The sequence below is a fragment of the Chinchilla lanigera genome, unplaced genomic scaffold (assembly GCF_000276665.1).
Source record: "Chinchilla lanigera isolate Chin_1 unplaced genomic scaffold, ChiLan1.0 scaffold00001, whole genome shotgun sequence".
NCBI lineage: Eukaryota > Metazoa > Chordata > Mammalia > Rodentia > Chinchillidae > Chinchilla > Chinchilla lanigera.
Window position 1 is genome coordinate 38,904,674 of NW_004955402.1, and position 60,919 is coordinate 38,965,592.

The 60,919-nt window shown below is 35.6% G+C and overlaps 2 protein-coding genes across 10 annotated transcripts; one reads left to right on the forward strand and one right to left on the reverse strand.

The window, feature by feature from the left end:
- Positions 1 to 4,450: 4,450 nt before the first annotated feature.
- Stard6 (StAR-related lipid transfer (START) domain containing 6) lies at positions 4,451 to 25,259 on the reverse strand. 7 transcript variants are annotated; one of them, XM_005372949.2, is made up of 10 exons: positions 25,119 to 25,212; positions 24,485 to 24,544; positions 23,803 to 23,887; positions 21,777 to 21,870; positions 21,556 to 21,605; positions 18,792 to 18,918; positions 15,182 to 15,299; positions 12,676 to 12,769; positions 8,552 to 8,792; positions 4,451 to 4,591 (listed from the first exon to the last, which is right to left on the reverse strand). In XM_005372949.2, exons 4-9 carry the CDS (start codon positions 21,864 to 21,866, stop codon positions 8,594 to 8,596), a joined length of 678 nt encoding a protein of 225 aa, XP_005373006.1. In that variant the 5' UTR covers positions 21,867 to 21,870; positions 23,803 to 23,887; positions 24,485 to 24,544; positions 25,119 to 25,212; the 3' UTR covers positions 4,451 to 4,591; positions 8,552 to 8,593. The 7 variants fall into 7 exon arrangements, with proteins under 7 accessions (XP_005373006.1, XP_005373005.1, XP_013366309.1 ...); XM_005372948.2 differs by having other exon boundaries at positions 4,451 to 4,612; XM_013510855.1 differs by lacking the exons at positions 4,451 to 4,591; positions 25,119 to 25,212 and adding exons at positions 23,984 to 24,015; positions 25,232 to 25,249 and having other exon boundaries at positions 8,550 to 8,792.
- LOC102025067 (chromosome unknown open reading frame, human C18orf54) lies at positions 25,248 to 45,764 on the forward strand. 3 transcript variants are annotated; one of them, XM_013510830.1, is made up of 9 exons: positions 25,248 to 25,334; positions 25,828 to 25,920; positions 27,520 to 27,841; positions 28,733 to 29,479; positions 29,760 to 29,910; positions 33,069 to 33,171; positions 38,648 to 38,779; positions 40,429 to 40,499; positions 45,597 to 45,764. In XM_013510830.1, exons 3-9 carry the CDS (start codon positions 27,559 to 27,561, stop codon positions 45,655 to 45,657), a joined length of 1,548 nt encoding a protein of 515 aa, XP_013366284.1. In that variant the 5' UTR covers positions 25,248 to 25,334; positions 25,828 to 25,920; positions 27,520 to 27,558; the 3' UTR covers positions 45,658 to 45,764. The 3 variants fall into 3 exon arrangements, with proteins under 3 accessions (XP_013366284.1, XP_013366278.1, XP_013366286.1); XM_013510824.1 differs by having other exon boundaries at positions 25,322 to 25,410; XM_013510832.1 differs by lacking the exon at positions 25,248 to 25,334 and adding an exon at positions 25,586 to 25,608.
- Positions 45,765 to 60,919: the final 15,155 nt, after the last annotated feature.

Here is a 60,919-nt window from a genome sequence, read left to right on the forward strand (position 1 = left end):
ATTTCCTGCCTTCTTTGGGCTTTGGGCTTGACTTGCTCTTCTTTTTCTAGAAGCTTGAGGTGCAGCATAAGATTGTTTATTTGTGCTCATTCAGTTTTCCAGATGTCAGAATTCACTGCTATAAATCTCTCTCTTAGGTCTTCTTTCATTACACCCCACAGATTCCAGTAAGTTGTATCTGCATTTTCATTTGATTGTAAATATTGTTTAGTTTCTTCTTTAATTTCATCTGTGACCCACCGGTTCTTCAGAAGAATGTTACTTAATTTCCTTGTGTTTATAGAGTTTTTGTGATTTCTTTTTGCAATAATTTCTAATTTCATTGCACTATGGTGAGATAATATGCATGGGATGATTTCAATTCCTTTGCATTTACCTAAGCATATTTAATGTTCTATATATGGTCTATTTTAGAGAATGTCCCATGTGCAGCTGAGAAGAATGTATGTTCTGATGTTGTTGGGTGGAACACTCTGTAAAGGTCTACTAAGTCAATTTGTTCACAAGTTTGGTTTAGTTGTGATTTCTTGTTGATTTTTTGTTTAGTTGATTGATCTCTTTGTTACAATTGGGTGTCAGTGTCCCCCAGTAGAGTTTTGTTACTGCTTATTCCATTTTTCACATCTGTTCAAATTTGTCTTATATAGTTGGGTGCTCCTGTATTTGGTGCATAGATATTTATGACTGCTATCTCTTCCTCTTGCTGTCTTCCCCTAATAAGTATGCAGTGATCTTCATCTCTTTGATTATTCTTGAAGTTCACATTATCTGCAAACAGAAGAGCTACCCCCACTTTTTTCTGGGTTCCTGTCATAGAGAGTATTGTTTGACTTTGAGTTTGTGAATTTCCTTTTGAGTGAAATGTGTTTCTTGTATACAGCATTTTGTTGGATTTTGTTTCTTGATCCACTCTGCCAATCTGCTTCTTTTGTTTGGTGACTTGAGACTGTTTAGATTGATGGTTATAGCTGATATGTATTGGCTTATCTTTGTCATGTTATTTTCCTGCTGTTGGTTCTTCCTTTTTCCCTCCATTTAACTGCTTGCTCTGCTTGGTGATTCCTTTCTGTTGTTGTTCTTGAAATTATGGTCATTTTTATCTCTTTTTATCTTTTAGTATTCTTTGTAGGGTTGGTTTGATGCTCATGAATTTCTTCAGTTTTTCCTTATCATGGAAATATTTTATTCCTGCATTAATTTTAAAGAATAGTTTTTCAGGGTATATCAATCTGGGTTGGAAGTTGTTTTCCTTCAGGACCTGAAATACTTCACTCCAAGCTCTTCTTGAATTGATGGTTTGTATTGAAGGATCTGCTGTGATTCTCATGGGCTTTCCTTTATAGGTGATCTGTTTCTTTCCTCTAACAGCTTTTAATATTCTGTTCTTTCCTGAATTTCTAAAATCTTGATTACATATATATGTAGATTTATTTTGGTTATGACTAGCTGGAGTTCTATATGCCTCTTTTATTTATATGTCCGATTCTTTTTCCATGCTTGGGAATTTGTGTGCTATTATTTCTGCAGATAGTCTTTTTATATCATTTGTGTTGACTCCTGCTATTATTGACACCTATTAATCTTACATTGTTTTAGTTTGCATCATCTTGTAGCTGTTGAATTGTTATTTCCTGGTTCCTTCTTATTTATGAGAGAGCTTTCCTTTCATGATCATTAGTGCAACACTGTCTTCAAGGTCTGAAAGTCTATCTCCCGCTTCATTCAAGCAGTTTTGCCAGCTTTTGATGGAATTTTAATTTTGTGGATACCTCTTTGAATCTGCTTAATGCATTCTAATTCTTTCCTGTACTGTTCATTCAAAGTTTCCAACATTTTTCTGTGCTCTTTTTTAATCTACGTAGTCTTTAGATGTGCTGAGCAATTCTTTATTGCTGTGATTTCTTTTTTTACCTGAAAGATTATTTCTGATCTGATGTCTTCTATCCCTTGATGGAGTTGTTTCTTTACTTCAGTTGCTATTATTTCAGAAATTTCAGGTATATGACTTCCAAGCTCTTTTCTGTCGATATCTCCTGGATTTGTTCTGGGTTGGGTGGAGGTTTGAGATTGCATTGTGCTCTTTTGTTTCATTTTTGAAGATCTGGATGTTCCCTGGAGCTCAGTCTCAGTCCCAGGATGGTGTGCGAGTGGCTGGGCAAGAGTCCTTATTAGCATGTGTGTGTTGGGGGCAAGGTGCAATTGCCAATGCTTCCGAAGCTTTCCAGGGCTCAGTTGGCTCCGCCAGTGGGAGAGTGGTGGGAGTGGCTCACGGAGGTTCTAGTAGTTGTCTGGGGATCAGCTTGGCTCCCACTCAAGGTTCACTAAGCTGTTCAGGACTCAGCCTGTCTCTCATGAGCTGTAGTGGGGTGGTGGTGGTGCATGATCAGTGAGGCATCCAAAGCTATCTGGGGCCCCCCAGCTCCTACGCTGGTGGTGGCAGGTGATAAGAGGCCCCAGAAGCTGTGGCTCAGCCTCATTTCCACACTGGTCGGGGAGGGGCAAGGATGGCTCACCGAGGTTCCTGAAGCTGTCTAGGGTTTAGCCAGGTTCTAGTGAGGGAGTGTGGGAGGGTGGTCACCAAGGCCCCCAAAGCTGTCCAGGGCTCAGCCTGGCTCCGACATGGTGAAGCAAGGGTGGGAGTGGCTCACAGAGCTTCCCAAAGCTGCTAGGTGCAGCCGGGATCCCACACCATGGGGGGAGGGGCAGGGATGCCTCAGGGAGGTTCCGGAAGCTATTCAGGGTTCAGCCGGGCTCCTGCAGGGGTATGGGGAGGGGCCTGTTTTATTTTGTTCTCATTATGTAGTTTAGGCTGGCTTTGAACTTACTGTGTAGTCCAGGCTGGCCTCAAACTTGCAATAATGCTTGTGCCTCAACTCCACAGAACTGGGATTACAGGCAAGCACCACCATCCCCAGCTGTCCCAGGAACTTTTTATTTTATTTTATTTTATTTTGGTACTGGGAATTGAACTCAGGAACTGATGCTTGTCAGTCAGGCCCTGTGCTGCTGAGCTATATCCCTGGCCCTGCCCCGGTAACTGAAATGATTCCAGGCAGATGGACTACCTGCTGAAGAAAACTGCAGGCAGTGGGTGGAGCCAGCCTAAAAGAGAGGCCAGGTGGGCTTCAACTGGCAATGCCACAGTGATAAGAGTTATGGTGGGGTCAGGCAGTTAGACTCTGACTCAGGGAATGAATTCCTTAAAGGGAATGGAATGTACCAAGTAAACAAATCCCTTCACATCTGAGTTGGTTTTGAGAAATTTAGGAAACCCAAGTACTAATTGGGTATTTTAAGATTATGAGGCCACTTGGGATAAGTGCCTACCAGACACTGAGCAAAGTCCTGGTCTGCAGAATAGAAAGAAACCTCTAGAGCCGTGGTGGTGAAACTTTTAAGAGCTTTCAGTGATACAAACAGCCTGCTGCAGCATGGGTGCCACCATTTCTCTAGACATCTTCTTCCAGACTGTCCAGGGCCATACTTGGTCAGCAGGGGCTTTTTCTTCGTCCTTTCTTTCTCAATAAACTTCCTCAGTTGTAACTTACCTTGCCCACTTCCAATGCTTGTTTTTTTCCGGTACCGGGAATTGAACTCATGACCTTGCACTTGCCAGGCAGGCACTGTGCCGCTGATCTAAATCCCCAGCCCCTCCAATGCTATTTCATTCTTTGACTTTCTGTGACCCAGCCTTTTGATATCACATGTCACCTCAGCCTGCCCTGTATGTTGCATATGGAGCTACAAGATTTAAGGTTTGCCCTACTGATCTTTGGTCGTGTTTTGGTCTGATTCCTTTTTATTTTGCCATTCCTCCTTTTTGAAATGGGAATGCTTACCATGAGTCTTTGTATGTTGGAAGTATTTTAACTTTCTTTTTGAAATTTACAGGGGCTTATAGCTCAAGCTGCCTTGAGTCTCAGAGACTTCGTTATTGGACTTTTCCGCGGTGCTGGAACTATATAAACATTTTGTCATCTCTTAAGAGATGGACTAAATACATTTTGCATAATGAGAGACATGAGCCTTTTGGAGATCAGGGGCAGAATGTTATGTTTAGGTCTAAAATGTCCCCCAAAGTCTATTTAGAGCTGGGTCTGGTGGGAGGGGTGGGTCACTTGGGACGTGCTTTCTTGTCCCTTCCTCCTCCCTTCTTGCTCCCTGCTGCCTGACTGCCAATGGGGTAAGCAGTTGTCCTCTGCCATGCCCTTCTGTCATCCCATGTTTGCCTTGGAGACAGCCTACCATAGACGGGATCCTTTGAAAACTGTGAGCCAAAACAAACCTCTTTAAATGGTGGGTGTCTGCCCCAGTGGCATATTCAATAAAATAAATCATACCTAAATCATAATATAAATGCATCTATAATTGTGTCTCCTAAAAATGTATTAGAAACAGAAAAATAATACCCAGTATCTACAGTTTTAGTAAGATAAAAGACATTCAAAGATTGGGGAACACAAAGCAGTGATTATCTTTATTTCTCAACTTCAGTGTTCACACACATTTTCCAGCTCCCAACACTGTGTTCTTCTTACTAATTTTAACCCGCTTACTAATTTTCATTACATTCTCTGTCTCCTGAAGGTGGCTAGAAAACAAACATTTTAACCTAGAAGGTGATTATTACAGGTATCAGAAGTGACTTTACATTGGAAATATCTAGTTATTTTTCATTAGAATGAACTTATCTTCTTACACTTTAATTTTGAACTTTATTTTTTATAAAACAGATCTCTTCAAAGCACAATTTCTTTTTAAATTTTATTTGAAAGAAAAATAAATATTTCAAAACAAGATGATAGAGTAACAATAATTAATACATTGCATATTGTTATCTTTAAATTAGTAACTCAGAGTACAAGATATAGGCATCTAATTGTCTAAACAATATTAGCACAAATTTTTTCAATGAACTAAGAGAAATTAGTATGTTGTGTGTATATATATTTTTTTCTTTTTTTGTTTTTCCCTTACTTCTTTTCTTCTTTCCCCATCCTAGTTTCTTTTTCCTTTTGAACAGTTTCTTCCCATTTCACAATATGTATTGTACATTTTGGATTTTATTACACTTTCAACTTCTCACACTAGGTAGACAATATGACATTTACACATATGCATCTTATTTATCTGGTTTATTTCACTTATGTTTACACATAAGTCTGATTTATCTCACTTGTATGAGATAAATGTGTGGTCTCGAGTTGCATCAATTTAGGGTGCACATATATTGCTGTGGCATGATATTTTAATTCTTCTGGGAATATACCCAGAAGGGGAATAACTGGGTCAAATGGGTCCTCTAATCCTAGTTTTTGAGGAATCTTTACACTGATTTCCACAGTAGCTTCACCAGTCTATACTCCCACCAACAGTGGAGAAGGGTTCCTTTTTCCCCACAGCCCCTCCAGCATTTGTTATTGATTGATTTCTTGGTAATAACCATTCTTTCTGGAGTGAGATGGAATCTCAGTGTTTTAATTTGCATCTCTTGAAGGACCAATGATATTGAACATTTTTTAATATATTTATTTGCTGTTTGTACTTCTTCATCTGAGTAGTGTGTATTCATCTCAGATGCCCATTTTTGAACTGGGTCTTTAAATTTGGTAAGTCTGATCTTTTTTTTTTGAGTTCTCACAAACCACATGTATTTACTAAGCATGTATTTACTGTTCCTTAGCAGATGCATTCTCTATCCTAGGAAAATAAAAATGTTCACACAAAAACCTGTACAAAAGTGTTCATTGGAGCTGTATTCTAACTAACCGGGATCTGAGAACAACCTGCAAATCCTGTAATGGGCAAATATTGTGGTAATCCCTGCATGAAATACTACTGAGCAAAAGAACAAACTTTTTTTTTTTAAACAGGGTTTCACTATGTAGTTCAAGCTGGTCTTGAATTCACTATGTAGCCCAGCTGGCCTCAAACTTGTAGCAGTCCTCCTGCCTCAACCTCTCGAGTGCTAGGATTAGAGGCATGCACCACCACACTTGGCAGGAACAAACTGTTGATGCACAATAACTTGCAAGGTCTCCAGGAATGATACTGAATTTTAAAAGCCAATGTCAGAAGACTGACTAGTGTATGCTGCCATTTATACAATTTTATTTTTTAAGACAAGGTCCTGTTATTCTAGGCCTTGCTATAAAACCCAGGCTGGCCTTGAACTTGAAATGCTCCTGCCTCAACCTCCCAGGTGCTGGAATTTCAGGCATGTTCCACCAGTTATATAACACCCTTAAAATGACAAAATGATAGAGATGAAGAACTCAATTATAGTCACAGAGGTTGGCAGGAGACAAGAAGGAAAGTGGTTGTGGCTTTGAAAGAGCAGCAGGAGGGGTCCTCAGGACAAACTTGTTCGGTGTCTTGACTGTAGTGGTCATAGGAAGATACACACGTGATAAATTACATAGAATTACACATGCAGAGAGATAAGTATAAAATGGTGATATCTGAATAAATGTGAATAAATGATGTCACTGTCAGTTTCCTAATTGTGCTATTGCACTATAGTTACCCAAAATGTTACCATTGGGGAAAAGGATAGAGAACGCATTTGCTGGGGAACAGTAAGTACATGCTTACTTATGTAAGACACTTAAACTTTTTCAGATTGGCAATACTGTTTCACTTCTGTCTGCCATATATGAATGATCTAGTTTCTCTATCCTTTCTAATAACTTTACATTATCATTATATATTTTAAAAAATTTAGCCATTCTGAACAATGTACTGACATGTCATTTTTATTTTTACTTTCATTTACTTAAAGGCCAATGATGTTGAATATTTTTTCATAAGTTTATTTACTATCTCTATTTCCTGTTCAGTGAAATGTCCATGTCTTTGGGCCATTTTCTAATTGGATTGTTCTTTATACTGTTGAGATTTAAAAGCTCTAAATATAGATACAAACTCGTTGTCAGGATGTCTTGCAAATATTTTCTCCCAGTCCATTGCTTGTCTTTTCATCATCTTCACGGGGTCTTTCACATAGCATACATTTTAAATTTTGATGATTACCTTAAGAATCTTGCTTTTTTTTTTTTTTTTTTTTTGTCTTTTCTTCCAGTACCAGGAATTGAACTCACGATCTTATGCTTGCCAGGCAGGTGCTTTGCCACTGAGCTAAATCCCCAGCCCCAAGAATCTTGCTTTTGATGTCACGTTTAAGAATTCTGCCTAGCTATAGGTTATGAAGATTTTCTACTAAAAGTTTTGTGGTGGTATATTTTGCATTTAAGTCCATGTTCCATTTTGAATTAATTATTATTATGGTATAAGGTTAGATACCCAAGTGTTCCAACACCACTTGCTGGTACATTCTATCCTCCATTGAATTGTCAACATCACATATGTTCAGTATACTTATGAGGGTAGTATATTTTTACCCATCCCATTCTTCTCTCCTTTATGAAGGACTGTGGATACCTTTTTAGCAGGCAATACATGATTCAGTCATAGTGTAAGGGCCATGTAGTATTTATCACCACTCTCGCAAAAGTAGAGCATTGACTGAAACTCATTGTAGAGGAATGAGATTGCTGTTCATGTTCTTTTCTGGCCCCGTTAATAGCTTCATGACAAAAGTAAACATTCATTTGTATATCCATGCTGCCTCCCAGTGGGTAGAAAAGACCACTGACACCAGGGTAAGGGACAGCGAAGTGGACTGCTGGCTAGTTCATTGTCCCACCACCTGGTTGTATCTTACTGATGCAAGTGGGAATGAATGCGAAATGTCACTGGTTAGATAGTCTAGTGGGATTTTTTTTTTTTTTCAGTGTTGGGGATGGAACCTAGGGCAAGTACTACACCACTGAGCTATACCTTCAACCTGCTACGTGACTTTTTAAAATTTTTGAGTTTCCTCCAATCCTCCATTTAAGCAATGAGTAAAGGAAAAATGATTTAAAATGTATTTTAATCTTTAATTAATGCTGACCTCTGAACATATTTGCTTTTGTATGAAATGATTGGCATACACAGCATTTTCCAGGGACAAAAGGAAAAACTAAAAGTGTATTAATAACAGTTATTTAGGAAACAAAGCTTTGTAAATAAGGAGAAAGGGGGTTGAAGGGAGGGAGGGAATTGGGGGAAAAAAGTGGAATCAAGATATAGCATATACAGGTACAAATTCCCTATGTTGCATATAATCATTATATATATTTAAAGTGCACCAATAAAGTTAATAAAAAAAATCGCCATGCAAAGATAAGTAAATAAATTTGTAAAAGAAAATAAAAAAAACAGGGGCCAGGGATTTAGCTCAGTAGTGCAGCGCCTGCGGGGCAAGCATGAGATCCTGAGTTTGATTCCCAGTGCCCCCTCAATAAAAAAAAGAAAAAAAACTAGTTATTTAACATCAGCATGTGGGATTAAAAGTTATACTTGGTGTTATCTTCTTGTGTAACTCTGAGTTCTTATTATCATAAAGTATCTTTACTAATTTATAGAAGACTATTGTGTACAATAATTTAACAGTACTTATGCATGCTGACTTAGAAGTAAACCACAGTAACTATAACACTATACTTACTAGCAGTTTATATGGTCTTTATGATTTAACAGCAGAATGACCTTATTTCTTTTTGGGGGATGATGAATGGCCGTTATGATTTCCACTTTCTGCTGGAGCTTTACGTGTCCTTAGTCCATCTTTTGCATTGAGGACAAAGTTTATTAAGTTGGAAGGCATGGTTTTTTCAATTACTGATGGAGGCAGTTTTCCTTTCATTTCTGTCTGAACAAACATCACTAACTTGGAACATGCTGGGTTTCTGTAAGCAAAGGAAAAGTTTAAAAAAGACAAAGAATTTTTAGATTAGTCTACTGAATTTATCATTTTATGAACAGCAGGCTTTTGGTCTTATTCACCATTGATTCTTTCCATAGTGCTTGTAGTAAGATAGTTACTCAAGGAGAGGAAGCAAAAAGAGAATGTGACTTGCAGTCACATCTTTATAAATAAAAATTTTACATAAAATAGTAATATGTTCTAAAATCTTCAGTTTTAGGCATTTTTTCTTTTTTGTAATTTTATTGATTTTTGAAAGTATATGGTTATAAACCCCACATGTAACTATACATTATACATACACATATAAATACACCTAGACGTACATGCTTAAAAAAAGGATGTATTTTCTACAGCTAGCTTTATTTTCCTCTTCACAGGATATCTTATCCTTCCTTCTGTGTCTGTACTTACAGCTTGCTTAATTGTTTTTCATAGTCATCTATAGTACGTCATACTGTGTTTAGTAGCCCTTTAATTGACTGTCAGGTTCTGCTCATTTTTGAGTAGTATAAGTTGAAATAAAACATCTTTGTAACGTATCTATTTATGCTTTTTAAGTACTTAGAATATTTAAGTCAAAGCTTTCTACATTTAACATTTTGAAGTGTTATTTCCAAGTTGCTCTCTAAGAAGACTAATAGTTTTTATTCTAACACAGTGATCTCCAAACTGAGGTATGAGAGGTTGAATACTTTTAAGGAAAAAAATTTAAATTCATACCTTCTATATGCATTTTTCCTTAACTTGATCTATTTTTCTGATGGATATGTAGGGTTTTCTTTCTGATCAGCCTGTTCAAAATAACTTATTTGCTTTACAAAATGAAGACATACCACTCACACTAAAAAGTAAATGACTAGAACTATGGTGCTTTTCCATGGCAAATGGTATTAAAATCTGAAATGCTCAAGGAAAAATTCAATCTATTAGAAATGAGTTGTGAAAGCAAATGATGAATGATTGGGTGATAAATATTATTACAAATTGTGCAATTCTTTCAATAAAGTTACAAATTTAATTGAGTTGTCAGTTGATAGATCATTAAACTATTTTTGCTGATAGGAATGCAATTCATTTTATATAATTTAGAAGGATTTTAAGGCATAAATGTAAGTTATATTCTTTCCATTTTAATTATTTTTGTGAATAAAGTTTCTCAGTTCTCCTACTTATAAAATGAAAAGTAGCAATAGACTTGGTATTGAAAGTCATCTTATTTTATTAGTAATATTCATCCACACTTCAAGGAAATGAGGGCAAAAGTTGGAAACATGGATGCAGGAACCAGTTTGGCTTGGCTTGAAACTGAGCTTTGCTATTACCTATGCATAAGCTTGAAAAAGTGATATAACCTTGGGCTTTTACTTTGTCTTTTAAAAGTTGGGGTTACCTAGTCTGGGGTTACTTTGAGGAATAAATGAATCAATATGTGCCAACTGTTTCGAAAAGGCCCGGCATACACAAAATGCAAAGTTTTGCTAATGATAAAAAAAATGTATTTTCAGTAACACTTTATTCTATGTTTAATAATTATGTGATAAAATTTGTAATATTTTTTATTTTGATCAATATGTAATAATTTGTTCTAAAAGGCACATATATTTTAAAAGTGGCCACAATTTAATTCCTTAAATTTAAAAACTTAAATTCATATTGTTTTTGCAGAAAATTATGATGAGGTGATTAAAAATTAATTCAAAGTCTGAAGTCTATTCCATTAGCAAACAATTGTGTGTGTGTGGAAATTAAAATGTGAATTCAAAAAAGAACGTTGGGAAATTGCTGACTGCTAAAAGCTTTGTGTACTTTCTAATGGATAATATAATGGTAGATTTCAAATTACAGTACTTAGATTTTACTGATACATTTATAAGGGTGATACAGTCATTTTAAAAATTGCTAACATTTACAGTATAGTATAAATTATACTCCTTTCCTCAATTTAATCCTATGGAAGATTTTAAGGTCGATAAAAACATGCAAGGGAGAATACAGTTTTAAAAATTCTCTTGGGGGTACGAAGATGCTGCACTAATCAACAATGTTAGTCTCCATTTTCTCATACCCTTCTCCATGCAAAGTGTAGACTATTTTTACAGTGCTTCAAAGGGCTGGACTGAAAATACTTATCAGCATTTTATGTGGTCCTAACTCTCTATTTGCACTTACTGTGGGTTTACAACTTGTAGAATAGCTTCCCCAGTATTTACCAGAGAGTAATTTGCTACTGATATAAGTGTCTTGCATGCCTTGTTCATAAATTTTGGCTGTCCAAAATGTTGGACTGCATGGAAAGAGAAGGTAAAAAAGAATGATTTTTTATTAATATCTTTATCCATAACTGAATGAAACTATATCTTTATTATAGCAGAACATGCCATTTTTTGATGGGATATCAAGATCAGGGATTGTCTCATGTGTTTTCTAGTGGAAAGGAGAGGTTGATAAAAAAGTTCAAGAAGGACACTTGACCAGTGAAGCATGCTTAGAGTGTGTAATTTTCCAAATCGGGTCCCTGTGAACAACTGCTTTACTTTGCTGATTTGGAGCAATAATCCTTCATTTGTTTTGTTCTTGTCTGCTATGGATAATAAAATCTTGGCCAGGTAATCAAAACTGATAAATGAAAGGAAAGGCCACATGTTGTGACTGTTATCATCATCTATACAGGTGATTCTGTTCATTAATGCAACATTTTAGTTCTCTAGTTCAGTAGAGAAAATACTAAGGAATACAGATCTATAATTTCCTTTGGCTTCATTCAAGTACATTTTTCTGTATTGAGAGTTTATATTTTACCAAATAGAGAATTTTACACTTACTTTTTTTGTTGTTGTTTTTTTTTTTTTTCTGATACCGGGAATCGAACTCACAACCTTGTGCTTGCCAGGCAGGCGCTGTGCGACTGAGCTAAATCCTCTGGCCCTACACTTACTTTCTTTTTTTGTTTTGTTTTTGTTTTTTCTTCTGGTACGGGGAATCGAACTCACGACCTTGCGCTTGCGAGGCAGGCGCTGTGCCTCCGAGCTAAATCCCCAGCCCACCTACACTTACTTTCTTAATACAATATCATTAGCATAAGTTAATGCTTAAGGAATGTGTGAAATGATGTACACTGAATTAGAGCACGTGATTTTACAGAACCTGTGTATTTCATATCTCTGTGTCATCCTGAGGCTGGCCACCTGTAGGCACTAACTCATTTCTGATTTCTTCAGCTTTTCTCTAATCTGAATGTATGTCTTAGATATGTTATTCTGTAGGTCTCTATCTCAGCGTTAGTCTCTTGGAAATAGTTCATTCAAGGTAAAGGATGCACTGCTGATAAATATGAGTTGTTCTAGGGAAATTAATTATTTTGGTACTGGGAATTGAACTCAGGACCTTGTACTTGCCAGGCGGGCGATTGTGCCATTGAACTATATCCCCAACCCTGGAAAATTTATTTTTATTTTTATTTTTTTGGTTTTTTTTGGGGGAGGGGTACCGGGAACCGAACTCATGACCTTGCATTTGCCAGGCAGACGCTGTGCTGCTGAGCTAAATCCCCAGCCCCAAAATTTATTTTTAATTTGCAAAAATTCCTTAATTTATAAAAGTGACTAACGGTGAAATATAAAATATCAGGAAAAGGTGAACTGTAGGGATATGTTGGTGTGTTCTTGACTATTACCAGAAACCTCAAGTAGTATTTTATAGAAAATTACATATTCTGATTATACTTAAGATGAAAACAAACAGAAAAAGTTATTTTTAAATTGCATTTAGGGACAGTTTTTTTCCCAGCCATATATGCTGGCACATTTCTACTGAGGAGCAAGTCTGTCTTAAAAAATTGTAAAATAAATGCAAATAACACTTACTCTTTCAGAGGTGAACATACATAGCCACAAGGATGGTTATAACCACGAATATATTCAGAAGATGGAGGATATCCTGGGAAATCCACACTTTTAGCTAAATGATTTTAAAAAATTAAAATGAAGATGAAAAACTACTACTGGCAACGTATTTTTGAAAATGTGTAACATTTAACTTAGTTATCAGCATTAACATTACTTTATGCATTTCTGTATATATTTACACTAATATTTCTAAAGATGCTGTTATTCTTTTATATAGGATAAACTATTGAAAGTATCATTTTCTGAAATTTGAAGCAAAAGAAATCACAAAGGAAAGACTTGGTAGTGCTGTTGTGGTTCATGGATTTTGTCATTGCTTTGGTTTTAGTTTTGTTTTTTTGTCTTTTTGAGAAAGGGTCTCACTATGCAGTTCAGGCCGGCCTTGAGCTCACTTTGTAACCCAGGCTGGTGTTGAACTCACAGCCATCCTTGTTCCTTAGCCTCCTGAATGCTGGGATTATAGGCGTGTGCCAACATGCCCAGCTTACTGTCATTGCTTTGTTATTAATCTTTTTCTTTAAATATTTAAAGTGGTTGAATGATTTAAAAGTTCCTTTTCTGCTAATTTCTTGTAACTTCAACATATAATTAAAAATCCACAGAATTTGTTTTAATAACTGTGGTATAGTATTTATATTGTATGTGAATGGAGAGGTGATTTGATTATGGTTTCATAACTGTTATTTCCATACATGTTTTGAATAATATATTTGCTTATTTTGTGCAACTAAATCTTGCTTTTGTTGGAAAAGATGCATTTTTTTTTCTATGGTTTTAATGTTAGCTATCAGATCAGAGGGCAATACAATACAAAACACTAGCTTAGGAATGAGTGAATTTTCCACGTTGTATCATAGTATTAACAGAGCCTATTACGTTGGCTTAATAGTACTGCCAGAAGTAATACTAAATATTTTTCTCTGTTTAAAATATGGATGCCAGGTGTGGAGGTGCATGCCTGCAATCCCAGCACTCAGGGGGTAGAGGCAGGGGCACTGCCGATAGTTCAAGGCCAGCCTGAGCTACACAGTGAGACCCTGCCTCAAAACAAGATAACAAAATACAGAGATTATGCTTTATTCTTTAAAATGACTGTTACAGTTTACATACAGGTGTAGGTCTTTTGTGAGGCATATAGTGTGGTAGTTTACAATTATTTTGGAAAATTTAAAGAAGAGTTTTAAATTGTGTCAGTTGTTTTATAGCTATTCAGTTTCGTTTCTTAACTGCTTCATTTATGTGAACTTCAGTTTCCTCATTAGTGAGAAAATTCATGCAAAATATTTAGCTCAAAGCAAAGTGCAGAGTAAGGTTTAAAAAACCCCACTAAAAAAGAAACTAATGGTATTCATAAAAAATTTGTTCAATGGAAATTTCTTGTAGCAAATTCAATAGTGATTAGCATACTGAACCACTGATTATACTTGTTGGGTTTAACCTCTGTGCTTCCTTTTAAGCTTCCTTCTGACCAGGGAAGCTGGTTACTGTCCATATTTTGCAATGAACTTCAATTTTGAAAGATGGACAATAACAGATTTATGATTCAGACAAGACAGTATTTTGTACTAGGCAGTGAGTATGTTTTGTGTGCTCTGATTTCAAAAATGAGACAGAACACAAATAGGAATGTTATGAGTATCAGCCCTTGCTGGTCTGTTGTAAGACACAGTGAACTGGGTTTGGGTGAATGTGATGACTCAGTCTGGGTTGTGAAATTTAGCAGTCATCTCAGAGTAACTGAAACTTTGTTGGGAAGTACTAACAAAACATAATTGTATACTTAAGTAGTTTACAGTAGAGGAAACCAGATAGAACAGTAAGATTAAATCAAATTATACAGAAAAACAGGGATCTTTGTCACTCTACCAAAGTCTCTTTACCATTAGTTATTTAAGCTGTCATAGTCCAAAGATGTCTATGGTATGAAATGTTTGCTTTTAGTGAATAATGCAAATAAGGAAATGGTTTCACGTTTGCATTTTACAGAGTGACACATTTGTAGAGGAAATGCTAGGCATATATCAAAACCTGTAGTTCCTAAATGAAATATAAGCATGTTTATGTAAAGACCCATCTAGCAGACATTTTTCAACATTTTATCAGTTACTGTATATGCCCATTCTGAGTAATTCAAGTATAAAATTATATGTCCCAAATTAATTTCATTTTTTAGGATTTGTTTCTTTAGGATTCTTATATGCCTTGAAGTTTTAGCAAACAATCATCTATGTATATTGAGTCCTACAGTGTTTATGCCATAAAAATCTAGGAGATGCCATAATTATTGACTCCTATATATTGGGTAGAATATCCGGCATCACAACATGATAAGTGTACTTGTGGGTCCTGCTGAGTAAATTAAGAAAAAAAAAATTGAAAACAGTTTTTTCCAAACTATGAATTAAAGGGAAAAATTATTAATGACTCAGTGATTCCAAAATGTGGGCAAAATGTTTCAACTTACAACTGATAATGGCCACATTCCCTTCATAGTACTTGATGTATACTACGTCGACAAAGTCTCGGGGGGAAATTGAGCCCATGGCAAAGCTTTGTGTAATGGTATGGCATATAAATGTGCCCTGTAATAAATCAAACCATAAGGATTACAAAAATTATTTAATATTTGTCATCTGTATTCCCCAAAGAATTTCATAAGATCAGCCTCTATTTCGAAAAAGCAAGGCTTTGAAATTTTAAGACTGTATCTCTAAATAAACTTGCGTTTTTAATGTTAAAGGAGCATTAAAGCTACAATTATGAGTGTATAAATGAAGGGAATAATCTTAGGATCATCTAGGCTTCCAGTTTTTAGATAGAAGTCCAGCAATTAAATAATACATATAACTAGAGATGGGTGCAGAATTAGAACCCAAGTCTTCTGGTTTTCCCAGTATAGTACTATTCCTACTACTCCACATTGGCTAGGAATTATAGTATTTAGCACCTTGTGATGTAAGGCCTAAAATAAAGGCCACTGTTATGAACTACCTAGGATGTCTGGCAAAACTTGGTAGGTCTTGATTGTCATAACACCAAGTTTCTTTCTTTACTTTTTTGCAAGTAAGACCCACTGGCCAAACAACTCTTATTATTAAAAGGACCAGCACAGTTACTATTTATTCCTCTTCAGTGGACTTCTGTGATGGCCTGGGGAGTTATTCAAACAATAATTCCATCACATTTTCCTGCAAGAATTTGCGGTCACACTTCACCCTCTTGATACTACACAGCCCACCTCCCACAACCTTTGGTTATTTAATATATTCTTATATTGTCCTGTATGACATTGCGTGTCCTTTTTGGATCTGTGCCTAATGATTAATAAATTGCTGTCTATCTTAAACCTAGAGCAGAAATTCTGTTTTCACTCATGGGATAAATAGGCAAAACACTCTCACGGAGATGAATACTATAAATATTAATAGGAAAGTAAAATAATTTTCCTTATGGTATGATGCTATTTAGAGATACTATGGAATACTGACCTGAAAGGGCATGGACTTTGGAATCAGGAAGCCAGGTACAAATCCTGATTCTATCATACATTAGCGCCAGTAACCATGGGCAAATTATATAAGTTTTCTGATGCCAAGTCTAGTATTTTTTCCAGTAATAGTTGACTCACCACCAGCAGAAGTATCTTTGTGATGTGATTCATACAAAGATGAATGAAATAGTCCAATGTTTGGATTTTTATTTGTGATGGACAATGTTTCTCAGACTGAATATTCAAATCTTAGAAAGGTCATGGGCATGTATTATTTATTGATAGGGCGCTCAGGGGCTTTACAAGATGAAGCTGATTCACCTTTAGCCTTCCTATAATTTCTCTCCCCTTCTAGACGTTAAGATCAATTTAATAAATCTAGACAAAATTACAGAGTTCTAAATAAATGTTAAAGTGATGTGCAGATATACACGGAGCCTAAGTTTTATGTGTTTTGATGGGTGGAAGATTCAAAGAACCAAAGATTTGCAATTTTACAAATGCAATCATTGATAAAAATCAGAAAAAAGTTTGTTGTATTCCCTCAGTCTCATTTACTTCCTTTTCCTAATAAAGTCATCATTAGCTAAAATCGTGGCACTACTTTTTGTGCCAGGGATGGAAGGCAGCCATGCGTATGCTAAACAAACATTCTACCACTAAGCTATACTCCCAATCCTGTTTGAAAAGTACTTTACTAAGGTATAATTTACATATAAACTCACTCATTTTAAATATACAGTTTGAGTTTTTCTAAAGTTTATTTAATTGTGCGTTCTTTAGCACAATTCAGTTTGTTTGTCTTCTTGACAAAGACAGAGTTACGCTATACAGTTCATGCACACTGTAGCCCAGGCTGGCCTTGAACTCGCAGCAATCCTCCTGCTTCAGCCTCCTGAGTGCTGGGATTACAATTCAGTTTAGAATTCATCTTTGATTCCATTCTCCTTGCATTAGTAAATCCAGCTGACTTTCTCTACAGTGCATCTTGGACCCTCTGATTTATCTCCTCCTCCTCTGCTGTCCTAGCATAAGCCACTATGTGTCTCTTTTGGATCACTTTGAGAATCTCCTAACTGTTCTTGCCAATTTCATTCTTGCCCTCTTACAATCTGTTCTTCTTTTAGCAGTTGGCTCTTAAAACCAAATCAGTCCCAAATCAGGGTTTAAAACACTAATGGCTTCTGACTGAACTTAGAATAAAATTTCTCCCCATGACCTATCAGACGTTTACAGAATCAGGTCCTTGCCTAACCTCTCCAACTTCACTTCTTACCACACTGCTTCTTGTTATGTTCAAACTTCACAGACTTTTTTCTTCATTAAACACTGCCAAACTCCAAAATTCAAATTCTTTGCATTTGTTTTTCCTCTGCTGTTTCTCCCACATCGCTGCTTGCCTATCCTCCTCACCTGCATATTCCATTATTCAGATTTCTATTCAAATATCTCTCAAAGACCTTTTCTGATTAACTAGGTATCAGCTTCTTCTGGTCATTGCCTGAATCCTTCATAGTATTTATTCTTATCATTCCAATCATTCATAATACTTTTTTTTATCTGATACTTTTTATTGTTTACTTATGAAGTCTGACTAAAAAATATATTCTTTCTGAAGGCAGGGACTTTTCTATCTTGTATTCCAGTACCGGAACAACAGTATACATCTCATGCCTGGTGCTCAAAATGTATTTGCAGAATGAACTAGTCAGAAAATAAACATCTTTCCAGGAGGAATTGCAATGAAGTCAGGATTCCTTCACAAAACTGACTCATAGGAGAGAAAAAACACAAACTGTGACAGAAATGCACAATAAACTTTTAATATATTACAGTAAGAATTATTTTCCTTTCCAGTTGCTTATTTTTGTAGCAGTCTCAATGAATGAGGGAGCCACTGCTTCTTTTTCCTTGTTTTTACCTTTCTTTACTATATATCATTCTTTCCCATTTTATTAATTTTTTCTTCCTTCTGAGTTTTTTCACTGTACCCACCTCTTCTACTGCTTTCTTCTGTCCCCTTCTAAACCTTACTTGCTTCTCAGTCCATCCTCCTTTCCCTCACCTTTTTCCCACTGTCCATTCCGATTACCTGTATTTTAGTTTCTTTGTTTTTATTCTCCCTTTTCATAGCTATTTAACTGAGATAATCATTTGAAAGTCTTCCTAATCTGTCACATTTTACATGTTATTAGAGTATTTCTGTGGGCTTTACTCTTATTCTTTAATGCTAGTCATAAGTCCTTATGGTATCTGCACTGTTCCTATTTTTCAATGTAATATGAATTGCCTTGACTTCTTATCAACGAAGTATGCTTAATTTTTGTTTTCCATGTAATGGAGGTCAATCTCTTCAATTCCTTCATAACAAAACATATGCAGCAGCAAGAGATGTACTTACAACAACGCTAGTTAGAAGTAAACTCCTGACTAGTAGAGAAGGAAGTTTTAAGACTTTTATAAAAAGTTCAACTCAATCTGAATGTATAAAATGTTGCCTATAAACAACTGTAATAAACTTAACTCCGTAAGATATAAAACTAAAAAATATTAATTCAGTAAAAGTGTAGTATTAACAAATTACCGAATCAATATTGTGTACCACATTGTATGATTTCAGTGATTTGTCCCATGTAACCCTATCCCCAGGCTGGTAGAGGAAATCAGATAGTTTAATTGATGATTCTGGAATTATCCCTTCAACACGATATCTGTAAATTAAAAAAAAATTATAAACTTAAGTTTAGGCTAAGCTGAAAAGATATTGCTATCAAAGTTAAAGGTGGGCTAATTTAGCAAATAATGGTGAAGAAAACTTGAAGTATTTTAAGGTATCTTGAAGATAAGTTGAGTATCCTTATCTGGTGCTTCTGGTGGTTCCACTGTATAACCATTAGCACTGTGGACTCTGAAATGCTTGGGACCAGAAATGTTTCAGATTTGTTTCGATTCTGGAGTATTTGCATATAAACAATGACGTATCTAAGGGGTTGGGACCCTTCATAGTAAATGAAGAGCTAAAAGCACAAGAATATGAAGGGCAAAAAGGGGATTGTTGTGATGCAGCTCTTCTTAGAAGATCAGGAAGACCCTTTAGTAGTCATTCCCGACAGTGTTAGGAATGAACAACAGTGAAGTGCTGGAGTTACTGATGATACTGATTCTTTTACTTGTGAAGTACAGAAGTATGTGAAATGATCTAATCTAAATCCCAGATTCTGTTTTTAAGAATGCTATGAACTCACCACTGAGTAACATAAATTTTCATTCTCAAACTTCTTTATAAACTGAGAGGGCAGCAGAGCTTAAATAACACTTTTCATATTATGTTATTAACAATATATACATTATTTTGATAGTCAAGAAGAATTTCAAAACTCAAGGTTTAGAAGATATTGATCCAGGATGATTACTGGGCTAAGGTAGTATTCTCCATTTTGGTTATAGAAAATGTACTCATTACATTTGTTGCTTTAACCTGAATGTTTTAATTTATCTTTTAATTTTTAAATTTTGTTTGTTTTTTTTGAGACAGGGTCTCGCTATGTAGTTTAGACCGGCCTTGAACTCACTATATAACCCAAACTCAAGGGGATCCTACTGCCTCAGCCTCCCAAGTGCTGGGATCACAGGGCTGCAGCACCACACTTGTTTTAACTTAAAATATTTACAAGACTATCTCACTTGTCTGCCTCAGAGAGTAGAACAATTACATGTAGTGGTGGTAGTGATGGTGATAATAAAATTTATGAAATAACTGGCAAAGGAGCAAAAAAGTAATAGGCTAAACCATCATGAAATATCTAAATGTAGAAAAGATACATTACTAAACTCTTCTGGATAATTTGCTTCAGTTATTCCACAGATAGTTTGGGGGAAGTTAGAGAAAATAATGATTAAGAAAGTATATTGAGCCTCTGCAGCAAAGTCCTAGCCTTTAAAAATTTTTGTCTCACCAACATTGATGAGCTACAAGACTTTGGGATAGCAATGTACTCATTTGTAAAATTCATCTGTAAAATGGGGATAAGAACAGTGCTTATACTGTGAGATACATGAGGAGTAAATTTAAAAATAAAGCATCTGGCATAATGCCTGACATATAATGAGATTAATACACATGAGGAGCTTCTAACATTTAGGGAAATGTGTAGGCTGAACTGTGATGTTAAATTTGTGTTTTACCCCTTAAGGGCATAAAGGAAAGAAATTGTAACCAAGCAGCTAGCTCCCTTTTCATGTTTATAAGTGTTCAAAGTTAATCATAAAAGATCCTTTTGGGGTAGTAAATTATTAAGAAAATTCATAAATGTTGATAAAATGTTATTTTGTCATAATATGTTATTTTTTTCTGTAGTTAAAGAGATTTTTAACTCTTGAGTTGGTAAAAATCCATCAATTCATTCAGTATTATGTATCTAAATAACAGGGACTGCTCTGGTGCGAGGGACACTGCAGTGAATGAACAGTATATTTCTACTCTGGTTCCTATTCTCATCAAGTTCCTATTATAATAAGAGAGACATATAATAACACATGAATAGTAAACAAATTTCATATAGTGCTAAACAATGGCTGAGTGTGTATACATGGGAACTTGGGCCAGGTGGCCAGAAAGGTGACTCTGAAGAGGAGACAATGAAGACCTTGACTACAAAAACAACATGAGCCTTGTAGAGATTTGGGAGAAGAGCATGCTAGTGAAAAGAAAGGCAACCATGAATGCCCTGTGGGTTTAAGTTCAGTGCATCAAGCTAAATGCGCCCAGCTAAGTAAAATTTTAAGTCAGCACAATTCCTTAGCGTACTTGTATTTGAAGCAAGGGGATCCTCAAAAATATTCTTAAAAGCAGCTTATAGGGACAAATACATATATCAGCAAAACAAGTGAGGGAAAAGATTTCTACTTTTTAGTAGTTCATTTAAGGGAAATGAAAGGGTTTAAGGCTATAAATATAGTACTACTTTTAGCAAGAAGACAGCAATGTGCTTGTATACTAATTATTTCTTGAAGTGGAATTTTCCTATCTTAGTGAATTATTCATTAGAAGGGATATTTCTTTTTGTGGAACTCAAACTCAGGGTCTCATGCATGGCAGGCACATAATTTACCACTGAGCTACACTGCCAGCCAAGAGGAGATTTTTTTTGGGGGTGGTGGTGATTGTTTTTAGGTTTGAAAATAAATGACTAGATGGAACATAATCACTATTTTATTAGTATCACATTGCAACCTAATTTCTATTTCCTATTCAGTAATTTCTGCAGTTAATGAAGCAGCACTAAATTCTAGATATACTGATGCCACTGAATTGAAAACAATGATTACAAATAGAAAATAATACTCACACATTTCCGACAAATCTTTTAGAAGCCTTGATGGAAACAGTTACCTTTTTCTCAAAGGGAAATAAAAATCCATAAATAAATTGTCAGGTGTAGAAAAAAGGAAAGTGAAAACACAAAAGTAAAAATATTTTTTCTAGTTGGTGAAAGAAAATATTTTTAAGAAATGTCTTTACAGTGAGTTCTCATTAAAAAAAATTCTTGAAATATGATTGTTTTCTTACTGAATTTTTAATCACTTTCCAGCCAGATGTATCTTGACTGTAACCAAAAACTTCTTGGGCAGTTTGCTGAGCAATTGCCTTATAGTCCATCTATCTGTAAAATTTTAAAAACAAATGACTAGTAAGAATGTAATCATGAAAAAACAAGAAAGAAAACAAACCAATATTGAGATGGCATCTTTTTTTTTTTTTGTCCTGATCTGTGAAATTTCACAGGCCAGTAACCACGCTGGCCAGGTTATTCTTGAACTTGTGGGCTCAAGCAGTCTTCCAGCCTCAGCCTCTTGAGTAGCTGGGGTTACAGGCATGTGCCACAATGCCTGGCTCATATAAAAACTTTAAAAATGCTATATTACTTTTTAGAACTATTTTTACAACATCTGTGACTTGCAAACACACAATAGTTACTTGTTCATTGTATGCTTGAACCTTTTCTCTTTACAGTTTTGCATATGAAAAAATGTGGCACAGGGGAAAGAGCCAGGTTTGGGAATCAAAGACACCTAATAAAAATCCTGTCTCTGTCACTTATTGTATGAAGCATTTTATTTACTATTTGCTTTCTCATTTTCCTCTTGGTATAAAGTTTGGATAATACATGCACTGTAGAATGAGTGTGAGGATTGAGATAATGCACTTAAATATTCTACCCTAGAGACTGGCACATAATAGTCGTTCAATAAATATTATTTCTTATATGCTTCCTTTTTCTGTAATGCATCACTACAGGCTCTCTGGAATTCATCCTTCCAGGTGTGTGGCAGTGACAGCGGATGATCTGACCCCTGGCTTCCTCTTCAAACCTCCTATTGATTGCCTTCTTGTCTCCTTAGCTCCAATCATATTGAACTCCTGGCTGCTCTTCAGATGTAACTAAGCAACTTCCTACCTCATTGTCTTCGTACTTGCGGTTCCTTCTGCTCAGAAAATTCCTACTTAGTATGTTCACATGACTGACTGTGTCACCGGTATCTTTGCTTAAATGGCACCATCTCACAATGAAGTTTAAGTTAATTCAGACACATTTACTGAACTCCTACTGGAAGTGAGGAACATACTGCAATAGACTGAATGTTTCTGCACCCCTCAATTCATATATTGAAATCTTAATCTCCCACAAAGTAGTATCAGAGGTGGGGCATTTGGGAGATGATTAGGTCAAGAGGGCAGAGACCTTATGAATGAGATTAGTGTCCTCATAAGAGACTTCAGGGAGCTCATTTGCCTCTTCTGACAAGTGAGTACACAGCCAGAAGGTGGCAGTTTGCATTCTGGAAAAGGCCCTTACTGGAAACCAATTATGATGGCACCCTGATCTCAAATTCTAGCCTTTGGAACTGTGAACCATACATTTTTACTGTTTCTAAGCCATTCAGTCTGTGGTAATCTGTTGTAGTGGCCCAAAGGGGCTGAAAGAGGTACAGCGGTAGGTACAACAAAGACAGTTGAGAACACTACTGTTTCTGCTGTAAATGAGTTCAGAAAGCTGTAGTCCTTTGGCCTCTCAGCCTGTTTTCAGGTAGGCAAAGCTGGCAGGTATGGTACAAAGAACATGCAAACAGACCAGGATTTAAATTTGGCCTTTCTATTAACCAACACCTGCACTATTTTGGGTAAGCTGCTTAACCTTTGAACTTCAATCCCCACATTTAAAGAATGGGAATAATAACAGTTATCCCATGCACTCTATGAGGATTTAATTAAAGGCTTGAAACAGTGAGGGGGCCTTGTTATAGGTGATCTACAAGGTTAGTTTCTTTATTAAAATGGGCACATTTAAAGCTATCATTAAAAATTATTTAAAAGAGCTGTTTTCTTAAGCACTTCAACAAACCTTAAAGTTTAATTATCAGAACATTTCTTTCTTAGGTGTTATCTAAAACTCTTTAGATTGGATCATGAATTTTTTTCTTATTTCTCCAGCAAAGCACAACAGCTAGATGATTTTTTAAATATATATATATTACAAAGCCTTTAGTAAACCATTATAACCTTCGCTTTCCTGGTACAGTCCTGGTTTCTTTACCTTTCCTAACAAATCTAGTCCAGAATTTTAATAACCACTGGCACTCTTCTCTGAATTCTGCTGGAAACCTCCACTATCTGTTAACCTGCAAGGGAGCAAAGAAATAGAATTACTTTGATACATGAATTGGGTCAAAATATTTGATAAATTCCTTTATATCTTCTTAATGTGCTTCACTTACATTTTGTCTTTGTTAGGAAACATTTCCTATATCTGCCCAAAGATGGAGGGAAAAGGTAATGAGAAACTTTAAAAGATGTTTATGAAAAACCTTTAAACAATGAGAGGAGGACAGTTTAAAAAGGTATGTAGGTAGAATGCGGGTTAAAAAAAAAATCTATTTTTTCTGCTGATGCCATTAACAATCCTTGTCTGTTCCCTGACCTGGACTTGTCCTAGCACATAAAATTGTTTATTTCCCATCAGCAACTTCCTTGACCTTGACTGACCCAGAAATTTCACAGATCAGAAGTTATTACTAGCTGTAATACTCCTGTAGGGATTGTGTTTTATAGTTTTCAACTAACTAACACTGACACAATGGGTGTATTTAATTGAATCACTCAACTGAATGTGATATCGTCTGAACTTCTACATTTGCTAAGAGGAACTGGAAAGTAAACTTTAACAGTGCACAGGGGATAGGGGGAACAGAGCACAGAGCAGAGCACAGTTCTGTTACCTGGTGCTGTAACGTCAGAGGAACTGGAACATATTCAGATGGAGTATTGGTCCAGGATATCTTCACCCACAGGGTCAGTGGAAAGAAAACAAACCAATATTGAGATGGCATCTTTTTTTTTTTTGTCCTACCACTAGGTTGAAACTGGATTCTTTGCACCTCATATCCTGTCCCAGTCTTGTAGAGGGGGGTCAGACATGTGGTTAATGGGTCGTTCTGCCTCTTCTTATAATCTCCCTTTCTCGGGGCTGCCTGACTGGGTCCCCAATCCGTGTCATTTTTCCCTGGAAATCGAGGTCCCTAAGGAGTCTGTTCAGTCTTGCTCCCGGTGGAACTCCCTTCTCCAAGCCCACATCTGCGTTTTCACTCGCGGCGCTGGCTGGGAGGAAGCCCTGGAGGGCGCTTCCCGGTTGGAGATGGGGAGCTGCCCGGAGGCTGAGAGGTGGCCTCCGCCTGGGGTTGCCAGGGCCGCCGAGTCTCCATCCACTCCACGCCCCCATCCCACAGCCCGGGCGGCCGAAGCTGATAGCTGCGGTCGGAGGAGCGAAGTGGCCGGGAACCGCGGTGACCGAGCCGAGGAGGGCGAGGGACACAGCCCCGAACCCGCCCCTCCCAACCCCGAAGGTCGACGCACCGGAAACTACACCTCCCAGCAGGGACTGGGACCCAACGCCTCCAGGGGCCCCACACGCCCCGCCCCTCCCCGCCCCGCCCCCTGGTCCCTCCCGGAGCGTCGCGCACGCGCACCGCCAGCCGGCGCCATGTTGGGTCGGTTTGAACGCGAGCGCGGGTTCGAGTTCGGCTGTGACGGCTGCGGGAGCTGCGGGCCGGCGGAGGCCGCGGCGGGGCGGTGAGCGAGGCGCGGGCTCCTGTCGCGTCGTCGGTGCCCTGACACCCGCGGGCTCCCGGCGGAGAGTTGTGGAAGCGTGCGTTTAATATCTTTCCGTGCGTGGTGGGGAACTTGGGCCGCGCGGGGCGGGTGCCCCGTGCTTTTGACAGCCGCGGGAGAGGCTGAGCGGCTGAAGGCGGGCGGCTCGCGGCGGGCGAGCGAGAGGTTTCAGCGCGCAGTGACTCGTTTCGGAGACCGCGCGAGCGGACGGAGCGCCGCGGGACCCGAGCCCAGGGTGGGGACCGAATCCCCCGCCGAGGTGCGACCCGCGCTCCCGGGCGGCCGGAGCTGCTCCGCGCAGGGGCCGCAGCCTCTGCTTCCCGGGAACTCCCCGCAGCGTCTCCGGCCGCTGCCGCGGAGCCCAGCCGACTTCCCCGGCGGGACGTAGAGATCGCCGGGCTGCTTTTACCTCCCGAGGGTCATTTAACTCCGAACATTCTGTTTCCGAATCAAGGTCATTGAAATGCCTCGCCCTAACTTCAGCATTCTGTGGGCCTTGATGGATTTGCCTTTGGAGATGCGACCTGCAGCCTTTGCGGAGGAAGTGGTGAGACGGATGGGGTCGAAGCGGGTGGGGTGTGTGTCAGAAATTAGGTGTGTTGATAACGATTGCAAGCATAGGAGTTTATGAACCTGTTTTTGCATACGTTTGAAAACTGTCAATAATAAAAGTTACATTGTGGATTTTCTTTGGTCAGTCGTGTGAATTAAAATAATAGGGAATGATATCTCCACTCTATTGAGAACTTTAAAGGTTTTTGCATTTGTTCTTAAGGTTTTGTAAAATAAAACGGTAACCTAGTCTGTGTCAAATGAGAGAGGAAACTGTTCAGTTAAGCTTATCCAACAAATTGACTTGAATGAATTTGTACTTCTTTAGTAGGGGAGAGAGTAAAGAAAGGGTAAAGGTGACTTAATCTAGGCATTCTTTAGAGGTATTCCATTACCACAGCATTCAGGGACATGGAACACGTTAGTTATTATCTTCTGCGGTTTCTTCCAATAACCACAGTCAAATCTGAAAAGGCATGCTCTGTGGCTGTCACAGGAAGATAACTTCTTTTACCTCATCCTAGAAAAATTTCCATAAAGTCCAAATGACAGTTGCTAAGAGAACATTGAGTTAGAAATTAAATATTTTCAAAATCACAGTAAAACATTAAATATAATTGATTTTACAGCATCAGAGCATATATTAGGACCTCGACATGAATCCTTTTTAGTACATAAAATTCTTCCATTTTCAATGAATTTAATATAATATACCGAGTACATTTTTTATTCTGTTATTTATTGGATTTTCAAATATAGGTCCTATTATTGATGTGCAAAGATTGGCAGTAGTTCCCTAAATTTTAGTAATGGGAAAAGAGCAAGATAAATACGTTGTCTGTTTCCATTATTTAAGCTTGCTTTAAAAGAGAGGTGAGCTGAATCTGTTTAACAAAAGAATAGAAATTAGGGAAGGTGGTAACCAAAAGATCAGGAAGTGATTATTAACAATGCTATTTTATGAAAAGAGAATAATTACTACCCCCTTCTGAACTATGACTTCACAGATGCATATTATAAATGGTCCTCCAGTCCTTTTTGTGGAAAGGCTAAAATTTCATAGTGGCTTTTTCAGTATTAACAGTGCATAGTCTCCATTGTTTGTTCTTGATTTTAGCCAAAAATCTGAGAAATGATCTCTTCTTGTTTCTAGAGCTTCATTTGGTGTCTTGAAAAAATTTATTGACCACCTTACTGTTTTCATTGTAGGCAATGATGATGTGAAAAACAGTGTGTGTAGGAGGAGTACTGGATATTGTGATGTCATAGAATATGTTGCCATATGAGGAAAAGACAACAGTTTTTAGGACTTTAAAAAAAGAGTATTCTTTTCTTGGTTTTTCCATGTATGTTCTTAGGTAATTTTTATGTACATGCAGGCACATAGTAGGTTCTTAATAAATGTTTTCTGAATCATTGATGTCATAATTTATAGTAGACAATAGAAAACATACAATGCCCAACTAGGACTGTCCATTATAGATATCTGACTTTATTCCTCAATGAAAAAATTTAGAAGTTTATTTATATTATTTACATATAGAGACATTATTGCTTTTAATTGGTACTTTATCCTGTTATTTTTGTATTACAGCTGTTTTCTAAGGGAACTGCGTAAAAATTTTGAGGAAGCATGGCAAAATCAAACACAAAACACAGAGTTCGTTCTGGAGAATCTTCAATATCTTCTCTCCTGGCAAGCTGCAGCCTAAGTAGTAGCAGTTCCTCTAACTCTGGTGGCTCATTTCACTATAAAGATAAACTGTATAGTTCTGCTTCTCAGGCTCTACAGGCCTATATTGATGATTTTGATCTAAGCCAGATGTATCCTGGTGCAAGCACTGGAAAAATTAACATTGATGAGGGTGCTGCTGACATTCCACACATCTCCAATTACAGTTCTAAACCAAGCAATGGTATGCTTCTATTCTTTGTTTTCATCATGTCTAGTGATTTGAAGCATTTGAGAGATGTGCTGTAGTTTTATAAAGTTTGACATTTTTATAATTTTGAAATAAAAATAACACAATATTGATATCTGAGTATTTTTGTAGAATTATTGTATAATTCTCTGGCCTCCAGGAAATTCCAGCTCAGATTTTCTTTTGATGTTGGAGGGGAAGCTAGTGAATGTAACTAATAAATAGCAGGTGGTTGGTTCTAAACCTCTTAAGAGTCATTTTACTATAACATAATGGTAACAGTATTGATGGAGTGGTTCTGGCTTTCATTAACTAATTTAATGGTTTTAAACCTCAACATTTCTGAGGTTATACTTGCTCAGTTTCAATTGATGGGATAGGATTATATTAGTCTTTTTGATCTATATTCTGTGTGGGACAGTAATCACAAAATGTTAAAAGAGTTTATCTTGAAGAAAATGAGCACAGCTTTTCACTGTAACTATGCTGTTGTAGGGTGAATAGGAGACATGGCAAATTATTTTTCCTCTTACTATGATAGCATATTTTTTTTTTTCTGTGCTACAACTAATATTGAATGGCCAGTGTTAACATGACTGTATTAGACTCTCAGGCGTGTCTAGAGGAAAACTGTTGAAGAAATGGTGAATTAGAGAATACAGGACAATTCAAGTGGTTGGAGGTGAATATACAGAAATTAAATATTGAAGACACAAGAAAGAAAGGATATTCTATTTTATCAGTTCATACCTTTTATACCTTCAACACTTTAGTGAAGATAAAGCAGCAAAAAAGATTATTAAATTCTTAATTTATATTTACTGTTGGATATTCTGTATGTATGTTATAAAAGGAAGATAAGCAGAACTATGTTTTGTTTTTCAGCTTTTGAAAATCGAGATCACAGAGAACAGTCACACTTCTTGTCCTGTAGAAGAGAGCCTATTAATGACGCAGACTCCATTAGCCTAACAACTGATGATCTCTTAAGACTTCCAGCAGATGGATCGATTTCTTTCACTTGTGTTGGATCAGGTCACCGAACAAGAAAGAAAAACAAGAAATACATCAGAAGATCAGGTTCATTGGACATGGAACAGAATCCAAATTTTCAAGAGGCCTTCACTCCCATGTGCATGGATAACTTCGTTACTCCAGTTGTATACACAGATAGAAAACGGTGTGGTAGGCTAAAAAACCCGAAACCTACAAATAAGACTAATAAATGTGTTTTTGACTCATCTTTATCTTTTTCTAAAGAATCTTTCAAGGACAGTTCAGAAGATGGTCTTGAAAAGAATTATCCAAGATGGCTCACTAGCCAGAAATCTGATCTTAATGTTTCAGGGATAACTAGTATTCCTGATTTTAAATACCCAGTCTGGCTCCACAATCAAGACTTGTTACCTGATGCAAAGAGTCAAAGGGTTTCTAAAGAAGAGCATTGTTCCCCTAGACATAGTTGTCAGGCACAAAGAACTCCACTTACGAATAAAGTAGATTGCTTGGAATGCTCTTTGGGACCCACAAATTGTTCAAATTCCTTATGTGATGATAAAAGACTTCTTACTGAATGCAAATGTGATTCTGAAAATCTGCTTCTTCCAGGACAATCCAAAAAGCCATTCAGTGGTAATATTTTCAGTTTTTTTTTTAACCAAAGGAAGTGCTATAGATTTACTTTGTGTGAGCATTTATATTTTATTTTTGATATATTGCTTTTTAGAATGTTTATTTTCATTCATATATCATTTTATAACTATATATGTCTATTTTCTCCTTTATGTTCACTTGAGGGGTCACATTTTGACATAATTTGCTGTTATAAATGTGTATTCCAAATTATCTTACTGATTTTGAAAGATCTACTTATGCTATTTTTTCCTTAACTAATACAATTTTTAAAAATTAGGTGACAAAATTGAACTGCTTATCCTGAAGGCCAAGAGAAATTTAGAACAGTGTACTGAAGAATTACCAAAGTCTACGAAAAAGGATGACAGTCCATGCTCATTAGATAAACTTGAAGCAGAAAGATCATGGGAAAATATTCCTGTTACTTTGTAAGTAAGTGACAGTATTTACTTTTCTAAATGAAAAATGTAATACCAGATTTACTTTTAAAATAATGTTAATTAGTAATATTACGATTATGTAGAGTATAGCTTTCAGCTTTGGCATGCTATAAATTGCATTTTTCACTTGTTACCACAAGGTGGTGCAGTGTTTCTGCCTTCAGTGGTACATTATATAACTTCTGATTTATTGCATATTAATTTTGCTTCACTATTAAATATTGACATATAGCTTAATATGAGGTATTAGAACCAAAGATGGCTTCTTTGCAGGTAGAATATTGTTATCAAATTTCTTTTACTTTGTTCTTTAATTTTAAGCTCCTACTCCATGTTTTCTGTTACTTCATTTACATTTTACTTTCTCTGTTAGTCATCTTTTTTCCTTAAGTAATGGTACATTTTCTTATAGGTCTATTGTTTAGATTTTTAAAATTCTGAAGATTGTTTGCATTTGTGTGCATTTCTAGGTTATAGTTTCTCAGAATAATTTAAGAAGTATTCACTTAGAAACCTGGGATTGTGAGTATGGAGTTAGAATTGGGAGTTTAGGCAGCAGAGGTTTTATTCTTAGTGATATTATACTTGGACTTACCAGAAATAAAATATTGGTAACCCCATGTCTTAGGCTCGCATAGTTTTTTACCTTCTGTTGTCTAAACTTTTTATTTTGTTAGAGTCTTTTAATTCCTGATTTTTTTCTTCTCACTTGAATACCTCAGCTTTGAATGGCAACACTGTATATAATTCCAGTTTGGATTCCTGTCTGTACTGCTTTCTTGTTGTGAGACCCTGTGCAAATTACTTTCCTAAACTTCAGAGTAGTGAAGTAAATACTTTGGAGTTGTTATGGGGATTCAACTGATTAAAAATACAAGTACTTAGGATAGTTTCTGACTAAGGGTGAACTGTCTTATAAATTGTAGAAGTGGTAATGTCTGTCCAGAATATTTTATTTAGACTTTTTGCTTTGTTTCTCAAGCTGTTTCAATAAAAAACTTGGATTAATAACTAGCTATGCTTACCTTTTTCAATTTTTTTTTTTTTTTTTTTTTTTTTTTGAGACAAGGTCTCACTGTGCAGTTCAGGCTCGCCTTGAGCTCACTTTGTAGCCTAGGCTGGTCTTAAACTCACAACGATCCTCCTGCCTTAGCCTCCCAAGTGCTGGGATTAGCATGCACCACTATGCCTCGCCTTATTTATCTTCCTAATTTCTTAATTTTTTGGTTGGTTTGAATATTAGGAAAATATTAGAGATGTATTGCTTTCCTTTTAATTGGGACAAAGTAAGTGACCAAGTAATACTAGAAATGTTTAAGAGTAAAGTATGTTTTGTATTTAGAATAATACAACTTCTGGTTTATATAACTTAATTACCAATGGTTTGGTCCAGTAACCTGCATGCAGTAGTTAATTTTGGAGGATCAGTTCATGTTATGGGTATGCTTATAGATGAAGTGAAGGATGGATTGTTGAGTAGAAATGGATGCATCTGTTTGACATTGACAAATTATTATCAATCTACCATCAAGTAGTCTTCTAAAAGGTACCTGTCTTGGTTACTTTCCTCTCGTTCCTGGGACAAAATACCTGACACCCAAAATTGAGGAAGGAAAAGTTTATTTCGCTTACAGTTTGTGGAGCTTTCAGTCCGTACTTGGCAAGTTACAAGGCAGAGTGGCACATGGCAGAGGGCTACAGCTCCTGGCGGCAGAACACAGTAGAATCAACAACCACTCAAAGGGAGGAATGGCCACGAGTAGCCTCTTCCTGTCCCTTACATATGCAAACTATCCACCCCAGGGCGGGTGTAGCTGTCACACCCATAATCAATCAAATTCTAAAAGCCTGCCCCATGACTACATGAGGCTTTGGGGGGACACCCAGACACAAACCATAACAGTACCTTATAAGTAGGATCAGTGAATTGCTTTTGAAAAATTTTCATTATGAAAAATTTCAAAGTAGAATAGTAGAGTGGACCTCTATGAAACATGCGCCCATCTTAAATAATCACATAAATGTTTTTGATAACACTATATGGATAGATATCCAAACTATATTGGTAAACAGTGAGGGAGAAGACTACCTGGATTAAGGAAAAACTCATATGAAACTACAAATATCAATAAAGAGGTGCTTTTTTATAAAAAAAATTAGTGTGGGAAATTAAATGTTGTAAAAGGATTTTTACATATCTGAGTTCTTGAGTTACAAACACTTTATAGTGATAAGATAAAATAAGTAATTATAAAAATAAGAAAAATAATTAATGAATTTATTTCTATGACTAATAGAATTTGCTTTGGCAATATTCTTATTTTTGCTGGGGATGCTATGTACTATTCCTTGAGCATCAGGAAATAAATGAGTATTTATTGGGTATCAATTACATAAACATAAAGAATTAGCACAATTATTTTTCCAATACCTCTGTGACATAAGTGGGACAGTACATTTAAAAACTGAAATTCAGACAAATAAATTCCTTAAGGTCGTAGAGTGAGTGGGACTGGGGTTTGCACTCAACAATTTTAATTAAATAAAATTCCAGTTTCAAAATTAATCCCTTTTCCAGTATAGTCAATCAGTCTTTTACATTAATACAAGTTCTGGAGAGCAAGTACATCCTATTGCCTTGATATGGTACATTCAGTAGAAATTTTTATGAGTTTGTGGGGGTTTGACTCTAATTGGATAAATGATATTTTAATTTTAATCTTAAAAAAATTTTAATGGTGTTAGGAATTGAATCCAGGGCCTTGCCCATACTAGGCATGCACTCTACAAGTGATCTACACCACCATCCTGACAGTGTGTAATTGGAAACATGTGCTGCTGTACTTACTTCAAATGAATTTTTAGAGCTCTAGTTGAGAGTTTATTCATTTATTTAAGGACTAACTCTTCAGTTTCTTTACAGTTTTTCCTTAAAGTTTACAAGGGGAAGTGAGGGCATAGAAAGGTGTTGGCTTCTGCTATCAGTTTAGGGAGAAGATGGGGAAATTACCATATAACATTGATCATATCCATGATGTTTATTTCTTGGTGATTACTTATATTTAAATGAAAATTCTTAAATTACATACTAATTTTTAGAATTTGAGAACTTAATTGCTGTTTCATACCCTTTAAATACTATTTAGCAAATCTCCTGTTCCTGTTCATTCTGATGATAGTCCTCAACAAACTTCAAGGGCAAAGTGTGCTAAAGAGGCTCTTGAAGGTTTTTTGAACAATGATAATCAGGTAAGTGAAGTTCAGTCTCTTTAGCTTATTAAAAGAAGGTTTATAACTAATACATACGTAGGAATTTCTAAGTTATTTAAAGATTTTTAAATCAGAACACTCAAATTCTCTCTCAACACATTCATAAAACCTTCACTCCTGGAATTATCGGTGGTTTTATTTTACTATATGAAAGTAGAAGGACGGGGGTGTGGTTTGGAAAACAAAGGGAACTGTTAGACTATAGAGAAATTTACATTTTCTCATAGACTAGTTGTTTACTTATGTTTCTAGGATACAGTGATATATCTGGTAATTTAAAATAGGTAAATACCCATTTTTACAAAATCAGTTTTATGTATATTTTCTAAGTAACCCTCAAAGTAAAAAATGATACATAATTTGACTTAAAAATATAAGCATGCCTGTAATAATACATCTGCATGCTTAACTAGATGATTCGAGGGGTTAAACACTTAAAAATTAGCTAAGATATTTAATAAAATGTGTCTTTGAGTGGAATTTGTTGGAGAATATGTAGGAGCTCTCAGAATATGTCTGACTTTAGCTGTATGATATCCACTATGGAGATACTGGTGCGTGAAGCTTCATTATGAAATACTTGTGAAATATTTGAGTACTAAGCACTTGTCTAGGAAATGTATTCCTAGTACTGTAGAGGGTACGATAAGGTGAAGTACTTTCCTTTTGTTTTATATCCCATTTGGGGAGTCAAACAAAAAAAACTAGAAACCTAGTATGTGATATATAAGGAAATATTATAAATATTAAGAGGAAAAATTAACTGGATTGTGGAGATCAGGGTATAATTTCAGGAATAGTGAAATTTTAGCAGAAACCTGAAATGAGTGTATAAGCACCCAAGAAGGAACAACTTTACATGTCGTGGTACTAGAAAGTGTGGAAAATCCAAGGCAGAAAAGTGGTTGGCATCTTCCAGGAAGAGTCCAATCAGTGTATCTCCATCAGAGTGAACAAAGATAAGAATGGTAAGAGGAAGTTGAAGAGGTAGCCAGAAAGCAGATCATTTAGGATTTTGTAAGCTGTGAAGATTTTATATTTTGTTGTGAGATGGGAAGTTACTAGAGGGTTTTAGTGGAGGAATGAAATAATCTACATTTTTATATAGAAACTTGCCACTGTGTGGAACATATTGTTAAGAGGACCCAGAGAAGGAATTGAGAATCTAGTTTGTAGGTGAAACAAACAATCTAGGCTGTTTCTTAGTGACTTCACTGTTGCTGGGACACACAGTATCCAACGCCTATCACTTAAAGGAGAGCTTTCTTTTGGCTCATAGTTTTGGTTCATGGTCACCTGGTTCCAAGGCAGGAACAGGATGACAGAGGGCCATGGCAGCCAGGAAGCAGAGAAAATGGAAGAACCAAGGACAAGCGTATATCCTCCCACGTCATGCCTCCAGTGACTTAACCTCTAACCAGGCCCTTTCTCCAAAAGCACGCGTATTGACCCCTTGATCCAGTCATTGTGGAAAAGGCCAACTCGGAATACATGAGGCTTATGGGGGACATTTTGTATCAAACCACAGCAGGAGAAAATTGTAGTCTTTCAGGATAGCGATTTGGACTTGAGTGGATACATTAGAGGTGGTAAGAAATTGTTGAACTTGAGATATATTTTGAAAGTAGGTCTGATGAGGTGAGCGTGCTGTAATGAGATTGGTGATGGCTTTTTCTTAGGGAAGGACCATTGGTAGAGGAGCACATTGGGAAGACTTTAAAATTTGAGACAGATGTTAAATACTAACCAAGTGGTACCCTCTTCCTTGCCCACACATACACAACCACATTACCCGACTCTCTGTTTTTTGAGGTATTCTTTATTTGAAATAACTTTATATATACAGAGTTGCAAAAATAATACTGAGTTACTGTGCTCCGCTTCTCCCAGCTTCCTGTAATAACGTTTTACATAACCATAGTGTAGTGATTACATTAGGTAATTAACATAGTTGCACAACTGTTAATTAAACTGTAGACCTTATTATAGTTTCACGAATTTCTTAACCAGTGAACTAAGTGTTCCAGGTTCTACTGTAGGATGCAACATTACATTTAGTTGTCATTTCTCTTTAATCTACTTTACCCTGTGGCCCCTCTTTAGTCTTTTCCTGATGCTTTTGAAAAGTACTTTAGTACTTTAGTTATTTTATAGATGATTTGGGTTTGTATGAAGTTTTTTCACAATCACAATGAGGTTGTTCAATTTTTTGAAGAACACCTAAGAAATGATTTTGTGCATCATATCAGAGGGTCATGATACATTGATGTCATTAATATATTGATATGCTAGTACAATAAAGCAGTAAGCTATAGTATTTATTAATAAGAGTATTATATTTATATTCTGTTAACATTGGTGATGGTAACTTTGAATACTTGGTATTTACTGCTTTTCTCCTTAGTAAAGTTACCAGTTCCCCTTGGAATTAATAAATATCTCACTCTCACAGCAGATTCTTTGAAACTATGTAAACCTGTATCTTAAGTGTATTATTAAGGAATTTGTCTTCTATATTTATATAGTTCATGTATCAAGAAGAGCTTATACCTTCTTTCTTGTTTATTATTGGGGACCTGGCTAAGATCCCCAACTGCCTGCATGAGGGATTTGGTGAAAGGATGAAATAAAAAACAGACAAATTTAGTAATGCATGATACGGGGGGCTGGAAGGTCATTGTTTCTGAATGGGCAAAGACAAAGACACTCTGAGCTAGCCACTATTTATTTGGTGTGTACAGTAATCAGAGGGATTATCTGATGACTCAGAGGGAGACAATGACCTTATGCTAATGAGGCTCTTTTGATGAGGACAGTGGGGAGAGATGGCAGGTTAATAAGGAGTTTGTCCTTCCACCTAGGTGAAACCCTATTTTTATTACAACTGGGTTCTTAAGGAACCAGGATGTCTTCAGCTGGTGCAGTCTTGCCTTGGGGTGTCACAGCATCACAGGACCATTGAGGCTTCCATTAAGGCTTCCGGGCCCACTTTATGATTTGTGGTCCTCAACAGTTTATAAAGTTGTTTATTTCAGTGATCCCTCAGACATTTATTTTATTGTAGATTTATAATATACAAAATTGTTTTTAAATTGTATCAGTTTAGACTTTTATAAATTCTTTCTGATTAACTTCTGTCTTTTTTGACATGTCTCCATTTTTTGAGTACTTCTGTGAGGAGCTGTGGTTCTTTTTATTGGATTTACTGATCTAGGCTCTAGGCTTGCTTACTGCTGCTGGATTGTTATTTATTCTACAGTCTTTTGCCAGTCTGACCTAGGAAATGTGTTTATCCACCTATGTATTATCACACATCTGCGTTCATCTATCTGCATAGAGTTCTGATTGATCTCTAGTCCAATTCTAATCGATTTATTTTAGCTTTTTGTTGTTCTAATTTCTTTTTTCCATGTATGAGAATCCTATTATTTACAGTGGATTTACTTATTGGTTCATTGTCAGTATGTGCGTAAAATAGTTTCAGAATTGCTAACACACACACACACACACACACACACACATTATATATGAACCAGATTTACCAACTAATTAACTTATTTATATATAGGTTTTTTCATTAGCTTTATGTTATCAAGTCAAAATACTGTTCTCCAAAGTTACTTAGGTTATTTTCTCAGTTCCTTTTAATATGTTTGTATTATTTATGGTATTCTTACATGGTTTGTTAGTATGTGTATTGGACTATCCTCGTGTTCTGTTTGGTTTAAATTGTTTGTTTTTTGAATATGTGAAACCCTGTGGTTATAAGATAAAAACAAAAACAATGTATCTGGGTACATTCACTACCAGGTTTTAATGGGAAGTCTCAGAACAAATTGTAGCTCATGTCAATATGTATTGAGCTTAACTAAATCCTTTATATGCCTTTTCTTTTTCTAAAAATTTTATTGTAGCAAAATTTATGTAACATGAAATTTGCCAAGTTAACCATTTTTAAATATGCCGTTCATTAGTTAGCATCTTCACATTTGTGTAGTTGCCATTGTGATCCATCTCCAGAACTTTTTCATGTTCCCCAACTGAAACTATCTGTACCCATTAAATACTAACTCCTCATTCTCTGATAAGAGCAGCATTCTACTTTCTGTCACTATGCTACCATAAGAAGTATCATAAAATATTTGTCCTAGTGTCTCTGGCTTATTTCATGTCTCTTAATGTCTTCACAGTTCATTTGTGTTATAGGTTATGTCAAAATTTCCTCTCTTTCTTAGCTTGAATAATGTTCCATTCTGTGTATGTACCACATTTTTCTTACCATTTATCCACACATGGTTTCCTTCTTTGGTTTTCTTTACCTTTTGACTATTGTAAGTATGCTAGTATGAATATGGGTATACAAATACTGGTTTTAGTCTTGCTTTTCCTTCTTTTGAATATACACCTAGAAGGCAGATTACAAGATTATAGAGTAGTTAAGTAAATTCTATGTTGAATTTTTAAAGGAGATGCTGTACTGTTTTTCTCAGTGACGGTACCATTTTACATCCCTATACTGTTTTTTGCATCCTGTTTTTATAACTGTGGGAGTATCTTTGAAATCTTTTTTAGCCATTCTGCTTACCTTGAAATCTTATGCAAGTCAATAACTTCCTACATAATTGAAGTTTAAATAGTACCTATACTGTACTGACTATGGTGAACTATTTAAATTACATTTTAAGAGGTTTACTTATCATTTTGTGGATAGCTGTCAAGACATAACAACTCAGTTGAAAAGTATAAAATAATAGTTTGTTAAAGCTTTCAAAAAGAAGTTTAAAATATCTCTTAATATATATATATTATCTTGAAAGAATCCTGACCACCTTATGTAATTAAGTGCTGTGGCCTTCTTTGGGAATAAAATCAGTGATAATGGAGATACAAGTGTTACTTAGGTAGTTCTTTAGAGATGTGGCCCTGCAGAGGTGAAAAGCTAGCATTCATTGTATGAAAACATATTTTAAGATTTGCAAGGAATACTGTATTTGAAATTTTAGTCCCCACCCAACTGATCAGCAGTTTGATTTAGGGTTCTGAAAAGATCATGTTGGTTCACCTGCTCTCTGAAGACCTTTTTTAGTTACCAAAAGCTATGACTTTAAATGCAGTATATGAATTTCAAAGATCAGGGTTTAGAAGAATATGCCAAAGTTTTAACCATGATTTTCTTGTATTTCATTTGGGAACTGAGTATGGGGAAGAGGTGAGTTACAATTAAACATACATTGTTTGAATTTTTTTTTGTTTTTTGTTTTTTGTTTTTTTGGCACCAGGAATCAAACTCAGGACCTTGCATTTGCCAGGCAGGTGCTGTGCCACTGAGCTATATTCCTAGCCCCATTGTTTGGATTTATGCATTAATTTATATTAGAGGAAAATAGTACAAAATAAAATTCCTTTTCTCAAATTTGAATGGTTTAACTCATATGCTCATCTGTTTTGATTTTAGAGTTCTACCCTTTCAGGAGGTAAACATCACGGTCCTGTTGAAGCCTTAAAACAAATGTTATTTAATCTTCAAGCTGTACAGGAAAGTTTTAATCAGAACAGAACTGTAGAACCAGAAGAAGATATTAAGCAAGTAAGCACAAACTTGGTTTATGAATTGAAAGCTATGAATTTGTGTAAAGATTTCTTCCTACATCTTTTTCAGACCAACTTGTAATTCTTTGTTACAAGCATGCCAGCATGTCACAGACATGTAGTTGTATCATTATTCTGTTTTTGAGAAAGTGATTTATTTATACTATATACTGTTAGACTTCTGGGTTTTTTTAAACCTCTCAACTTACTTTTATGACTTCAGTTTAACACCTTATTTAGACATTATGTTATGTCTGTTTTATGAGTTATAAAAATGTTTCTTTAACCCCTATAAAATTAATCTGTATGGTTCACATTGTAGTTATGTTTGGGGAAACCTAAAAGACTTTTTCAATATTAGACTTACTTATCTGTCAGTCATCTGATGTTTACTTTTGTTACCATGTGTTCATTGACTCTTTTGAATACAGTTATGTAATGTTTTATTTTAGGACCATTGTGTTTTTTAAACTTGTATATTTCCTGGAAATTTGAAACTGTTTCTGCTTTGTGCTGCTTTTCTATGGGGAATGAATTTTCTTCACAAAAGTATAGTGTTTAAAAACAAAGCTTTTTTGAAGTCTAAATTCTAATTCTGCCACCTACTAGCAAGTGGAACCTTTATGCAAATAAATCACATATATCCTTTAGTTTAATTTTTTAATTAACAAAAATTGTATATATTTTGATGTATAATGTGTTTTGAAATACATATAGTTTGGAATGGATAAATTGGGTTAATTGAAGTGTATTACCTCACATACTTTCTTTTGTGATGGGAACACTTCAAGTCTCTCAGCAAATTTCAGGTACATAATGCGTCGTTACTAACTGTAGTCACCATATTGTATAGTAGCTTTCTTCAACTTATTCCTCCTGGATGAAATTTATTTTTTGATGAGTATCTCTCTCTCTGCCTCCCACCCTAACACTGGTAACTACCATTTTACACTCTCCCCCTGTATGATACACTTTTTAAGATTCCACATGTGAATTAAATCATGTAGTATTTGCCTCTCTGTGCCTGGCTTTTTTTTTTTTTTTTAACCAGTTTCCTATTCTGCAAGAGGAGGTTGTTAAAAACATACAGTACTTTGAGACATACTGTGTAAGGTAGTTAGTATAGTAGTTGTCACCTGATAAATGCTCAGTTAAATTGTAGCTCCTTTTATTGTCAGTCTTTTGTTACTGTTAATCAGTAGAGCTTTATGAAATTCAATTTTCATAACAAATGTGTGGATCAGTTCTTAACTATCACTGACTTCATTTGAATTGTATTTGAAAATTTTCTTCTGGACATTCTAATAATCATAGCATTAACATATAAGTGTAATTCATCCTTTTAAATAACACTGAAACAATCTGTTCAGTAAAGATACAATTCAAGCTAAGATTTGATTTTTAATGGATATATGTTTAGAAGCATATTTGAGGACAAATCAAAAGTGAAGCTAAGTGATACATGTAGTATTTTTAGATAAATGAAAAATAAAATATTTAATGCTTCCCTGGAAACTGTTGCTAGAAATAATTCTTTAGAAATGCAGAAAATGTTTTCTTAATGTTCTTAATCACATTTTAAGTAGCACTTAATTTTATAATTATAAAATATTTAAAATTTTTTTTTTTTGGTGTTTTTAATAATAGATTTCAGAAGATGATTTATCTAAATTGCAATTGAAGGAAAGTATGATTCCTATTACTAGGTCTCTTCAAAAGTAAGTATTCTTTACTGCTGTGGATACAAATCCACTTTAGTCTTTCCTTTGACTGAGTCAAGCGTGGAATTAAGTAGTTGCAAGATGAAAAGTGTACCAGACCGATTTCAGCTTTTTGGAGCACATTGTCTTTGAGAAAAATATTGCTTTCTCTTAAATCTATGCTATTTCCTATTTAAAATATTCTAAGGATCTGAGGAGATACCTTAGACATTTAAAATACAACAGATATGAATGGTTCAGATTCTTTCTTCATCTTAAAGTAATGATAACAATTTGATAAGTTACTGATGTGGATCTCCTCTAATAATAACTTGTTATTTTCATATTGTTCCTTTAGGATAAACGTAATAGTCCTAAGTGTATTATTTGGGGGCATATTCACAGAAATCTAAATTAGATAAAATGTCCTAGATATAGATAGGTCTAATTTTCTTAGTTATCTTGTCTTTCATAAAAAAGAATACAAGTCTCAACTACAGCCATGATATTGCCATAGTACTTGCAGTGTTCTTTTTTTTGGTCTTTTTGAGACACGGTCTCGCTATGCAGTTCAGGCTGGCTTTGAGCTCACTTTGTAGCCCTTGCTGGCCTTGAACTCACAGTGATCTTCCTGTCGCACCCTCCTGAGTGCTGGGATTACAGGTGTGCACCACGTCTGGGATAATAACAGTTATTCAATACTTAGCAAATCTCAGTGCTTTTGGTACTTCTTGTGTTAATTTAGAACAAGTGGTGTTGATGTAATTCTTGTGATCCTCATGACCCTGCAAGTACTGTTACCATCATAATACAGATCAGGAAATAGACATGAAGTAATAACACTTGCTCAAAGTTACCTAGCTAGTAAGGAGTAAAACTGAGACTTGAACTTGAGATTTGAAAAGCAGTATTAGAAATGTTCATTAGTGGCCAGGGATTTAGCCCATTGGTGCAGTACCTGCCTGGCAAGTGTAAGGTCCTGAGTTTGATTCCTGGTACCCACCCCCTCCAAAAAAAGAAACATTCTTTAATGATATTGGTGAATTATTAGTTGATACTACTTAAAGACCTCAGAAGATCTTTTAGATAAGTACCTCATTCTGCTTTAAAATTTTACTTATTTATCTGTCTATCTATGTATCTATGTATCTATCTGTCTATCTATCATCTATCTACTTATTGAGACAGGGTCTCGCTATGCAGTTCAGGCTGCTCTTTTGCTCACTTTGTAGCTCAGGCTGGTCTCGCCTCCTGCCTCAGCCTCCCCAGTGCTGGGTGTGCCACCACGCCTGGCTTGCTTTTAAATTTTAAAGTGAAATACCTTTCCATTGCTCTTAAAAGCAGTGATACTGAATTTGTGTTGAAGACCCAAATATATTTTCTGAGTTAGAGTATGTATATAACTTCTATTCCTGAACTAATAGTTTTTGTTTTTAACAATTTGCATCGCTAACCAGTTTTAAAATATCTTCCATTAGCCTTAGGGAGCTCCAAGCTTATGGTTTAGGTTGTTTTTCTTGTAGATGCTTTATGTTCTCCCACTAGAAATACTTGTTTTCTAGGAGGACTTATTAAAGCTGAGATAAACAAGGGGTGATCAAAAGATAGAGTGAATGTTTTCAGACCTCCCCCAAATTATTATATTAAAAGACCCATCACCAAGAACGATGGGCATTTTCTAAGTGAGGGCAAATATTTGGAGTGGGATGAATGGCAATGGTTAGTTCCTGTAATATATTTTTAAATTTAAATATTCATAATATTTTTTGATCACTCTTATTGCTCAACCATTTATAGCAGTTTTTCCCAAATAAAAAAATTATGGCATGTCCTCATTCACCTTATTCACCAAATCTGGTATGGGCTGGCCTCTGACTCTTTCCCAAAGTCAAAATGACCGTAAGAGATAAATGTATTAAATTAATCATGGCAGCCACAACAGCACAATAAAACATGAAAGAAGACTTTCAAAGCTGCTTCAGAAAGTGGCAAGAATGATGGAATAAGTGTGTTTAAAGTGAGGGGGAGTATCTTAAGGGGAATTAATGGCAGTTTATCTTTTACTATAATTTTTAAAATTCAGCAATTTTTTGGTCACATCTAGCAAATGACTGATAACAACTTACAATGTTATTTTTTCCAGGATTCCTCTTACAGCAGGAATCAAAATTATAATGGTTTTGTTTGTATCCCTATAATACTTAGCCTTATATATTCATGTATTAGGAATTCAGTAAAAACATCTTAACTGAAATCCCTGTAAGAAAAATTTGTCTTCGGGGCTGGGGATTTAGCTCAGTGGCAAAAGCGCCTGCCTGGCAAGCGCAAGGTCGTGAGTTCGGTTCCCGGTACCGGAGAAAAACCAAAAAAAAAAAAAAAACAAAAAAGAAAAATTTGTCTTCTTTAAGCATATGAGAGAATTTTAGTTTTTGAACAAGAGCTTTTCCTACAATCTTTTATATCATGAAGACAGCCAGCTAGTAAGAATCAGTAGTAACATATCTCCTGTATAACCTGAAGACCAGTAATGGTAGACTATTGCAAAATCATCAGTCCTTCAAAATAATTTATGTTTAGCTTTGGAATGTGTTTATAGATAATTTGGAAACAATTGGGAAAGATTTTGTAATTTTCAATACTAAAGTCCATGCTGTGAATACCAAACTTAATGATAGATAGAAAGTTGTCCATTTCCTCAGTTTTTTCCTGTTCAATTTTCTAGTCTTCATTCCATACTAGAAATAGATAGCACTACCTCTCAGACTTGTAAAATGTGATCTTATTTTCTTTATTCTAATATACTAGTACTTTACCTTCTAGGGAATGGTAGGCATTGAAAGATAATGAAAAACCTTTCATACATTTTTTGCTGGATTTAGGCTCATGATAGGCCAGTATGTAAGAAAACAGTCAGTAACAGTATAAATAGGATACTGATGAAGTCACTTTATGGATAAATTAAAATGTAACTAAGCTGCCTTTATATAGTTACTGAGTTTCTATAAGTTGTTTGTATTTGCTGTAAACCCCATGAATAGGTACATTAAGAGTTTCTTCAGTTTCTTTTTTAAAATTGTTTTGGTTTACTAGTACATGCGTGTAGTACATAATGTTTACATTCCTTGTGGGAGGCTGATATGTGTGTACAACATACCTTAATTTCTTTATTTCATCCCTTTTCCCTTCCCTTCCCTCCCTCCTCTACCCATCCCTTCATCCCCTTACTGTCATCGGTCTTTCATTTTACTGTGTTTCTCCTATAAGAGAAACTATGTGATATTTAAGTTTGTGCGTCAGATTTATTTCACATACCAGTATGGTCTCAAGGTGCGTCCATTTTCTTCCAAATGACTCAGGTTTATCTTTATGGCAGAGTAGTACTCTGTGATGTGGAAAAATGCATTTTTTTAATCCATCTGTTGATGGACATATGGGCTGTCAATGGCTGTTGTGGCAACACCATCCTTGATGTTTCCCTCATTAGCCATGTTTTTTCATATTGTAGAGAAGAAAATCAAGTAAAATTTTCTCTCACAACTTTATTTCCACTTTTTGTGTGTGTGTGTGTGTGTGTGTGTGGTGCTGGGGATTAAACCCAGGTCTTGTGCTTGCAAGGGAAGAGCTGTTCCACTGAGCCACATCCTCAGCCCTATTTCCACTTACACATGCATTTGAAGTAACTATTAGTTTTTGATAGCCTCTCAGCCAAGTAGATTCATTGTTTTAGTCTTAAGCAGGGAAGATGGAGGATAAATGAAAAGAAATGCAAGCAGATACGTAGATCAAGTATGGGGACTCAGAATGTCACGTTTTTATTGAACTTCTTTATTCCTTTCTACCATAAAACACATTTTTTTCTTTGTTTCCAGTTCTCTCCTTTTCTTTTTCCTAGCCACTGTTTTTATGTGGAAATAAAATGGAAATCAATTATATTGAATTATGTATTCAAGTATTAAAACTGTTTGATACGATAATATGTATTTCTTTAGTCATGCATTTAAAATAATACATTTGAGCAACAGGTAAGTTAAAAACGATTTTATAAAAAGCGCATATAAAACTTTTTGCCTAGCTTAAATTAAAAAATACCTCCTTCTACATGTTGTTAAATACTTACGAAAAGTGATTTTTAGAAAGCCTGTTTTGTGGATGAGCTGTGTTAAGGTGTGAAATTGTCTGATAGGTGGCAGTTACATCATAACTATACTGTAAGCAAAAAGACTTAGATCATGTTTGTTCCAGCAGTGGGTTTAATAAGTCTTGTAATAGAGTAGCTGTTATGTTGAAATAGTGATGATTCTAAAAGGTATGTTGAGATACCTTTATTGGCAATTATGTCATATAAAAAGTTTTGTGACTTTTGTGGGACTTAAGTTTACAGATACTGGTCTGTTGCTTGCATTCATAATGGAAGAAAATACAGTCCTGACTTGAACTAAAAAACAGGACAGAGAAAATTGGAATTATTCGAGGAAATATGGAGAGTTGAGTTCTTTCTCATTTTTTTCTTTAAATAATTATTTTTTTTCAATGAGACCTGATATACAATGTTGGCCTTATTTTAGGAAAAAAGTCCACATTGTTAATATAATACAACATTATTGAATGTCATTTTTTTTCCCATGCAATAAAAAATGAGTTTTCTCAGTAATGTAACTGATCCTGAAGTGGCATTTAAAAATTATTAAGGTATCCTGAGTGTAAATGTTAAAAGTAAACTAAGTGCTTTATTTCCTAAGTGGTATGCATAACATACCAATAGAAAAGGTATCATTTTGCAGAGTACTGGGGAAATATACATGAAAAATAATGTTTTGTTAAGTATGATACAAATGACACCTATTATTATTTTTAGTATATTTGGCAGATTAACCTAAAAAGATGCATGTCAGTAGTGTAATTTTTATGTAAATGTTAATACATTAGATAAATTGTTCTAACCTTCAACTATTGTGATATTAAGGTTTTGTAAGGAGCAATTTTCAAAATTTGTTATTTATATTCTTTGCCTTCATGTTGTACTAATTTTGAAATTAATAAACAATGTAATCACTCTGCATTGGCTGTTCAATCCTAAATACTGGTTTATAATGTGTTTTATACTTTTAAACAAAGGGCCTTGCACCATTTATCTCGCCTGAGAGACCTGGTTGACGATACCAGTGGAAAGCAGTGACCGAAACTGTGAAGAGGAAAGTAAAACTGTCACCACAGTAACTACAGAACAAATATGTATTTTTTCTATTAATTGGACAAAATAAATTTAAGCCATACGTCATTCTATGATTGGTTCGACTGTTTTTCTAAAAAACTAGAAAACATCCATAGGTTTTGTGACCTATACCCATTTTGTGCCAAAAAATAGGGTATGTTCTGAAGTCTGTCTTCTAATATTTAAGGATGAATGATTTCTTAACATTTACCTACACTGATCATTTTGTCATTTGGTTCTAGAATATTAAGTTTTCTAATTTCTATCTGTAATTTCTTCTTACATGGACCTTTTCTATTTTTTAAATAAAGTTAACATTCAGTTTTAAGCTGCTTAAAGAAATACCAAAATTTTTATAATTTATTTAATATGGGAGTCTGTTACTTTTAAATTTCAGAAACCAAATATTAAAGATACATCTGTATGTAAATGACATCTGCTTAACAGTGAGTGATGCAGTGCTCAAAAGGAATGTTCTTTCTAAAATTTTTTTTTAATTTTTTATTTTTTTGAGTGTTCTTTAATATTGTGACATCCAGCAGAACCTCCACATTTAATTACTACTTTGATTCTGTGTAAGGTAATATTGGTAATATGTGACATTTTATGAATAATTTTGGAGGGCAGATATTTGAGTATTTAATATTAGATTATTTTTCAGATTTTAGTTTTGGGGTTAGCTGCAGCTATTAAAAATAATGATGCAGTTGTCAAGTGCTTTTGAAATTTGAAACTAAACTTAGAAGATGAGTGTGGAAAGTCAGGAAGCAATTCTGTATTTAAAGCTATGTTTTAATAGTTGATTTTTCTTTAAAGCCTTCCATAGTCTTCACGGTTTATCTCTACCTAGAAGTTAGGAGAGCTGTATAATTTTTCAGTTTCACCAGACATTAATATTTCCAGTAAGTTGGAACTAAAAGTTACAGTCATCAAACATAACTAATATATTTTAAAAGCCTGATGAAATTAAAGAATATCTATATCTCTGTCTATACTACATATAGCACTTTACTCAAATGGCACTATCTTTGCTAAGCAGATTTACTGCTAAATACGAATTTATAGGCACATAGTCAAATCACTTACTTTCCAAATTATTAAGAGGCACTAATTAATACCTTTGTTGTAGAATTGCCATGTCAAATACTCTAGAGTGAACCCTGCCATTTTTCCTCCATTTCTTATATTTGTCTGATTTGAGAGGCACTTACTGATAGGTTTTTGTTTACTCTATGGATATCTTATTTTGCCACTTACATGCTCTTTAATGATTATGATGTACTACAAAGCAGATAGCTTATGGAGAAATTACTTTAAAGATCAAAGAAGTACTGGCTTTTTTTTTTTTTTTAAAGATAAAAGGAGGGAAACATTAACAGACATACAACATTTTACAACATATCACAAGCACAGTACAGACAATACAGAGTTACAAACAAAGTGGTAGGGAATTAACAGTGGTTGTTGTATTACATATTGATATCTTCAAAGTGGCTTCTCATGAAAACAGATATAGACATGCAATACTGGTCAACCAAAGACTCACTGACAGTTTCTTTCAGCATAGAAATAGAAGACAGAAGAACAACCATGTTAACTGTCATGTATATACATACATACAAAAGAAGTACTGGCTTTTTAAAATACAGATTTAATTTGGTAAACAGGTGGGTCTGGGTGGGTCATATTTCAGGCCTGGTGGAATCTTCTGTTAGACAAATTCTAAAGAATACAGAGATGAGGGAAGTAATAACTTCTAATTGAATGTTAAAGGCCAGGCATGATGGCATATAGCTGTAATCCCAGCATTCAGGAGGCTGAGACAGGAGGATCACTGCACTGTAAGTTTGAGGTCAGCCTAGGCTATAAAGTGAGTTCAAGGACAGCCTGAACTGCGTAGTGAAACCCTTTGTCCAAAAGACAAAAAAAAAATTTAATGTTAATTATGTGTTGACTATACATAACATATATTTCCTGGAAAGTACCTCTAAAACGATTATGGTGTAATGACTTTGAATAATACTGATTTTGTTAGTGCCCCTATTTGTAAGAACATACTTCCAATACTAAACAGGAGAAACTGCCCTAAAATACTGTGTTATAACTAATATTTTAAAGAACTTTATTATGCTTACCAAATGAGTATTTGGTTTTCTTTTATATAAATATGGAAAGGTTTAGTCTCACCTAAAAAAGGAATTAATTTTATCAGAATCATTATTCATAACCTTCTTAAATATATAGGAGTCAGTGAATCTCACATCAGAATGTCTAAAGGGTAAATGTTTAAGAGGTTATATAAAGATGATTTAATTGCATCCTTAATTCATGTGGGTTTTTATTTTTAGATTTCTGGGGAAAAAGGGTGTAGGAGACGGAGACTGACCTCCATTGTATATTAGTAGCCGTCTTACACGCCTTTCCCATTAAGTCAGGACTGCCTACCGTTGCCTAGCTACTCCCGCCTCAAGAACTAGGACTGCCCACCATTACCTAGTTACTCCCACCTTTGTCCGGTTACTTGGTTATTCCCGCCTTAGAACTTCCGCGTTTCTCCGTGCGGTATATAAGCACGGCGCTTCCCGCTAATAAATGAGACTTGATCAGAGCACTGTCTTGTCTCCATTCTTCCTGTCTCGTCCTTTTATAATCCCCACTCCCCCTCTAGGGTTCACGTTGACTGTACCCGTGGGCTGGGACAAAAGGGGACACTAGTATGGAGACTGCCACGTTGAGAATTTAAAGCAAATAAAGAGAGTAGATTTTAAAGATTGTATTTTGAGTGTAAAATTTTATCTTACTCCTTTAGGTATATTGAGAAAATATTTAGAAAAAATGAAGAAATTCTAATATCTTTTAAGTTTTTAAATTGCATATGAAGAAAACATAATAAAGCTTGATTCCAAAAATTATTTGGGCTCAAGGACCAATTGGTGGAGAGTAAAGACTGAGATGTCTTTTTTTATCGATACAAATTCTACTTTTTTTGTGTGTGTGTTAGTTCAACCTCACAGAGGTACCTGACCAAATTGAAGGACTGTTTTCCTGAGTTTAAGTGTTGTATTATTCCTTGTTAAAATTTATGCATGTGTTTTTTGGTATGTTTTTACTTAGTTCTGTGTGTGATAACATTTTGTTACATATGTGTAGTTATACAAAAATGTCACCTAAAGATAAATTATGGTAATTCCTTGTTTTTTTCCATTTTAGTACATGAAATTGCTCTTACAGATTTGAAATTTTGTTTCTTTTTTTCTGTCATACAATTTGCTCTATATTTCAAAACCTATTTGGTAGAAGTGCTGTGAAGTAAACTACTTAAAAGGAAAATATCATGAAAAGTGACAAAAGAAACAAGACTATTTCAGAGCAATTGAAGTTTCTTCAGATGCTCAGGATTGTGTGTCTCTCTATTCTGTGTATAGATTGGATGTTTCATACCTGGTTATACCATGTGTTGGATTGTCTATGATTAGGATAAATATAGGCCTAACCCTGAACACAATTTATATTTTTAGATATTTTCCTGTGATGTATGATTCTATTCCTTCCCCTCATCTTCCCCCTGCCCCTTTATCATATTTCTGTATGATTGGTGTTTTTTTTTTTTTGTTTTTTTTTTTTGACAAATCAAAAAACCTTGGCTCTTTATCATCTCAGTTTATTTTCACCTAGACCAAATTCTTCTATGCAGCAGCTGTTTTCAAAATGTAAGAACTTTTATCCATCTTTTATTACTGTGAGACTAATTCATTTGTTTTCTAATACCTATTTCAACATTTAACACCCCAAATCCCAACTTTCTCTTTTGTATGAAGCTAGACTGACTGGTCTTTGCAAGACGTTGTATACTACCACTCTAACCATAGTGATATATTTCAGCAGTTTGGTTTGTATTCATACCTTTATGCATACTATTTGAAATACAAGTTGAATACCTGTCTAAAATGTATGAGTCAGTGGTGTTTTAGATTTTGGAGGATAAAAAAAAAATAGATAGGTTTTACCATTTAAGTATCCCAAATCCAAAATCTGAAATCTGAAATGCTCCAAAATCTGAAACTTCTGGGGTATCATGTTATTGCTTGAGTTTTTAGATTAAGAGTCCTCAGTTTAGTCCTCATTCTTCTGTTTATCTAAAACTTATTATGAATGTTTCTCTTTTTTTTTTTTTTTTTTTTGGTCTTTTTGAGACAGGGTCTCTCTATGCAGTTCAGGCTGGCCTTTAGTTCACTTTTTAGCTCAGGCTGGTCTTGAACTCGCAATGATCCTCTTGCCTCAGCCTTCTGAGTGCTGGGATTGCAGGTGTGCGCCCCCACGCCCTTAATGTTTCTTTAAGACTAACAGGTTTATAGTTTCTTTTCAAGCATTCTGTCTTCTAAATTTTGGTAGGTTGGCTTCTCTTTTTCATTACCCCATCACTCATTTAGCTTTTGTATTCCTCATTTTGATATTTTGGATAGGTGTTATGTTCCATTGTATCCTGGAGAAGAAAGTGTATCTCAAAAATGTTAATTGATTATATTTTACTTCCTTATGAGCTGTCACCTTATATTACTTTACATAATTATACCTTCTTACGTTATGTAATTGGGGAAAAAATAAACTATTTTATGTAGTGCTCAGAAGTATTTATTGAGGATTCTAAGCCAAATTTTCTGTATGTCTGGGTATACATTCAGGTAAGAAAGACCATATCCTTTATTTATGTGATGACATGCAAATCATTTTATTTAAAAAACATTTTAAAGATGGTACTTTATTATTAGTAAACACTTAATTTTTAAGATCAGTTTTATTCAAGTTTGTGGTAAAATTAAGAGTAATGTAGAAAGCCTAGATGTGGTAGTGCACACTTGTAATCCTAGCCCTCAAGAGGCAGTGACAGGAGTACTGCAAATTTAAAACCAGCCTGGGCTACATAATGAGACCCTATCAATAAATCAGAAAAGTAACAGAGATTTCCTCTCTGCCCCTTGTTCCCAAACATTCATAGCAGCTCCTGTTTTCAGCATTTACCGCTACAGTGGTAGGTTTAACTGTTGAACCTACCTTATCACATCGTAATTGCTCAGGTACATAGTGTACATTAGGGTCCACCCTTGTTGTACATTCTGTGAGTGTATAATGTATAAATGACAAATGTATACACACTTGTATTATGTATCTTCACATCCCTAAATCTGTTCTGTGTTCTGCCTATTCATTCCTCATTCTACCTTATGCAAACCCATTTTAAAACTAAAGTATACCTATTTTGGAAGACTTTTTTTCCTCTTTGATATTGCTGCTGCTCATTAAGTAGATGAACAACTGTGTAAGTAGTATGGATAACATAACTGTTAAGCTTCCTGACTCTGAGCCTTCAGAATTTCTTAAAAAGTTTTATGTCTTTCAAATTTTATCATATATTTAGTTTTACAGATTTAGAAGTAAATCTAGAAAAAAATATCAGTCCATTTTCGGTCCATTTATGTTGCTATAATAAAATACCTGAGTCTGGGTAATTAATAAAGAACAGAAATTTCTCACAGTTTTGGAGGCAGAATGTCAATATCAAAGAGTCAGCAAGTTCTGAAGAATAATGAAAATGCTTGAGCTATTATTTCTAAAAAGTAGTGAAATCAGATAACTTCAGAAAGGAAAATGGCTCATAAATTAGGAATCTCGAACTATTGTAAGCATTCTGGAGTTACGTGAATATTATTCTAATCAAAGTAGCAGGGGTTCAGAGCATGCCTTCCATGACCTTTCATCAGAGAGACCATACAGCTTTTGTATAAATGTCCGGAAGTGAAAAATTCTCCATAATTGAAATGCCTTATTTAATATATTCTTGCTTCAATGAAGCCATGATTTGCTTTTTTGTGTCTTTCATATATTTATCTTAATTTTGCCCTTCAAGACAGTCTAATTTTTCAGGTTCCCTAATGAAACCAGCAAAAGTAATGTTCCATTGCGCAGGCTATTTCTATGTTCTAATGTTTTGGCACAGAGTTTTCTTTCTTCATTAATACATCACTTTCCTGAATGCTCTGTAGATTTCAGCATTTGTTTTTTTTTTTTTTTTATATGTGCCATCAGATGTCCCAGATACATAAAGCAAAGTGGAGGATACTGTGGTTGATTCTTTAGTAGTTTATTACTGTACTTGATGTGGGTGAGGATGATGGGTGAGGGCATGTAGGAGGGAAAGGTGATGAATAAGCAAGCATCATTATGAAGAAGTCAGTGTAGAAATACAGAAATAGATAAATATACACTACAAACAGGTAAGTATTGCTTCAGAGAAATGAAGATGGAATAACTGCTACAGTGCCACAAAAGATGGGATCATCTAAAATGATCTGGGAGAAATCAGGAAAAATTTTACTCAGGATGAGATACTTGTCTTGGCCTGGAACACAAGTTTGTCGACAGAGGAATTGGGCAGAAATGTGTTTATTTTAGTTAGGTGTTACCTGCAAAGATTTGAGTGATGAAGAGGTCTAATCTAGAGTGAACTGAATCAGAAAGGTGGTGTTATACTAGTGGTGTAGAGGAAAATATCTGGGTTTTGGTTTAGGCAGGTTTGTTTTATGATTCTGCCATTTATCATCTTGCACTGTGGATAAGTGATTTGACCTAGCCTGAGCCCTTTTGTGTTTTCTGTGTGTGTTGCTGGATATCATATGCAAAGCCTCATGCATGCTTCAGACATCATTTGCTACTGAACTACACCACCAGATACCATTTTTTGATAGGTACTTTGCCGTTTTGAGGATTAAATGAGAAAAGATGTGTCCTGTACATAAGATTTCAGTAAATACTCGCTGCTAAGGAGATTTATTTAGATGAGGGAGGTACTAGGAAGAAGAACTTTCTACCTTGGTGCGTTCCCATTCCATTCTCTATACTACAGCAAGAATGTATCCTTCACAAGCAGGTCAGATGATACTGTGTCTCTTAGAATTTATAGTGCCTTCCTGTGATAGTGAAATGTGAAGTTCCTACCAAAGCTTAAAAGCTTTCTGTGGCATGTTACAAGACCTCCTAGTCCTCTTGCACCCTCAGAGTCAAAACATTTCCTGTCTCTCAGTTTGCTCTGTAATTTAGCCACATAGATCCTAACTCTTCTCAGGTAACTACAGATGTCCTTTGCACTGTGCTCCATGTGGGTAGTCTAATTTCCTGTTAGCCACTCCTCATTTCACTGCTCTTTAACTATTTTTCTTCATGTAGTATTGAGAGTAGGGACTTCATTTCATCCACTGCTATATTTACAGAATAGGGCTAAGAGTGAAGTGATTCAAACATTTTTCTGAATAAATAAGGTAGAGAAAATGGCTGAAGGACCCATTTGGTATACTTAGCTAAGAATTTTGGATTTTGTCCTATAGGTAAAATGATAACAGCATCAAAAGTGTTTTTCTCAGTGCCTATATTGTTTTGTGCTTATAGTAAATAGAACTTTTTCTTGGGTACTAAGACCAACTTCTTTTTCTTTCCAGTAGCCAGTTCGTCAAAGTCTGATAACCATGACAGTCATACACTATGATAATTTTTTTGGCTAGTAGTGAAAGTTAGGATTAGGTTCCAATAATAATAATGTAATGAATTATTAACTTGGTGTTTTGGACAAGTATAAAAGAAGAAAATAGAACTGAGCACACAGAGGTGTCTTGGAAGGGGGTTCAGATGCATCGATGACAGGAGTATATCTGTAACCTGGTTTCAGCCCCGCTTCGAATGTGATGGTGCTTCTGACAAAATTCATCACTCCTTTAACTTATTTTTCGTTGCTTTTTAGAGACTTGGAACAAATTTTGTTCAGAAGCATTTACTTCAAGGTAAAGCAGAATACATATTACCTTAAAAACAAGCGAAACAAGTATCAATCACACTTTTAAGTGGTTTTTAAAAAGTGACTAGTCGAACACAATGAGCGAAGTGTAGCAAAAGTTTCCCAAAGTTTTATGGGTTTTGGGGTGTTTTATGAATCAGATTTCTTAGGAAGGCTTAAAATTTAAATGCTATCTTTGTTTTTCCTGTTAGCAAGGGTACCTTTGGCAGATTGAAGCTCTGATCTTCACTTCCTAAAATGGTACCTACCTCACACAGTTGTAAAGATTAAATGGGGTGATGCCTGTAAAGTGTTTTCTTAGTGCAGTCTCTGGCATATAGTAAATGCTCTGTGTTAGTATTGTTGGGAAGCAAAATTTTGCCGGTGTGTCGAAATTTCAGCTTATAATTGCTTATTGCCCCCTAGCTGCTTATGTTTTTATATTTTGTAAAGACAAGAAATAGGACTGTGTAAGAGGTTTGTTTGTTGTTTGCTTGTTTTTTTCCCCCTACTAGACAGTGCCTTTCTCTGTTCTGCAAACTGGATTTATTCTTAAATTTAAAGCATTAAGTTTAATTCTGACCTCTATTCTCTTCCCTTCAATTTATCATGCTTCAGCCCCGGGACTCCTTAGTAGACCACTGATGAACTTACATTGTGCCCTGATTATCTTCCCCACACAAGTTTTGTTTGTACTTTGTTACATGCTTTTGCCAGTGGAGAGGAGTGGCCTAGAGATTATGGAAAAGATAATAATTGGCATTATGTATTCAGTGGACATAGGCTTGACGTAGTGAACTGAGAAGTTCATTTAAAGTACCCCGAAACTTCTCACTGTTGAGACTTTTTCCCCCTACACATGATTAAGGCAAGTTTAGCTAGAAGACTAAACTGGTAGTATAGCCTTTCTAATATCTCTTGTGAGTCAGTGAGAAGAGAGAAGATTTGGGGCAGGGGAAGTGAAAGATAGGCAAAAAACAAACCAAATCCAAAATGAAATACAAACTTTGAAAACATCACTGTTTTGAACTGACATCCTGAATTGTAAAATGGAGCTGGAATCCCTCCACCCTAGTTCTAAGTTATGGGAAGTAGCATTCTCTGTGACCTATTATCTCAGGCTCAGGTGAAAAATTATAGTGGTCTTTCTTAGCATCCTATATTACCTGTAACCTGAGATTATCACTGTGAATCTAGGACCTTTTCAGTGTATTCTAATCAACCATGTTATAACTATATGAAGCTGAAATTGCCCAAATCTGACTTGTGGAAGTTCTTAAAACCTTGGGGCCAAGTAGAATCTAGAGCTTTGTTTGTGGTAGGCAAACATACCACTGAGCTGTATCTATAGCCTGTATTGACATTCTTGAAAATATCTTTTAACTTTGGCAACAACACAATGTTCCAGATCCTCTTTTGTTTTTCTTGCCCTAAGATGTAGCAGTAGTTTGTGAGCACAAAAGTATAGTTAACTACAGCTGTTGGACTATTTTAGTAGTGAGAGCTAGGAAACAAGATTTAATATATCATGTAGCATGTCATGTTGCTGTACCATATGTGATTTAAAAAAAACTATATATATTCATTGATCACCTAAATTTTCTTACATGTTAACAGCTCTTTAGAAGTTTAGGGGGAGACTGATAGAAGGCCTGATCTATTGGTCACTGTTTGTTAGTGACATGGATAAGAGATTGGGTTGTAATGAATTGTACAGATCATATGAGAGTTAGTCATTTATTTATTTAAACATATTGTCAGCCCTGATACAAAGCTTTAATAGTAATATTGTCATGTGCAATCTGTAATCTGGCAGCAGAGGCATTTCAACAAATAATTTTATGAATTTTTAGCTGAAATGAGTACTTCAAATAAAAGATTCAGAGAATGTACTATAAGAGCACTTATCCTAGTCTGAGCATATTAAGGTATTTTGAAAGGTGATTGTAAGAAAATGGCATTTGGCAGATGGGTGTGTTCAGAGGGAACTTGTATTTGGAGGCATTAAGGGGCCCACATAGACATGAGTTGAAAATGTAGCCATTAAAGGCTTACTTTTTAAAAAAACTATTTACAAGAAAAAGGAACATTTACAGACTGCATTGAATAAGCTGAGAATTTGTAGCAGTGTGTTGACTGACAATTACAATGTCAGTGTTTGCCCAAAATATATGCACTAACATTGTTCAAAACATTTTCCCCAAAATTTGTATATACTTATACTACCATGGACCAATTCTTGTATATAGTAGTTTACTTGGTTACTTCATCCTCAGAACTGTACATAGTGTTTACTTGGTTGCCTCATTCTTAAGATTGAGTTTTTCCTCCTATGTAATATTAAAAATTACAGTATGTGGTGTGCAAGTTCAGGGGATATTGTCAGAGGAAGAGACAGGTCCATGTGTGTGGAGTGAAATGTAGTATAAAGTATGGTACCTCTGAACAGTAACCTGGGTTCTAGGGTATTGACATCTGCCATAAGGATTATCTAAAAATTGAAGTTATAACTAGAAGGAATTTATTAGGGGACAGATCTTAACACATCTCTCTGGAGTGGACCCAAAGCAGGTGGGGTAGGTAAAGCTTTGAAGGAAGAGTTACATGGAAGCATTGTCAGGAGTGGGAGAGCTCTAGATGGGTCTCATATTTTCCTTCCAAAGAGAGAAAGACCTGGTAACTGCTAATTGTTTGTTTTATAGTGAGTTAAATGTTCTATAATACAATCTTCCATATTTCAGTTTTTTACCGCACCCTTCTGAGGTGAATTGTTGGTAAAGGCTACTGCTTTTAATTTTATCCCTTTATCTGAAGAGTAATACACACATAACAAGAATTTATATTGTCCACGGGCACATAGATTGTTACCATTAAAACTGACTAGCACAGAACTCATTTCTGGGCAATTCTACTAAACTTCAGACAAGGTCTATCTAACCTCGTGTAATAAATTCTTTTTAACATGACACTATCTTATTTTCTTCTCATAGTGTTTATTACCTAACATAGGAGCAAGGTTACCGTTTTACATTATCCATTCATTGTTGTATACATATGCCTGCTTATCTGTCCATCCGTCAACCCACACACCTTACTTTTACTAGGGTATAAACTGCACATGGGCAGACTTATTGCCTACTTTTTTTTGTTTATTTGTTTTCCGGTACCGGGAATCGAACTCACAACCCAGCGCTCGCCAGGTAGGCGCTGTGCTGCTGAGCTAAATCCCCAGCCCCTGCCTACTTTTTTTGTATTGGACTGGGTATCAAACTTGGGACCTTTGCAATGAGCTATATATCCAACCCTTTTAAATTTTGAGACAGGGTCTTGCTGTCACTAAGTTGCCCCGACTACGCTTGAATTTGTAATCCTCTAGCCTAAACCTCCCAGAGGGCTGGTATTACAGGGATATACCACCATGCTGGCTAATTATTGGCTCTTTTGTCTACTATTAAAACTCAAGCATCTAGAGCCAAATGCAGTATACAGTGGGTAGAGAATAAGTATTTGTTAAACAAAAGCCTATGAGTTATAAGGGAAGTTTTCTGGCATTGGATATAACGATTTTATCGTCTGTGGTCACTTAGTGGCCTTCCTGAAGTTTTGCTTTCCTTCTGAAGTATTAGCTTTACACTAAATTGCATATGAAACACTGAATATCTTTTTTATGTTCAGTGGAATCTTGAATCAATTTTGGGAAGCGGGGAGTTTGAGATTATTTTTCAAAATATTGTCAACTCAAGTGGTAAAGCTAGGCAGTCTTAAGGATCTGACTTTGTTTTATGTTGCTGTAATGCTTGAGACTCGGTTCTTTATAAAGAGAAAAGGTTTATGTGACTTACAGTTCTGGTGGCTGTAAGATCCAAACACTGGCATTATCATGAGACTCCTTTGGGACAGAATTGGAAAGAGTACTGGCCACATGTAGAAGGGACATAAGAGAGCGAGCCAAGACAGCTAAAGTTGCTTTATAACAATGCATTCTCAAAAGAAATACTCAGCCTCTACTCAATTTGGGATCCAGACACTGGAAAATAACTTGGGGAAGAAAAATTAAAAAGTATATCCATGGGAACTGGGAAGGAACTGACAGAGAAATTTCAAGCTACAGAGAAATTGAAGAGAGAGAACATAGTGCAGAGAAGGGGAAGAAACTGAACTTTCTGGCTCCCAGCTTGTGGCAAGGGATCCTGAATCAGCAGAAACAAAGTGAATGCAAGGGGCCCGAGGGGTCCTCAGGTAGAAACGCAGCTGTGGAACATACTGGTGGTTGCTGTGATCTGCAGGGACAACATGGATGTCCTTCCACAGGTAGTCATCCTGGTATAGGTACCTGCCACATCTCTGGAGAGAGTGGGGCTTGGGTGCCATTCTGGGAAAATAGGTGTTTGAAGCCATGACTGAGCAGCTGTGGGACAGCTTCAGCTTTACTTCAGAGCTCCCAGTGTTTCCCTTCACAGTGGCTGGGTGAGAGCCAGGAGAGACCGCTGCAGTCTGGGAGTGTGCTGGAAAGAGACTCCTTCAGGGGTTTGAGCTAGGCTGAACATAGGACATGGGCCCCAACCCTCACAGCCAGAGGCCGACAGCCTGAGTTGCTCTGGATTTGAAAGTTTTGACATTGGGTATTTGAGCCCTACTGCTTGCTGTTGTCTATATCCAGCACCAGTCTGGTATCTGCCTATTTTATTTGCCAACATGAGCAGGTACATAGCTAGACTTGGGTGCTGCCACAGCATGGGAAAAGCAGAGGGATCTCAGAGAAAGTTGAGACTTACTAGACCTCAAATTTTGGAGATCCAGTTTTTTTTTATTATTATTATTAGTATTGCTTGTTACTCTCTGGTTAATTTTAAATTCTTATGTCTGGTGGACCGAGCAACTTTGTTGAAGATAACAGTATGTAAGGTAGCAACCATTGTTAATGCCTGTTATTTTGTTTTGAGGTCTTGTATCATTTTTGTATTTTGATTTTGTCTTCATTGTTTTGTTAATTTTTAAAAATTTTAAAATAAAAAATAATGCAAAGATTTAAAAAAATCAGAAATTTATTTTTTCTCCCTTTTCTTACCTCTTCACTATTTATTGGGGTTTGGGGAATTTTTGTTTGCCTTTTTTCGTTGGTTTTTCTTTAATGCCTCTAGTTCTTTTGTTTTCTTTTTCTTTCTGTTCTTCATTTTTTTCCCCCCTGAATAGTTTTTCTTATTTTATTCATGTAATTCCTCTTATCTCTCTTTTGTCTTTTATTTTCCAATTTTTCTTGTTTTTTTCCTGTAACTATTACATAATTTTATAAACATCCTTCTACTCCCGAGTAGGATCCCTTGTCCCATTTTTCTCATCCTGTAGTTTATGGTTTCAAGATTTTCATCTTGCATTCCTCCATTACCAATCCCCGTATCTTTAGTAATATTAGCTATTAAGCTTTGTTACCCTTTAAGTAGTTAACTCTGTGGATTACTGTTGAATTCTTTTCTACCATTAGTAGGGATATAGCTATCATGCTTACTATATTATAAGTCGATACCTGGGTTGTCTAATTTTTGCACTATAATTGTGGACTTCTTTTCCAGGATTAAGGGTGGTAAATAATTGGTTCCTGCAGTGTGTTAATACCCAGTTAATCTTAAGTGATATTACTGTACCAGATTTGCTTGATATTGCCACAGTTGCATATTGTTGTTATGAACAAGTTTTTTTTTTTTCTGTAAGCTAACACCCAGATTACCCGTGTGACATTAATGATAGTGGGTACATTTCCAGAGAATTCAGTGTTGGGCCAGTTACACTGCATACACCCTTTCCTAACTGAGGTGGTGAGATCCTAGGGCAAAGGACTGTAATTAACCATGCTTAAAGTAGATCACTGAGAAGCACACTATAGAGATATCCTGACTAGCAACAAAGTCCATTATTGTAAGCACCCACGAACCACAACACAAAAACACATAGAAAAATGACAAAAAAAAGATCTCTCCTGAAACTCCCAGCTACCCCATAGCCAATCTATGGGACACTGAGGGGGAGAAAAGCATAAGCCAAAGATCTGAATTACTCAGATGGATAATACGAGGTTAGAAAGCAGATCAAAGAGGTGCTTAGTGGGATCACAGAAGATATAACTGCACAGATAACGGAAGTCATCAAAGTGCTCAAGGGGTTTTCAGAAGGCACTAATGAAAAGCTTGCTGAGCTCAACAGTGCAAAACACAAATGAGCAGTTTGGCAAAAGGTTTCACTCAAAAATCCAGATTAAAAATTGAAAATATAGGTAGCAGAAGTGACCAGTATGAGGACACAATTTCACAACTAGAAAATGAATGCTTTCAAACACCAACCACTGAAAGACCTTATAATCTGTAAGAGAACAAGAAAAATGGATCCAATAGCTGCTAGACACAAATATGACTAATTGGAATAAGTGAAAAATCAGAAGATAGCACAAAAGGCATAAAAACATTTACAGAATAAATAGAAAAATACAGGGAAAGAAATAAATACCTAAGTGAGGCATATAGAACCCTAAATAGCTATGACCAAAGGAGATCCTCTGTGGTGCCATATCATAGTCAAAGTACCATAGGTCCATCAAGAGCAAAATCTTAAAAAGCTGTTAAAGCAACTAGTTTCATATAAAGGTAAACAATATGACAGAAGACTTAGCAACACAAATCACTGAAAGGCCAAGAGGGTTGGAGTGAAGTGATTCAAGCCCTAAAAGATAACAATTTCCACCAACTTAAGTGTTCTACCAAACTTTCCCTCAAAATTGATGGAAAAATAAAGTATTTCCATGATGAGCAGCTCAAGTTCATGACCACCAAGTTACCATTAAAACAAGTCTCAAAGATGTCCTAAAAAGAGAAGCCACCAATGTCAATAAGTCAATGGAATTGATACACCTGGGAGGGTGAGCTGTTAAGCAGAAAGAAAGAAAAAAAAAAAGAAATAATGCAGTGACAGGAATAACTTAGTACTTTTAAGTAGTAACTCTCAATATGAATGATACAAGTTCTCCAAAAGATACAGATTGGCACAATGGATCAAGAGACAAAACTATACAGTACATAAGAAACAATTTAAAAAATTCTTAGATTAAAAAATGATGGAAAACATTTTATGCTATGGGAACCCAGAGAAAAGCAGAAGTAGCTATTCTAATTTCAGACAAAGTGGATTTCAAATCAAAACTTCTGAAGAGGCAGAGTCATTTAATATTGGTTAAGGGAACAATTCAACAGGAAGAGATGTTATAAACATTTGCTCCAAACACCAGGATGCCCAACTTCATAAAGCAAACACTATTCATTTTCTTTTTTCTTTTTTTTTATTTTTTATTTTAAAGAATAAAAGAAGGATAACATAATAATAGGGGGGACTTAGCAAATTACAGACAAAATGGTAGGA

Bases quoted from the DNA above. Each gene is read 5' to 3' on its own strand.
- LOC102025067 (XM_013510830.1), top strand. From the start codon at position 27,559: ATGGCAAAATCAAACACAAAACACAGAGTTCGTTCTGGAGAATCTTCA. The intron at 27,842-28,732 runs GTATGCTTCTAT...TTTGTTTTTCAG, and splicing joins CAGTTCTAAACCAAGCAATG to CTTTTGAAAATCGAGATCAC. The intron at 29,480-29,759 runs GTAATATTTTCA...TTTAAAAATTAG, and splicing joins ATCCAAAAAGCCATTCAGTG to GTGACAAAATTGAACTGCTT.
- Stard6 (XM_005372949.2), bottom strand. From the start codon at position 21,866: ATGGACTATAAGGCAATTGCTCAGCAAACTGCCCAAGAAGTTTTTGGT. The intron at 18,919-21,555 runs GTGAGTATTATT...TTTAATTTACAG, and splicing joins AAAAGATTTGTCGGAAATGT to ATATCGTGTTGAAGGGATAA. The intron at 8,793-12,675 runs GTAAGTGTTATT...CTTTGCTTACAG, and splicing joins GTATGTTCACCTCTGAAAGA to AAACCCAGCATGTTCCAAGT.